Below are 60,045 nucleotides of genomic sequence, written 5' to 3' on the forward strand. Positions count from 1 at the left end.
ACCTTCCGGGTAGCAACCCGCCCCCGCAGCATGGCAGCCCTTGCGAAGAGCTGCGGGCCCTCTCAGGGGCCAGGGCTGTATCTGATTTGCAGAACAGCTGTAGCTACAGGCCGGCTGCACGCGCACCCCAACCCCTGCGCGCCACAGCCTGGCTCGCGGCGCTGCCTGCACACAACGGGGCGGAGTTTGACGCTCCGCGCGCGCACTTCAGACTCGCCGCGAGTGCAACGCACCCCCCGCGCGGCACCCTGGCCACTGCTACCCTCAATGAGCGCTGCCGGGTCACGTGGTCAGCGCTCGCGCCCGGCCGCGGCGGTGCCCCAAGGTGGGCGGGTTCTCCTCTCCTTGCCCCGCCCCCGCGCGTCCCCCGCCGTCACCTAGGAGACGAGTCCCACCCCGGCCGGGCTGGGGGAAGTCGCGGCAGAGGCGCTGCCGGCGGTTCGAGGTCCGGATGCGCCGCGCGCCAGAGGGGGGCGGCCCCGGCAGCAGCCCCAGCGGCCCGGAGCGCAGCGCTGGTGAGTGGGGTGCGGGGAGTAGGAAGGGGGCGATGGTGGGGGAAGGGTGGGGGGACTGGTGGGGGGGCTGGAGCAGCAGGGGATGATTGGGTGGGAGGAGGGGGAGCAGGGATGGGCAGATTGAGTTGTTGTTTTTTGTACCGGGGAGAAGTGGGTTGTGGGGCAAACCAGAGGAGAAATTATTCTCCCTCCCACCCCCACAGAAAATACATGTGTCTGTCCGTGCCCCCATGGTGCAGTTTGGTTGTCGGGCTTTAAAAGAGGGGCGCTGCCTTGGGCTCACTTCCTAACGCAACCTTGAATCTCTCTCCAAACCTCTGGGGCTGTTTGGCTGAAGGGAGCCCACCGCATGTCCGTCCGAGCAAGGCTTTAAATGCCTCGTTTGCAACACGCACAGCATCCCCAAAGGCAGAGAACGTAAACACTCTCCCTGAAGTTAGCCTCACAACGAAGGCTACTCCGTGCAAATGAATGAGCGACTTGAGAGTTCCGTTCGCTCCCTTGGCCAGGCAGCACTCGGCTAATAAAGCAGCAGCAGCAGCCTCTCATTGTCACAGCCAACTCCTGTAAAAGTAAACAGTAAAGAAGTAAATGCAAGGATATCCCCACCACCGCCACCACCCCCGCCGCATCCCTCAGGCTACAGTCCTTCCTCTCAGGCAAAACCTCTTCCATTGCCAGCTGTTAAGGTCAGTGGGAATTTGGTCTGAGTAATGACTGTAGACCCGAAAAGGAATGATGATAACTTCTGCAAACCATCCTTGTATTGTTTATCAAGGGGCCTGAGTTTCCACTTCCTTACCCTACTTCATCCCAGTAGAATTACTCCTGATTTAGAGTATGTGAGAAGAGAATTGGGGTCATGTTCTAATTCTGCTCAGATACAACACACTGGGAGCCCAATGACTGTCTCCTATTGACTTCCAAAAGAGTAGGCCCAAGCCCTGATAATGTTATGGTACGTATTAATGAGAAGAGTCTGATTTTTATCTGTGAGAACTAAGATAAAACTTCTATGGAAATCTTGAATGAATGAGAGTTGTGACCTCATTTTCAAAATCAGCATGCAGCTTAATTCTAAAGGGGAAAATGTATATTATCCTGACAGCCAACAATATAAAAATTAAACTTTAAAAAGTAAATTAATCTCCTTATTATTATATGTATACAAACATATTTACTATGGGCCAGAGTGTGAATCCTTTACTTATGTTGGTAAGGAGTTATTAAGGCTGTCAGAATTGAGTCCTAAATGCTCTATACTGTTCCCTTATGAGATTCAACAGTTTGAATAAGGAGTTCACAATCTGGCTCAAGAAATGTATCCACACATCTTAGAACTTGGTTACTATCTGTTTTAATCATATTGTATTCTAAATACTCAGATGTCTTTAAGGGACATAGTCTGTTTTTTAAAATTTGTTTTATGTTTGTTTTTAAGTATTGCTACTATTTTATTAATAATGCATTTTTAACAGAACAGGATCATTTAGGGCCTAATCCTGCCAGCTTTACTCATCTTGGTAGTGTCTTGCGCCATGAATAGTCTCATTGATTTCAATAATCAGTGTAAATAGGGTTGGCAAAATTGGGCTTTAAGTGTTTTATTAATCTGCATGGAGGCTCCTGAGTGGATTGTATTTTCTAGTTTGTTTGTACTTTACTATATTTTAGGGTTTCAGTAGCTTGTCTTTTCTTTCATGCAATGTTGACTCTGTTCCTTGGAAATACATTATAAATGTGCTTTAGGGACTTTGGTGATTTGCTGTTTACCCATTGTATATTTTAAAATTACAGATAGACATTTTAAAATCAGTGATGGCATTACTGACTGTTACTATTGCTGAAATAAAATAATAAGATGGTAATACTACAAATATGAAAATATACTTTCAAAATTGCTCAGATTCTGCAAGTGTAGGCAGACTACTAGGGTCTTCCAAGCTATTGCAGTTTGTCCTCCATTTGTCCTCTGTTTTAATCCTTCCTTAATCTTGTGAAGAGATTATTGGCAGTGTGTCACTATGAATAAGAAACAACCTGTTGTTTACAATAGGCTTTCTTCTGTCAACTAAGTAATCACAGGTGATGCTCCCGAATGTGGTGGCATATTTATTTCACAGAGTGGTGTAAGATTCTGGACATTAGGTTGTGCAGAAGAATGTATGGGTCTTATTCTACTCCACTAACAGCAAAACTCCCATTGACTTCAGAGGGGTCAGGACAGAAGCCTCTGTTGCTATCAATGACCTGATCCTGCATTTCTTATACTCCCCGATCTCTTGTTTTGGTTCCATAGGGAAGTCCGGATTGGGCTCTAAACTTGCAAAGATAGACATGTGCACAGGTGAAAGAATTAATTCTGCTACTTTAGCATGTATAGCATTTATTTTTGTTTAGTACACATCTGACTTAGTAACAGTAATTTAAAATGTTGGAGATCAATTTAATAGGGATTACTTGTGTCTCTGTTTTCCCTTTGCAGAAAGGAAAGCCCAATAGAGAGCACATCAGTTAGGTATATATTATGTGAAATGTCTGTACTGGAATGTTGTGATTATTATGGAAATCAATATAGCATTTTTATTGCAATTCTAAATTAAGTGTGCACATCCAATAAGAGCAACAGTTTTGTATGATGTGCTGAGCACCCTCACCCAACCTTATTCTGATGTCAGTTTAGGGTTAGAGCGCTCAGCATCTTGTAGGATCAAATCCTAGATAATCTGTATTTGATAAGTGTACTGAGCATAAGAGAGACTTCAAAATTACAACAATTTGTTCACATATTAAAAATGCAGTTTATACTCCATAGCACAGTAATGGCTGAAGTGGCATTATTACATCTGAATATGAAAGGGATGGGATGATTGGCATCATTTGATTTCAGCTTCATGCATCTGGCAGTGTGGGCTGAATGAATGAATGACGGTGTGCCAATAAGAGTACCCTCATGGTAAACAGGACAGTCAATTTTAAAACAAAACCAAAACATTTTATTTGAATTGTTTTTTACCTAGCTAAGATTACCAAAACAGACCGATATTAGAGAGAAATATTTGTCTTGGAGTTTGTTTACTTTTGACATTTGACTGCATTTTGTGTATAGTCAGTTTCACTGTTTTCTCTGCGTTGTCAGATAAGGCCGGGTCATACAAACACATATGCATGTAAGTAACAGTCCTCCTGCAAGAGTCTCAGTATCCTCATGTGTATGAGTTTGCAGGATTTGGGCCTTATCTGACAACGCAGAGAAAACAGTGAAACTGTTTGGGTCTTAGTTAGGAAACAGAACCTTCTGCCTGCACGGAGCCTCATTGAAATTGAAATTGGGGCTTTATTTTCCCATCCTTGACTCGGCTACAAGGGAGAAGAAACTTTATTTGGAAAGAGATGGACCATAAACAGCTGAGTGAAATTTTTCATTGAAACCTTTTTTAGCCAAAAAATGCAGACCCAGGACAACTGCAACATTTCATGAATTCATATAGATTTTAGCAAATTGTTTAGATTGAAACAAAAAAGTAGGGGAAAATGAAAATGTTGAAACAAAATGTTTGGTTTTTTTCAGGCTGGGTATAAAATACTTGAACTGTCAGTGGGCCAGAGAGAGAGTGGGAATGACTCTCTAGTCCAGTGCCTAGGACACTTACCTGCATAGGCACCAACTCCAGCCTCAGAGCACCCATGGGGAAAAGTTAGTGGGTGCACCGCACCCACCGGCAGCCAAGCTTCCCCCCTTTCTCGCCTCCTTCACCCCTCCCCAGCGTGCCACGTCCCTGCTCCTTCCCTTCCCTCCAAGCGCCTCCCGTCCCCCACCGCCTAACAGCTGTTTGGTATTTTCAGATATTACACCAGCCTCTGGATTCCCCTGCCAATATTCATGGGCTTTCTAAAATAAATCTTTAAGATTTGTTTGTTTTTTTAAAATAGCTAATTTTAAAGGATAAATAAAACTAAGCAATAAGATGAGTCTACCATGAGTAGACCCATTGAAGTTAATAAGAATAAGTGTAAGGGTTTCCAGGATTGGGGCCTAAAATTGCATACTTTAGATGGCATTATAAGGCAGCAGGTTGAAGATTGGGTGTCTTTAATTTTTTTTGCCTATTTAAAATTCCCGCAATAATTTACTTCCAAATCTGGGGGGTAGTGTTGCTGTGCACTATTAAACGGTTATTTCATTTCACCATAGAGCTGGCTGCATTTCAATGAGGGGCAAAATGATTACTGGTACTTTATACTCTTTGTGGCCAAACTGGTGGAGGGTCAATGCACAGGGAATAAGCAGAGTGGGTCATCTGCCAGCCAGTGCACGATTCCTCACTGATGACAGAGGCACCACTGAATAGTGGGACATGTTGCTGCTTTTATGAGAAGGCTGTGTTTCAAGCAAGCACATCCTGCATACAGGAGTATGTACTAGACAGCTGCAGGATTGGACATGTCTCATAAACATCAGAATACACCTACACTGGGATGTCATTTTAATGCTGGATTGTTAGCTCCTGGTGCTCTCAGTGATATGGGGAGAATTCTCACATTTTACAGGAAAAGCCACATGGATGTAGCAAGTTGCCTGATGTTTGTAGAATATATTCAGTTTAGATCTGCATCTTTATTCCATATGGCAAAAAAACCTGGCCATTCTGACATGTTCCATTATACAGAGGAAACATTCATATAAGTTTCTTTATTCATGTCAGATATGAGTATTGTATTTTTCCTAGAATACATTAATGTTAAAATTCACCTTTCCTCCCCCCTTTTTTTGTGAAGGATGTATCTAAGAATGGCTGCATTATTCCCTTCCTTGTTACTTTATTTCTGGATCTCAAAGTGGCTATAATCCTGAGGAAGAAGACCAAATGTCTTAATAAATTATGGCAAACAATCCACTGATATAACATCATTCTGGAAAAACAAAAATTTGTTTTTAAAAAATTGGATGTAGAAGTCCTCTAATAAAAGGAGACATTTAAAGTTTTCAAGGCTTTCAGCAATCCAGGTCTTACAAAATGAACCGTTATACAACCATGAAACAACTTGGCGACGGCACCTATGGCAGTGTACTCATGGGAAAGAGCAATGAGTCAGGAGAGCTTGTGGCTATCAAAAGGTATGTGATATTGAATAAATGTACTCTTATATAGTTAAGATTGTAACTTTGCTATTTATGTGCAAGAAAATAATTAAGATAGTTTACTTGAAAAAATTAAGATCTTAAAAAACAAAGATTGTGTGTTCTTTTAGATGTCTGATTTGATGACCTCAGACTACATTCTCAACTGGTGTAAAACATTGTGATTCCATGGAAGTCAATTGAGTTACACCAGCCAAGGATATGGCCTCTGAACAAAACCAGAATGTGTTTTAAAAATCAATCTTTGGTGTTTTTTCTCCTGGAGTAACTTTAGAAGAAAGTAATACAAGTGTGATTTTTTTTTTCACCCAATAGAAGTCAAAGGGCAGAATTTAGCCTACAGTTGATAATTTAGGAAAAGCTGCTGGATCAGTGGTTATACTTGTTACAGTTATACCATAATGCCCTGAATATCATAGTAAGTAATTTCTTGCATATGGTGTATGTCAGAAATTTAAGGGTGACTGCAATATACTTTTTGGTACTCTGAGATACTTTAAAGTGACCACCAAATTCTTCTCAAGTTTACATATTGAATTCCCATGATAGCTATGTTCCTCTGGGAAAAACTGAACTGTTTACTTCAAGAGTGGGTCTTGAGAGAGGTGTGGGTGAAAGAACTTTCTCGACAGCTGACCTGTGACTGTGAAACTTGGGGCCAGAAGAGATTGGAATAGCCACAAGCCTCCAGATTCAAATAGAAAATATGCTGCTTACACATGGTCTTCCAACAATAAATATGTTAACTACTATAAAAATAGATATATTACCTCTTAACTGGCAGATGGAGAGAGAGATCCTTACATGCATGCTTTAGCATTTGTAAGTTAAGTTACTGTAATGATGAGCAATGTATAAGTACCTAGTTAAGTAAGTAAATAAGCAAGCTGACAGTTCGGTTTTAAATCTCATCTTAAAACCATTAGCTCCTGGGCACCCCTAAATCCTTAAATTCTTATGATGAGGTTCAGGTCCTATCCATTCTGTTTTGTGCAGAAGGGAATAAAATAGGTCTACAAAAGCAACCTTACTGTGACCCAGATATGATCCCATATAGAGCTTTTGGGGCAAATTATTCCTGTCAGGAGAAGGGAGTTTGGTTTCTAACTTCTGTGATTGACCAGTCTGTGCAAGATGTAGGGCAATTAGTCCAGGGAGCATATGAGAACAGTTACTGTTCCCACTGACCCTAGGCTCTACCCCAGCATGGCTTCTCCATGGGTTTCAGCTGCAGAGGAATACCCCAGACCCTGTTGCAACACTTGTGTCCTGACTGACTACTACTTTGTCCATATACACATTAAAAAGAAATTACCTTACTCTGGCCCATTATAGAACAAGAAGTCTCTTTGTTCCTAAGGGTTTTAATTTGTTGTGCAAGAATGAGGTCTGACTCCATTAAATTTAATTTTGCTTTTACTACTTGTACTTTAGAAATGGTAGAACAGATGCATTTCATGTCTCATTAGATGCTGTAGTAGATTGCTGCAAGCAATATATTCCTGCCTGTTTGCTTTGCCACACAATCTACTCTAACATAGCTGCTTGTCATCAGGGAATCTAAATAATAAATGTAATGTTAAGGTTTTCTTGGATCATCTGACAGGTTAAAGATGAACACCAAAGCAATTCTGTTTCTAAAGGAAGAAACACATTGTGGGCCTATGTGAGCAGGTGTCTTTCCTAACCTGCTTTAATACAACCCTCATACTGTAGAGTTACAACTCTCTTCCCTCCTGCCCTTGGAATTTGGCTTTGTTTTCAAAGGCTTGGTAACTGGACGTGAGCAAACAATATGCCTTTTGATATGGCTAAATGTAAAGGTATACATCTAAGAACAAAGAATATAGGCTGTACCAATAGGATGGGAGACTCTCTCCTGGGAAGCAGTGTCTGGAAAAAAAATGGGGGATGAGATGGATAATCAGCTGAACATGAGTTCCTGGTGTGCTACTGTGTCCAAAAGAGCTAATGTGCTCCTTAGATGCATAAACAGGGGAACCTTGAGTAGGAGTAGGAAGGTTATTTTACCTCTGTATTTGGCACTGGTATGCCTGCTGCTGGAATACTGTTTCCATTTCTGGTGTCTGCAATTCAAGAAGGTTGTTGATAAATTGGAGTGGGCTCAAAGAAGAGCCATGAAAATGATTAAAGGATTAGAAAACATGACATAGTATTGAGCTCTTTAAATGTGTCTATTTAGCTTAACAAAGAGACGATTTGAGTGACTTGATTACAGTCTATAAGAATCTACATGGGGAACAAATATTTAGTAATAGACTCTCTGCAGCCTAACAAAGGAAAGTATAACATGATCCAATGGTTGGAAGTTGAAGCTAGACAAATTCAGACTGGAAGTAAGGCATACATTTTTAACAGTGAGAGTAATTAACCATTGGATCAGTTTACCTAGGGTTGTGGTGGATTCTCCATCACTGGCAATTTTTAAATCAAGATTGGATGTGTTTGTAAAAGATCTGTCCCAGGAATTATTTTGTGGAAATTCTATGGCCTATGTTAAAGGGAATCAGACTAGATGATTGCAATGATCCCTTCTGGCCTTAGAATCTATGAATAAGTTAGTGAGCGTTTGATTTCAGGAAGAGCAAAATAAAGCCTGATGTTTGGATTCTAGTAGGGCTAGGCTGTACGTAACTTTCAGCAACCTGAGTCAGGCTCCCAGACCCCAGCAGGCTTGTACTCAGGCAGCTAGTCCATGCTGAAGTCAGTATCACCATGTCTGCACACCACTATTGTTATCTACGCAAGCTAGATTGTCGCTAGCATGGCTATGTCTACCATGCTACAATAGCACTTTCACTTGCAGTGTAAACATACCTTAAGTGACCTCTCCTACTTCAAATTCCCAGGCCCATGTCTTATTCACTGCGTCATGCTGACTCCCAGAGTTAAGGACATAGTTCAAATTACATAGGTGGGGTAAAATGTTTGCTGATATTTATAGAACTCCTGGGGATACCTTGGTCTATGTGGCTAGCTACCGTTTAAAAACTCTGTGTAGTGGTTAAATATCATACATTACGTTTAATTGTGGCAAACCTAAAAACAATGCAATTCAACTAGATTTAATAATTTTATTAATATTTACTAAAATATGTTTGAAACATATTGAAAATAGAATTTGATTGTTATGCTGCTGAAAAGTGACACATTCCTGATCTTTCTTGGTTCTAAGAATATTTTGTGTGTATTATTCATTTAGAATAAACTGTATTTTCTGGATTTTATTTCAGGATGAAAAGAAAGTTCTATTCTTGGGATGAATGTATGAATTTGAGAGAAGTCAAGGTAAAACTAAGAGCATAATATTTTGTAATGTATACTGAATGTTGTGTCTTTACCTTCTTGTTTAAATTTACACCTTGGTTAGTCCTAAATATAAAACCAGATTAGTAAGGAACTAGAGTAAAAGCTTACTCTCCTACCTGACGTTTTGTTTTTGAAGTTTTTACATCCAACAGTGTAACATAATGTTTTAAATTAAACACTGTATGAAGCAGTGTAGTGAACTGATTAATGGTGGAGCAGAAAAATTCTGTATCTTGTGATTTGTAATATTTATGTGATCTGGAAGGCTCTTCCATGGACTGTTTTTATCCAAAGTCATATTCATTTATCTTGCATGCAAATGAATTTGGGTTGTGGTCATGATTTTGATAGCAACCTTAAAATATCCATTTACTGTAAGTTTTTTCTGTTGATTGGCATTGCCTTTTTTACATGCAAATTATAGATAAATGAGTGCCTGGTTGAAAAATATTGGATTTTTGCATGAAAATACTTTCACTTGCACAAACTTGATACTCATTGAAAATTTGGCCCTGAAGGTTTATTCTTCCATGAACGTAACACTGATGTGGAGGAATGCAAATAGGTATTCAGAAGAAGTACAGAAAAATAGACAAGATACACTGCATTTGTCCAAGAACTATTTCTAATGTAGAATTAACAACACTTTAGGCATTGCTCTTTTTTAGCTCTGTTGGATAACCAAAATTACTGTCATAAGTTGAATACACATGTTGCTGTATTGCAGTCTCTTAAGAAACTGAATCACGCCAATGTGATAAAACTGAAAGAAGTTATCAGAGAAAATGACCACCTTTACTTTGTGTTTGAGTATATGAAGGAAAATCTCTATCAGTTAATGAAGGACAGGTATGTTTCATTTGTAAAACGTACAGTAGAATCTGGTGTTTGCAATTTTTTTAATGAGTTCCATTGATATCTTGAGCAGTGTGTTAAAATGTCTGTTTTAAGACTCATTCCATACTTCATAGATTCAAATTAAAAAAAGCTGAGGTCAATGGAAGTTATGCCTATGTATCTGAGGACAGAATTATGAATTGTTCAGCTTCCAGTATAGCTGGAATAACAGAACCAGATAAGAATTCTGATATAATCACATGGCTTGGGTGTATAGTAGCCATGCAGGAATTTGTGAAAGCCATTTTCTTAATCCCTTTTAATGTATGAAGGACAAAATGTAGGCAATCTGCAGCCCATCGTGGTAATCCGCTGGCAGGCCATGAGACAGTTTGTTTACATTAACCATCTGCAGGCACAGCCGCCCGCAGTTTTCAGTGGCCGCAGTTGCTGTTTCTGGCCAATGGGAGCTGCGGGAAGTAGTACGGGCTGCAGGGATGCACTGGCTGCTGCTTCCCACAGCTCCCATTGGCTGGGAACAGCAAACCGTGGCCACTGGGAGCTGCTGGCAGCCGTGCCTGTGGATGGTCAATGTAAACAAACGGTCTGGCAGCCCACCAGCCGATTACCCTGATGGGCCATGTGCGGCCTGCAGGTTGCCCACCACTAGACTAATATTTCACCAACTGTCTATATTGTTCGGTTTGGCTTGTGGAGGGTCGGGGCAGTGGGGAGAGGTTGTAGGTACGCAGGAGAGAAAGAGAGAGAAGACCAACATGTTTATATACAGACTTGGAACTTGATCTTTCTGTCCTTTTGCAAACAAAATACCCTTTGCAATCAGAGTGAGTTTTACTTGAATATGGAACGCCATATTAAGCCCTTGATTGGTAATATAAAAATTTTGCTTTGTTCTTTCACCCTTGAGGTTCAGTTGTGTCATAGTATATTGTGTAAAATGCTGAAAATGTTCATTACAGGAAAAAAAATCTCTATTTAAAAAGTGCTTGAAATAGCTAAATATTTTATGTAAATTTGTTTCTTTGCAGAAACAAGTTGTTCCCTGAGTCAGTCATCAGAAACATTATGTATCAAATATTACAGGGGCTAGCTTTTATCCATAAGCACGGTAGGTTCCTTTGTAGAATTTAACTGCAGCCCTCTTTTGAGAGAAGATAATGCACAGTAATCATAGAAAAAACTTTATGGCTGGGGTTATAGGTTAAACAGATCAAGTTATAGTATTATAGAAAGTATGTGACTGCCATACGTAGTCTCAAAAATGTGCTATCTTAAGAAAGCCGTCTGGATTTTTAAATTATATGTGGTTCTTCTGTAATTGGAGGCTCTTTTCTGAAAGCATCAATAATTATTATTTAGAGACTGTTTAGTACGTTTCAGCCCTAGATCAAAGATGATTTTGATTCTGAAGAAAGTTGCATGGTGTGCTGTACAGTGCATTTCTTATTTTTCTCAAGAGGGTATGTTTGGGGACAGTTGATACTTTGCAGATTGCAGTTTCATCTATTTTTTAAGTATCAAAATAAAGTAGTGCAATATCTACAAAAATGTTGAAATAATTTGTTCACTAAAATACAAACTGAATATGTCTATTACATGAAATCTAGCAGGTATGAGCAGCCCCAGCTCACTGAAGAAGATGTGGGTGCACTGCATCTTTCAGAACTCACACAAATTTAGCAAACTATTCTACTTAATTTATTCTGGTGTGCAAAGCATCTTTTAAACTGCTTTCTGATATACTAGTATCAAGTCCCTTTATATTAAAAAGTATCATCCTATTCTCCTGTTCATTTTATCTTTATACTTTTTTCCTCCCCTCATCACTTTCTCTGCAATGTGCCAGAGAACATAAGATGTTCACTGATAATGAAATAACATAGTATTGCATAGTAAGACTCTTGGATATAGTACTTCACTAAAAAGAACCTCTCCTATGCTTACTAATGTTGTAAGTGATCCCTAAAGTATTGTTTTTGTGTCTTTTTGATTTATGACCATAGGTATTCTCTGGTCATCAACAAACTTTCTATTTATACGCATAAAATAGATGAGTGAGTCACATGTAGAGAACGTGAAAAAGTCTTATTTCTATAAAATGTTAATGTGTTGTTCTAATCTTAGATATATGGGCATAGAAAGATGATGAAATTTACAAAATCACCTTTTACCTTCATAATTAGAGTTGAATCCTTGTGATTTTAGATTTTCAGTACATAGTTAGTACGCATTATGCCTCTGGCGTTTAGGGCAGTGATGAAGCTCCTCCACGCCTGTCTTTTTCTGGCAAATCTTTCAGAGGTTCCCTGGCTGTGTCCCAGGTTTTTCAGCTCAGCTTCCACAGCTCTTTGCCACGTTGTTTTCGGGTGGCCTCGTTTTCACTTGCCTTCAAGTCAGGGGCAACTCTAGACATTTCGCCACCCCAAGCACGGCGGCATGCCGCGGGGGGGCGCTCTGCTGGTCACCAGTCCCGCAGCTCCGGTGGACCTCCCGCAGGCGTGCCTGCGGACGGTCCGCTGGTCCCATGGCTCCGGTGGACCTCCCGCAGGCGTGCCTGTGGACGGTCCGCTGGCATGCCGCCGAAGGCAGCTTGCCTGCCACCCTCCTGGCGACTGGCAGAGCGCCCCCCGCGGCATGCCGCCCCAAGCACGCGCTTGGCGTGCTGGGGCCTGGAGCCGCCCCTGCTTCAGGTATCCATCTTACTGTTCTGGTGATGGAATCAATTTCTATTCAAAGCACATGGCAAGTTCATTTCCAGTGTCTCCTGATAATGATGGTACTTGTATCTTCTTGGCTGAACATAGAAAACCAATAAATTTAGTAAATACTGAATTGCAGTATTGCTTAGTGGGGTCAACAGATATAGATTTGTAGAAAGTAACAACATATTTGAATTAAACAGCAAGGATGATTAGACCATGTAGAGGAAGAAACCATGCTATACGCAGCCTAATTTTAAAACACGGATACCTAAATACAATTTGCAAATCCTGTATTTGGATGCTCATATTAGAATTTAGGTGCATGAAACAGACCTTTATATGTGTAACTGCTGATAGGAACATCTAAAATCAGAATTTGGATGTCCTGTTAAAAGCCAATATTTGGAAGCTGGTCCCAGAATGATAAATAAAACTAACTCCTACAAGAAATGTTAACTGAGAATTATGTCAGAGACTCTTGTTTATTTATATGTAAGAGGAAGAAACAAAAAAGTGCTCTGTTTCTAAAACTGGTTTCAGTTATTTAAAATTATTAAACAAAACAAACTTCCATTAACTACCATTGCATTGATAGCCAAATCGTCACAGTACAAAATGAAACAGCCATTTCCTGAAAGCTGCTGCATATTTTCGTTTTAAGTTGAGAGTTTTAAAACCAGGTAGTTTGTGCTTCTTAATTTACCAATAAATCCAAATTAAATTATAGGTAAACAGTTTCCTTCCTTTATAATATAACATACATTTGTTGAAAATGTGTGAATGAAAAAAAGTTTATGGTCTCCAGAGAATCCCAGAGTGAATTCTATATGGCTAAATCAAAGCTGGTTGCTGAACAAGTGATGGTATAATTTGTCTTTTTCTGTATATACTCACAGGTTTTTTCCATCGGGATATGAAGCCTGAAAACCTTCTCTGTATGGGTCCAGAGCTCGTGAAAATAGCTGATTTTGGATTGGCTAGAGAACTAAGATCTCAACCACCGTACACAGATTATGTTTCTACCAGATGGTAAGTGATTTATGCAGTAAACGTATGACCTTAACTTACCCTCGCTTTGTACCTCCACTTCAGAATTTGGCCCATTATGTCTTATAGGTACCGTGCTCCTGAAGTTTTGTTGAGATCTTCTGTTTATAGCTCTCCTATTGATATATGGGCTGTTGGTAGCATAATGGCTGAACTGTACACGCTGAGACCTCTTTTCCCAGGGACAAGCGAAGTAGATGAAATCTTCAAAATTTGCCAAGTATTAGGGACTCCAAAGAAGGTAAGTCCTATTGTAGATTTATAGTAGTATACATTAATGAGAATAAAATGAATAAGTCATATGGAATGCTATCTTGCCTTTAGTGGGTGCATATAAACTACTGACGTTGTAGTAATTGCTTGTGCAAACACTTGATGCTTTCTAAATTTTACTTTTGTTCTTATTGACATATAGAATGATATTCCTGTTTTGTGTATTAACACCCTTTATATGATGTGGATTAAGTAGCTATAAAAATCACACATCATGATGAAAGCCAGATAAATGAAAAATTGTTTTTTAAAAAAGGGGTTGCACCTGTGGCTTTAAGGATATTTGCATTAAAATATTTTTTTCATTGTAATATTGCCAAATTATTATTCTGGAAATTATTATGATGTCTTAATTAGAGAATTGTGCCTCTAAGGTGAGGAAACAATGGAACACACAAACTGTTAAGATAAAGCGCTTCTGTTTTCATGTAAATTTTGTTAGCAATAGCATAAAGGGAGGAAAAATGTACACAATCTGTAGGGTGTTAGAATTACTTTATTTTAGGCACCATATGCTATTTAAGGGCCAAGTTTTGATAAATGTAGGCTGAGTAGTGCTTACAAAAATATGCACGTGTACTTGCATTTGCACACACACAGAAATTGCTTGCACAAGTAGATATCCGAGCAGGCAAATATTTGGGTATGCAAACATTTATTTTCTGCAGGTGCAAATCAGGTTTTGTTCTTTTTAAAACAAAAATTGTAAATGCTTGATTCTGCAATGAGTTACAAAAGTACTACATAGATTATTATTTGTAGTACACTCTAAATGCGTGTGCCACTTTACACAACACATAGAAAGACAGTCTCCACCCCAAGGAGCATACTGTTCAATTTGGACACAACAGTTCAAATAGAAGGAGGTGTGGAGATGCAACAGCAAAGAGACTTCATGAAAGAAGGTTTGAAGGAGGAGGTGAATGATGCTTGGTGCATGGGAAACGAGACTAGGGGATGACATGAAAGAAGGTGATAAGAGCAAACAGTGGTACGAAGGGAAGGTACATGGGAGTCAAGGGACCTGTAGGATTAATCAAGAGAAGAGAGACGTAAGCAGGGGTGGAAGGTAAAAATGAGAAGCCTGAACTTAATGCTGAAGATGAGAGGAAGCCAGTGAAGGGATTTCAGGAGGCATTGGGGTAAGATGGTTGAAGTGGCAACAGAAGAAGACAGCTTTATCCTGCAGAATTTTTAATAGATTGAATAGATGCAGGTATGCCAAGGCATTATGGATTCTCTCCACAAGATTAATGATTCCAGCTTCCACCACTTGGGCTGTGCACCTCCCTCCTCAGCATGCAGGTTCTAGAATTCTGTTTTAATTGGATCCAAAACGATGTAATGTGTTAACTTTCTGCCATCTTGTTTTCACTTTTTAACAGAGTGACTGGCCAGAAGGGTACCAGCTTGCGTCTGCCATGAATTTCCGCTTCCCACAATGTATCCCTATGCACCTCAAAACTCTCATTCCAAATGCCAGCAATGAGGCAATACAGCTTATGACTGATATGCTAAACTGGGATCCAAAGAAACGACCTACAGCAAGTCAGGTAAGACTGCCTAAGTGATGGATTTATTAGAAGGCTAATAATTTATATAGTGCTTTAGATTAAAATGTTACACATACTAGCAAAATGATCATCATAGCACTGTAGGAAAGTAAAAGTCAGCTTCCTATTTTGTAAATGTGGGTGGAAATAAGACAGAAGAGAAGCCCAAATATTCAAAGTTGGGTGGTTCAACTAATATCAAACTGTGAGTTCTATTCTCTCTGTAATTTGGTCTTATTGCTGCTGTCAGCACAGGTCCATATCAGAGACTCAGTCTCTGTCACACCTGATTTGAATAAATTCAGTCAGCAAGTGAAACAGTGTGAACTAATCAATGTTGTCTAATGGACAGAGCACTGACCTGGGATTCGGAGAAGCTGGGTTGTTTTCCTGGTATCTGACCTGCTGTGTGACCTTAAGCAAATTACATCTCTGTGCTTCATTTTCTCCATTTATAAAAGGGATAGTGATAAAACCTTCCCTTGTGAAGTATTTTGAGATCCATGAGTGAAAAGTGTTATATAGGAACTAAATATCTTTGTTTGTAGATCTGAGGTGGACCTTACTAAGCAATCAGGGACAAATTTTGTAGGGGCTTCAACATATCACATCTTTTTCCATAAGAGTTAATTAAAACCCCAAATATGTGTACTGCCAAGTACCAAAGGTGTCTAAATTGGATACCTTTTTGTGGGTAGCCAAAGTTAATGTAAGTACACTTATAGGATGTAAAAGAGGATTACAGTAGGGAATGCAACAGAAAAAGGGAATATTGCAGGACAAGATGAAAATCCAACTAATCATATGTGGATATAATGCAGGTGACTCAAATGTGACTAAAGCTGATGGTACAAAATAAATCAACCACACCTCTCTGCTTTAAAAAAAGAACTAGTATTACACGAGTCACCTCTAGCACTGTAGCCATCACACACAGAATGCCACACAGCCCTTCTATAAAAAGGAACTGGGTTTAGCCTAAATTGCATTGTCAAAGAGTCAGCTGTGCAGTGCATAAAGGAGACTTTAGTGTGTGCTCATGGAAACAGGTGTCCAGGAGTTGGTGTGCAATAGTCCGTATGGTATTGTGATGTAGTGCTAAATGTTATAATGTTGGAGCCCTGTAGAAATGTACCTATCACACATGCACACTTTCTCCCTTTCTGTTTTCTTCACCCACACCTACTGTTTGTGTCCTTCCTCCTGCAGGGCAGAGCCAAGACATTCATTCTGTCTCCGCCCATTTGAAGCATAATGCATCACAATGCTCTGTCCTTCTAATGGGAAGAACTGCTCTGGGGCAGCGGGTGGGATAAGGGCGCCATACTGTTGTTACCAGAAGTGAGTGTTGCAAATTCCTCCTTGAGCTGCAAGGAGTGGCCTAGCTTTCCCATCACCTCAGAGTTCTGGAATGTGGCTGACTCCACCTCCTCCCCTAACCCTGACTACTCTGCTGCTGGCCTGGTGCCCTGGCTACTGCTCCCCATCACTGGTCTGGAGCCACCCTGGAGGGGTAAAGGGCAGTGGGGGGAACAGGGCTGATGGGATGAGGGTGGAGTTGAGGGGTTAGTGGGGCATCATTATTAGAGTGAACATGCCATTTCTTCTGAGTTTCTCAGCTGCTGGGGAGCCTGTTCCCCAGAGCAACTCTTTCTCATCAAATATATTCTGGATTTAGTAATAACATTTTAGATATACAGAGTGCTTCTCATCCTGGGTGAGCTCAAAATATTTTACTACTTGCATACATATTGCCCTGTTCAAATGCAGCCTCCTCTGGGGTGGAAGGCAGCAAGCTGATGCCCAGAGCAATGCAAAAAGGAAAAAAAGTAGGAAAGGCAATGTGACATACCAGAGTACAATCCAGACTAATGAGCAGCTGTGTCACCCCTGCCCTGCAATGTTGGGTGCCTTACAATGCCTTGCTGAAGTAGCTCCCACCTGGACTGCTCACAAACAGCCTTGCAGCGTGCAAGCCACACCCTGAGAGCGTGAGTGTGTGTAACTGCAGTCTGCAAGCCACACTTGGGTTATGTTCTGGCTCTCATCAGCTTTGGTTATACTGCAAGGTGACCCCAACACACCCCCAGTCTTAGATTTTCCCTCAGAAATGTATGTCTTATACCATACAGCCCTCTCCTGGACAGTAAAAATTGAATCAAGTCTTATTTATTTAAGAGAATAATATGCTCACAACTTGTCACTCCAAATAGAGGTACCCAGACACTTCAATTTAAACATACTATGTTAGATAAAACAGGTTTGTACTCAATAAAGAGAGTTTTTAAGTGAGTACAAGTACTAAGATATAAAAGTCAGAAATGGTTACAAGAAAAATAAAGATAAGACATTTACTAATAACTTAACAGACGATATCCGATTCAAGCAAAGTTTCTCACCACATGCTTTCAGCGGTCTTACTGACCAAACCGTTTAGGTCAGTACCCCTCCTCCAGAGTCCAGTGAATTCTTCCTTTATCTCCTCATGTGCAGTGAATGCAATGGACAGGGAGATAGAGAAGGGTGCCTTGGGATGTTTATCCCTCCTTTTTATAGTTTCAGTCCCCCTCTTGAAAAACATTTCCAGCTGGGAACTAGAAGACAAAGAGTTGACGTGCAAGGATGCTCCCTGCTGGCTTTTTCTTACCCAGTTTTGATCTTTCTTTGTTTCCCTCACGGCTTGATGACTCTGTTTACTGCTTAAGTGCAAATTAAGGCAAACATTCATCCTTTGTTTAAGATAGACTTGTTTGCTAACTTCTGCTCGGGCAGGGCATTATAGAGGGAAATCTTATAACTTTACATATAATGTTGCCACAAATATTTTACCAGCGCAATACTGACCAGCAAATTATGAGTTTTCAAATGATCCCTTACAAGGCATATCTTGTACAAAGATTATTACAATAGTGTGTAGGATGTGAATATAGGGGTATATTCTATCATGGGGGGGGGGGAATTTTGGTTTATAACATTGGTCTTTACTCCTTGGAAAGTGCGATAGAGTTCTTTAATGTCCATGGAGAGCAGATAGACCCTCACTCAAAATATCCAATGTAATAAGTACATTGAGTTCAACTTGGATGGAAAAATGGCTGAACTAACCTGATGAGACATTTAAAGTTGGTTTTCAGGGAATCTTGATATTTGGAGAAGTAGATTATAAACAAAATCAGTTAAATGTTTGTGTAATTGTGCAGAACTTGTTTTCCTTAAATGTTGTTGTAATTCACAATAGAAAATTGTTTGGTTCTATGTAGTGTAGTGCCAGAAGCTGCTTCATGGGGCAGGTTTTGTATACATTACAACTTTTACTAAAAATCCATGATGGTACTTAGAATGTTCATTGCATATCTGCAAAGCGCTGCAGTTTTGATTTTGTATTTTAGTGCTTGTGATCAAGCTGTCTCAGGGTATGCGTGTCACTGTGACATCAGATAGGCCCGATAAGACCAGCAGTTTGTTACTCTCAAAAGGTGGCCTGGGGAACCCCAACTTTTCTGCCAATGCAAATATTTGAAATTGACTTTACCCTAAAAAAAAAAATGCAAAGTTGACAACAGGCATTTGATCAGCTTTGACTTTCAAAAATTCAGGGATCTAATCATATGAAAATCAGGCAGCAATGCAGCCTACCACAGTGTAGTTTTAAAATTAAACTGATGGCTAGTACAGTACTGAATTGAATACCCTATTTTTCAATAGTTTGAAAGAAATTGGTTACACTTATAAAATTGTTGATCTGCTATATTTTAAATAGATCTTTAGTCCTCTGTTTTAGACAGTTTCACTTTAGGATATTAAATGAAGTGATGCTCATATCGTTAACTGAGCAAGCTTAAACCCATGTGGACATGATGTATAGACCTAAAGTCTTGAATTGTAATTGACTATTGATGTACAGTATGCACAGAGCTTGTTCTGGATTCTGAGTTTCCCTTGTACCATTCAGTAACATCACAAGTATCAAACAATAGGGGACAAATTCACCCGCATTGTATTTTATGGACTTGCCTGGGGCTGAGATCATCAAAGATTATTTTGGTTCTGTGTGTTTCAGTATTACAGGTGGTCTTAAATAAAATCCTAGATCCAGGTGTTTTGGAATCAGGACCCAAATCCAGATCTGTTGACCCAAACTGAAATTTTTCACATCTTGTGTCCTGGCCCTTTAAAATTCTTCCTATCCTTCAGGAGATTTCTTGTTCATTAAAGTGGATGCCATGGAACAACATTAAGAACTTCCTTTTCTGGAGGACAGGAGGACATTTACATGGCCAGGGTGGTGTATTTCTTTCATGCAGTATGTTGTATGCAAACTGTATTTTCTCGTGCAAAGTGAGTGATCTAATCACTTGAATTGCATTTACAGATTCACATTCTAGTTTATGCATATGCAAAGGCTAAGGGCCAGATTCTGGCAGCCCTGTCCATAAAGCTCAATCCAACTCCCACTGAAGTGAATGGAAGTCTTTTCATCAACCTTAATGAAAGTGGATCAAGCACATAATGCATAGTAGTTTACTCTGAGAAGTCTCTTTAACTTTAATGAGATGGCTCTGGGAATAAAATACTACTAATTAGGAGTAAGGGAGGCAAAATCTGGCTCTAACACACACAATATTTCAGCACATTTTTACAGGTCCCTTAATGCTGATCCTTATTTCAGCAACCATTCAGTTTCAGAACTTTTGGTACATGGCTGCTATAGTATTTACATTAATTGGAAACCCATTTTTTAAAAAAAGACACTTAGATTTCCTCATAGGAAGAGTGAAGGAGTAGATGGGAGAGAGAAATTTATAAGTGATTTGAACTGGAGCATGCTGTTGCTGTTTAGCTCTTTTTACTACCTCAGCATGAAACAGTTTATTCTTAGGTGTCTTCCTTAGGCAAAGTAACTTGATTTGCCTACATCAGAAAATGAAGAAAGACAAGCTTTAAAAAGTTAAATGCGCACACACAAAAATAAGAAGCCAATGAAACCCTTCCAAAGCCACATAATCTGAAAAGAAAAGATGTCACTCCTACTCTGTCAGTGGCTCACTTTAAAACCCACTTAAGAATCCTTCTGCTGAGAAAAACCTGGTTAAAACTTAAATGCTGCCTTTGAAGAGGAGTTGATTAAAATTAATCCTGCTAGCCACCCAAATCCAAGCCTGCCTGACCCCCTGGGGCTGAGTTTAGGCAGTTAGCCTGAGCCACCGCACATGCCAATGTCCACATTGCTATTTTTAGCATGCACAGATGTGTCTCCCATTGCTGGGAATCACACCTCCCAGTGGCAGTGTAGACATACCCTAAGGCTCAGACAATGACAATCCCTCCTGGATTTCAGGTGTCAGAACAATGCTTTGGACTGCTCTGGGAAACTACACCTTTGGAGCATATGGTATTGCTGTGCTGTGCACCCAGAAGAGGACATGAGGATGCCATGGAAAAAAGCAAAATGAACAATCAAGAGCAAGAAAATAGGTGCTGTCATTTACAGATGAACATCATGAGAGTACAGCAAGCACAGCACTCTGGATGTATGCCACAGTAGACTACATAAAACAAAACAAGCAACCTGCAGATGTGAACATGCATAGAGCAAACTGAAAATACAGGAGAAACTTTGCTCATTAGTGTATACCAATTAAAGAACAAAGACTCACTACTCAAAATAGCAGCCATGATGCATGTGTGTAAGTCATCTATATGAGACTGTTCCCATATACATCAATAGCTGTAGCCTTCCTAACCTAAGTAAGAGGAGAACCTTGTTCAGAAATATCCCCCTTGGAGATGTTCCTGATTAGTGCTGTTAACCTAGGAAACAATGTGAACTGAACATTGCAATAGAGAATCCACATGTGTGCTGGGATGGCAAGAAGGCTCTTAACTTACAAGGAATGTCCTCTATCCGTTATCTGTAAGCTATCTATCTATACATCCATTCATCTTTTTTAGGTATTTCTAGGGTGCGTGTTCGCATAATTTACAAGCACCAGATTGTAATCACATTCCCTCCCAAAACACAACCTGCAATACCTGCCAGTCATGTTTTTGCATGCCACCCCAATACCACACAGTCTTATTTTACCCCTTCCTCACCACAGAATCAAATATCAAGGGTACACCATTCCATGTGTTCCACTTACACGTGTGAGTTCATTTTGCATCCATCTTGCACCTGCACTGTAGAATTTGCTAACAAGCTTGAGACCTGCTTACATCTCTGGTGAAGAAGTTACTGCATTTTAGTTATAGAAGTGTATTGAATATGTTTTACATTCTTTTTCAGGCTTTAAAATACCCTTATTTTCAAGTTGGCCAAGTTTTAGGACCTCCTCCACAATATTTGGAACAGAAACAATCTGTTATTAAACCTGGTCAGCCAACAGAGCCAAAGCCAAATCTACCGAAATTAGAACCTGTATCAAAACTAGAATCTGTATCCAAGCCAGGATCTCAGTCTTCACCTGATGCACTTGACGAGACTCAGCCACAACTTCTGTCAAAGATTAATCACCAACCTCTCCAGCAAATCCAGCTGCCACAGAATACAACTAACCAGCAACTACCCCAACAGCAGCAGCCGCAACCACTTCTTCCAGCCATCAATAAAAACTCATCACCAGTAAGTTATCAATAAAATTTAAGAGCATATATATGAAATAATTTGTCCATGTTAGCTGTGGTACAGTCACCAGATACCATTTTTTTAAACGGGGTTACATTTTCCATTAAATACTGGAGATGTGCGTCCCTCTCCCTCCTAACTAGGGTATGTTCAGACTGCACAGTTTCCCTCCTTCAGCACAGATACGTTGCTCAAGTACACATGCTTGCTTTCTCTTTAGAGACGGTTAACTGGTGTAACTGCTACAGGTATGTAACCATGCAGCACTTCCTATGCAAGCCTGCTTTATTAAGGTAAAAAGCATTACAGAGAAAATATATTAAAAACAATAAAATCACCTACACACATGCTAATAAGATACCAGAATTAATTCCAACTCTAACATGGGCTCTGGCAGGAACAGTCTTTCAACCCCCACCCACCCAAAGGGATTCCTTTGTGGTCACAAGTTCAGGGCCGCCCAGAGGGGGGGGGCAAAGGGGGCAATTTGCCTCGGGCCCTGGGCTCTGCAGGGGCCCCCAAGAGAACAGCGGAGGCTCCCGCCTCCGCCCCTCTCCGGGAGCCTCAGCGCTTGATGTCTCCGCCGGGGCCCCTGAGCCCCGCCCTGCTCAGAGCCGCGTGGTTAGGGGGCGGGGCTGGGAGCTCCGCTCCCTCCACTCGGCGTGGAGCTCCCAGCCCCGCCCCTTCACCACGCGGCTCTGAGCGGGACGGAGCTCAGGCCCCGCCGGACACACGCTGCAGCTGTCGGGCGAGGCACTGAGACTCCGGGCGAGGAGGGAGCCGGGGGTAAGAGGCTGGGGCCAGGGCCGGGGGGAAGCGGGACCCGCTGCCGAAGCGCAGCCCGGTCTTCGGCGGCAGGGGGCCCCTTCCGTTCCGGGAACCGCCGCCGAAGTGCCCTGAAGACCTGCGGCGGGGACCCCCCCCGCCACACTTCGGCGGCGGGTCCCGCTTCGGCGGTAATTCGGCGGCGGGGGGTCCCCGCCGCGGGTCTTCGGGGCACTTCGGCGGCGGGTCCCGGAACGGAAGGGCCCCCCGCCGCCGAAGACCCCGGGCCCCCGGAATCCTCTGGGCGGCCCTGCACAAGTTCATTCCAGCCTCTGCTCTCTGCATAGAACAAGCACCCAGCCTTATGAGACCTCAGTAGGCCCAGTTCTTCTAACCCTACCCTAAGGATTGGGGTATTCCATGGAGCAGGGATCCTGTTCTTTTGCTGGAGCAGGAGGAAGACCATGAACCAGTTTAAAACCAGGTGATTTATTCAAAAACCCTTTCTTTGTCTATTGATCCCTGGAGAATCCAGTTTGAACTAGTATTTGCATATCTCTCCAGGAGGTAGCTTCAAAAGGTTGGTGAGGGAGGAAGTATATCAACACCCCCCCCCTTGTAGAGAAGGTACATAAACAACTGCATTTTTAATGGTGTACCCCAAAAGTGTTATCCCTAATTCAATAAGGTTTAATGTAATTAATTACATCTTAATTCTGAATGGTTTGTTCAGGATATTACAGGATGTTGTCCATCTGTCACAAGAACATCTAAAAGTGGTTTATCAAGGATTAATAAATGATTAAGTAATGTTTTAATAATGGTTAGTTATTACCTTCTGGACAGTGTAACAGGTTATTTATAACAATGACTTATAATCATATCAGTAGAAGGAATCGTAGATGAATGTACTTACAATATCTGTAACACATACTACTCATGTCATAACATGATTATCTAGTAATCATTCCTTTTATAAATTATTTATAAAAAATACCATTAATATAAAGCATTACCAAAAAAGTTAAAATAACCACTTGGAAAGGATTAGTGCTCCTCCTGCTTGAAGCAGGAGTTGGACTAGATTATTTAAGACCACCCTTCCAGTACTTTTATATGTGGCATTACTTCTCCAACTGAGGTCTGCTGGCATAATCCTGCTAGGTAATGAGTACCTACAAAATCCATAAAACTCACGTCTTCTAAGCTGTAAACTAGGTCTTGAAAACTTCATTTTATTTCTAAACACTTTTTAATTCTGTACAGTTCAAGCCAAAGCTGGAGTTTGAGCATAAAAACTGTTCTCAAGAATATTAAGAAATATCTTATGAAATTAAAAAATATCCAGTATTTTTTGTTTTATTTCCCCCTATGATATTCACTGACCTCTAATATGAGAAGTATTTATAAATAGCGAGTTTCCAGAATCATACCAATGCCCATCAGCTCAACTGCAAATGAATGAAGGAGAGAATGTCTTTAAAACCTGGTTGGGACCTCACAGGAGACCCTATGGCAGAGGGTGCCTGGGAGAGGCTTGGCCGGCTGGCCCTGCTCCCTCCTGGGCAGGCCAATCTATTTTTAGGGTTGTGCCAGCTGGCTCTGGACTGCTGGTGATGTGACTGGCTTGTATTACTCTGCCCGCTATTCCTGTTAGTTTTTCAGCTCCCAGGTTCTTTCTGCAGGCTTGAGCCAGTGGAACCAAAGAGGTGAATTAGGCCCAGCAAATTGATACTAATATATGGTCCCTAAACTGACTGCGTCAGGTAGATTTGGACAACTAGGGCCTGATCCTGCATTGAGCCACACTCAGAATTCCTACTGATACTAATGTCTGTTCAGACATTCAGAATCACTGCAAGATTAGGCCCTGAATTGCTTACCACGAGGAGAGAAAAATCTCTCCAAGCATTTCATTGCATTTAGGCAGGCAATGAACTAGATTTAAAATATAAGAATAGAGAATATTGAAACTTTTTTCTATTGAAAACAGAAGCAAGCAATCACAGGCCCACAAAATGGTGCAGTTGGTCTTAAAAATTGCAGGAGACGATGGGGTCAGGCTCTGTTAAAGACTGTGGACAGTTGGGACGACTTGGAGGACACAGAATTTGGAATTTCGTATTCCAAGAAGCCCAGCATTTCACAGTTAAAGGAAAAGAAAACAAAAGAGTTTCTGTTTAGGTAAGTCTCACAATTACATAAGACACTTGATTTGTATTGTGTTTTATTTTATCTTCAATTGGGTTTTAGAGTGAGTTTTCATATATTGTAAGGTTTATTTTGATGCTTCCTAAAATCTAGATACATTAAACTAACTTTATTTTCTTTATCCACTAAGACAAATTCTGCCACCCTTACTAATGTTCAGTACTAACTCACTCTTAAAATAGCCTGTAAAGGGGCGGGCTGCCCCTTTGCACCCTCTCTTGGCCATGTCTGGCCCTGCAGGTATGCCTCACCATACTTGAGGCTGACTGGCTATTAACAAGTGTACTTACTTTGATGGAGGCAATGAGAAACCAAACAGCCTAATACACATAAGTAAGCCTCCCTGTAATGAAACCCCATAAAGGGAGAACTTGGGCAACATTTTAAAGATTTTGGTCTCAGGTCTTCATTATTGCCTAATGTCATTTTTTCATGCTCTCTGTTGAGGTGGAATGTGGTATATGAATTGGGGAGAGTTTTTTTTTCAGTGATTCATTCACTTAGTGCTGCATTTTTATTTTTTTCATTTTCAGGAAGATTATGTTCCTTTGCTCTTTTTTTAAAAACAAAAACACCAACACACACACACTGAAAATATACTCCTGTTCAGTCTGTTTTACACCAAGTGATAAATGTAAACTTATTTTGTGATTAGGAACTGATTTGTGTATCTCAGTCTCCAGTCAGAGATAAACTTTAAGCATTCGGTAGTCACCAGGCACTGGTGCTCTTAGAATAGACCTAGACATACTTTTTTTCCACATACAGCCTGGGTCTACTCCTATTGAAGTAAATCAGAGTTTTGCCATTAACTTCACTAGAAATAAAATCAGGACCACAATCGTTACTTGGAAAAGATTTGTGGAGTTTGGATGAGAGCACTGTACTTATCAGGCTAAAGTAAATATCTGTAATTCTGAGTCTAGAGTTATCAGTTAAATTATTAGCTATCTTGATTTTCAGCATGCCAGAGCCAAAGGCCTTGGGCTGTATCCAGTCAGGAGGGGAAAGCAAAGCTCTGAGGCGAAATGACTCTGGAATATCAAATACATCAGCAAAACAATACTACCTGAGACAATCAAGATATCTTCCTGGTAAGGGAAAAATCTTTGTCATGGAGAACACAAGTTTTGAAAGGACCTTTTATTTTTGTTCTTCTGATTTGATAATTTCACCTTTCATTGACTAGTTTAAATTTTCAGACTTTTGGCCAAATACTATTCCAGCTCTTCAGGAATACAGGGCCCTCAAACACAGCATAGTTGGCACAAGAGGACCAGGCTGGGTAGAGAAAGTCTCAGCACCACTTGCCTACTGTGGCAGTTCACTCCACAGGTACACTTAGCGGTAATGTCCAAACCTGCTGACCATATCAGTACCAAATACTTTTTGTCCATTGGTAAGAGAGGCTCATCAGCTAACACAACCAGTACAATTCCTGATATACAGAACTATAATCCAGTTGACCAATATCAAGGAATTTGAGGACTGAGGATGCTGCCAGAGTTGCCCCAGCACAACCTTCTGACTGACCTCCCCTAATAATAAGGAACTGGTTACGTATTGGCTAAATCAAGATTTAGTTTTTTGAACATCGTACTCACAATGGCTTCTTAAAGAACTACTGTTATCCTGTTCATCTATAGGGAAAGGCTGACAATCTCAACTGATAGTAGAGTCGGTCTACTATTAAAATCAAACGCTGAAGTTTAGTTTCTCTAGGGTTGCTGGAGAGTGGCAGTTGCTGGCTGGGTGCTCAGTGCTGAAGGCAGCGCCACTGCCAGCAACAATGGAGAAGTAAGGCTAATACCATACCATGCCACCCTTACTTCTGCGCTGCTGCTGCTGGTGGCGCTGCCTTCAGAGCTAGGTGACCAGCCAGCAGCTGCCGTTCTCTGCTCTGCCTTCAGAGCTGGGCAGCCAGAGTAAAACTAAACATTTTCTGTAAAAATGCAAATTCTGCATATTTCCTTGCCAAACAGATTTCTAGGATCCATGCTAATCAGTCCAACTCTGAGGCTGTAGGTTGAAGCCATCCCCCACCTTGATAATCTGAATCATTTTTGGTTTGTCTGAAATTCAGGCAGAGAGGACAACTCACTATTTGTCCCTTCACTACACATCTGTTTTCTTGTGAGTAGAAAAGGCAGCTCAATTGAAATCTGAGCAATTTTGTCTACAAAGTAATAGGAAAATTCTTTAATCACCAGGAACAAGAATAGGGAGCTAAGAAAGGAAGGGGAGCTGTTTACCTATAAGTAGTTGTCTCTGAAAGTAGGCTATAATAAGCTCTCTGGTGCCATACTACTCATCTCCTCTTCACTTTTACACTATGTTACATTCATTTCTATATCAACTTAGTTAGCTTGAAAAGGAGCTTTTGGTTCTCCTTCAAATGTCCCCTGTTCTGACTGGTGCAGACTGACCGGTAGAACTGTAGCTAGCAGTAGTTGGGGCACTCATGTCCTCCCTCGCCCCTGCCTCAGTGAATGTCGAGCGTTCCAGGGTGAGGATATAAAGGAGCATGGTGCTCCAGCTGCCTCAGTTCCTTCTAAGCTGCAACCAGCTGAATGCTTTTTGTGTGAAGCTCTGGAGTCCTCCCAGATCTGTGATTAGTTAGCTAGTTTTAAGTAGTTATATAGTTATAGTAATACAGTTCCTTAGTTGGCATGGAACTGAAGAACAACTACGGTTTCAAAAGATGTGTATCTTGTCTGGCATTGTTCTGACATTGGATATACATGTAGATACCTGGCACTCACCCTCTAAGTGTTCAATTTGCTGAACGTTCACAACAAGAGCAAAGAAAGACAGAATAGACTTCAAGTAACCTTTTTAAAAGAAGCTGTGGAATGGTTTACCTAGAGAGGTGGTGGAATCTTCTTCCTTAGAGGTTTTTTTAAGGTCAGGCTTGACAAAGCCCTGGCTGGGATGATTTAGTTGGGGATTAGGCCTGCTTTGGGCAGGGGGTTGGACTAGATGACCTCCTGAGGTCCCTTCCAATCCTGATATTCTATGATTCAGTGTTGGCAAAACTATCTGGAAATGAAACAGGGCCACGAGCTGAGAGAGCCTACAGACCAGTAGTGGCACTGGACGAGTCTACTAGAAACTGAATTAGTCTTCTTCCTCTGTTAGGAGTCCCTGTGATAAAGATTAGAAAAGGAAATCCTCCTGAGGCTCTATGTCTAGAGCCAATACTTTTAGTAAAGACTCAGCTGGTAGGGTAGGCATGATTTTCCAGTTCTTGGTGGTGTCAGCCTTTGTGAAAAAAACCAATCTGCAGGAGAAAGACTCCTCTAAACAAAGTATTTTTAAGGACCCATTGTTTTGATATCTATCCTCATAGGAAGGTGAGGAGATATTTTTCCTCAGATCCGGATGAGCTGGTTCTGAAAGTGAGACTTTAAGGAACCATTGAGATGAAGGAATGCTGTGGAACTAGTGACTAGTAGCAGTGTGGCACTGCAGCATTTAATAGTCAAGGTACAGATTCATAGATCCGATACATCCCTGGTTCAGCCAGAGGTTGATTCAGTTTATAGTAATGGAAAAGGAAGCAGATGTACTGAAACAGTCCCAGATGTGTGTTCTTTCAGAAAAGAGAGGTCATGTAAAAGAATTGAGAATTTCTTCTCTACTTCCATCACTTAAAAAGCTTTCTGGCTCCCTGGAGAAAAATTCTTCTCCAATGTCCCATATCCAACCAAGGGTAGTATTATCTCCAGTTCCTTCTGAACTGAGAATAACTTTGGATCAGAAGAAGAAAATATGAATTGTGAACCAGACCTGCAGAAGGAGTATTATGGACAAAAAAAAATGATGAGGGGTTGTCCTATTTTGGATTAAGAAAAATAAACTGTTTTTATTGTGGATTTCTATGTATGATTAAGATCCATGTACAGCACCAATCAGTTAAATTTTACAGTATTTATTGTAGCTTAAGAAAACAGCTTTTTCACTATCCTTAGTAAAGGTTCATCTCTCAGCCATATCAGCATAACATGCATCTATGGAGAGCACATCAATATTTATTAATAATGTACTTAAGATGTTCTTAAAAGGTCTCAATTTATACCTTCCAATAAGACATCCTATGCCATCTTGGAATTTAAACATAGTGCTCTCACAATTGATGAATATTACAGTTGGAAGAGACCTCAGGAGGTCATCTAGTCCAATTCCCTGTTCAAAGCAGGCCCAACACCAACTAAATCATCCCAGCTAGGGCTTGGTCAAGCCAGGCCTTAAAAACCTCTCAGGATGGAGATTCCACCACCTCCCTAGCTAACCCATTCCAGTGCTTCACCACCCTACTAGTAAAATAGTGTTTCCTAATATCCAACCTAGACCTCCCCCATTACAACTTGAGACCATTGTTTCTTGTTCTGTCATATGCCACCACTGAGAACAGCCTAGCTCCATCCTCTTTGGAACCTCCCTTCAGGTAGTTGAAGGCTGCTATCACATCCCTCTCTCAAGCCTGGTCTACACTACGCGTTTAAACCGGTTTTAGGAGCGTAAAACCGATTTAACGCCACACCCGTCCACACTAAGAGGCCCTTTATATCAGTATAAAGGGCTCTTTAAACCGGTTTCTGTACTCCTCCCTAACGAGAGGAGTAGCGCTAATATCGGTATTACCATATCGGATTGGGGTTAGTGTGGCCGCAGATCGACGGTATTGGCCTCCGGGCGGTATCCCACAGTGCACTACTGACCGCTCTGGACAGCAATCTGAACTCGGATGCAGTGGCCAGGTAGACAGGAAAAGCCCCGCGAACTTTTGAATATTTCCTGTTTGCCCAGCGTGGAGCTCCGATCAGCATGGGTGGTGATGCAGTTAAAAATCAAAATAAAGAAAGAGCTCCCGCATGGACGATGCGGACGTGATCGCTGTAAGGGCAGGCAAATCTGTTCTATCAGCGCTCAAAATCATTTTTTAAATATCTCCAGACAGACGCCATAGCAGGGACTCAGCGCACTGCTGCGTGACAAGCGTAACGGAAAGCCAAGGAATCAAATGGACGCTCATGGACTGTGGAGGACTCAAGCTATCCCACAGTTCCTGCAGTCTCTGAAAAGCATTTGCATTCTTGGCTGAGCTCCAAATGCTTCTAGGGTCAAAAACAGTGTCCGCGGTGGGTCAGGGCATAGCTAGGCAATTTACGCACACCCCCACCCACCTCCAGAAGTGAAAGGGAAAACAATCCTCTCTTGACTCTTTTACATGTCACCCTATCTTTACTGAATGCTGCAGATAGACGCGATGGTGCAGCACTCAACACCAACATCCTTGCTCCCCCCACGCTATGGATGGCTGATGGTACAAAACGACTGGTATCCGTCCTCATCATCAGCCTATTGGCACATGGGGCAGTGCAAAAGGACTGGTAACCATGCTGACTAGCATCTGTTAGGTCGATCAAGGGCGCCTGGCCCTAATTTTTCCTGGTAGATGGTACAATATGGCTGATAACCATCGTCATCATAGCAACAGGGGGCTGAGCTCCATCAGCCCCCACCCTTCATGTGTAAAGAAAAGATTCAATTGCCCCTGAACTAGCAGAGGGATGCTGGGTTCCTCTCCTACACACTCCTTACTGTCCTGTCTGGACTATCATAGCAGCTGGAGGCTGCCTTCCACTCATATCTCACTAACAAGTCACTGTGTCTTATTCCTGCATTCTTTATTACTTCATCACACAAGTGGGGGGACAATGCTACGGTAGCCCAAGAAGGCTGAGGGAAGAACGGAATCAACAGGTGGGGTTGTTGCAGGAGCACCCCCTGTGAATAGCATACAGCTCATAATTTCTGCAGGATCTGACACAGAGCAGCTGTGCTCTCTGGTTCTCTGATACAGTGGTTCTCTAGTACACTTGCCCATATTCTAGGCAGGACTGATTCTATTTTTAGATACCAAAAAGGAGGGATTGACTCAGGGAGTCATTCCCAATTTTGGCTTTTGCACCCCTGGCTAAGAGCAGCCAGGGGCACTTATGACAGCAGCAAATGGCACAGTGCAAAAGGACTGGTAGCCACGATCATCTTATTACCAATTTATGGTATGGTAGATGGTACAATATGGCTGATAACCATCTCTGCTATCATGCAAAAGCAAAAGCATGCTGCTGTGTAGCGCTGCTGAATCGCCTCTGTGAGCGGCATCTAGTACACATACGGTGACAGTCACAAAAGGCGAAACAGGCTCCATGATTGCCATGCTATGGCATCTTCCAGGGCAATCCAGGGAAAAAAGGCATGAAATGCTTGTCTGCCGTTGCTTTCCCAGCGGAAGGAGTGACTGACGACATTTACCCAGAACCACCCGCGACAATGATTTTTGCCCCATCAGGCACTGGGATCTCAACCCGGAAATTCAAAGGGGCGGGGGAGGCTGCGGGAACTATGGGATAGCTACGGAATAGCTACCCACAGTGCAATGTTCCAGAAATCGACGCTAGCCTCGGACCGTGGACGCACACCACCGATTTAATGTGTTTAGTGTGGCCGCGCACACTCGATTTTATACAATCTGTTTTGTTAAACCGGTTTATGTAAATTCGGAATAATCCCGTAGTGTAGACGTACCCTCACTCTTCTCTTCTGCAGACTAAATAACCCCAGTTCCCATAGCCTCTCCTCATAAGTCATGTGCCCCAGCCCCCTAATCATTTTTGTTGCTCTCTGCTGGACTCTCTCCAATTTGTCCACATCCCTTCTGTAGTGGGGGGACCAAAACAGGACGCAATACTCCAGGTGTGGCCTCACCGGTGCCGAATAGAGGGGAATCATCACTTCCCTTGATCTGCTGGCAATGCTCCTACTAATGCAGCCCAATGCGCCGTTGGCCTTCTTGGCAACAAGGGCACACTGCTGATTTATATCCAGCTTCTCATCCACAGTTATCCCCAGGTCCTTTTCTGCAGAAGTTCTGCTTAGCCAGTCGGTCCCCAGCCTGTAGCGGTGCATGGGATTCTTCCTTCCTAAGTGCAGGACTCTGCACTTGTCCTTGTTGAACCTCATCAGATTTCTTTTGGCCCAATCCTCCAATTTGTCTAGATCACTCTGGAGCGTGTCCCTACCCTCCAGCGTATGTACTTCTTCTCCCTCCCCCCATCCACCCCAGTTTAGCGTCATCTGCGAACTTGCTGAGCGTGCAATTAATCCCATCATCCAGATTATTAATAAAGATGTTGAAGAAAACCGGCCCCAGGACCGACCCCTGGGTCACTCCACGTGATACCAGCTGCCAATTAGACATTGAGCCGTTGATCACTACTTGTTGAGCCCAACGATCTAGCCAGCTTTCTATCCACCTTATAATCCATACTTCTTCAACTTGCTGGCAAGAATACTGTGGGAGACCGTATCAAAAGCTTTGCTAAAGTCAAGATAGATCACATCCACCACTTTCCCCCATATCCACAGAGCCAGTTATCTCATCATAGAAGGCAATCAGGTTGGTCAGGCATGACTTGACTTTGGTGAATCCGTGTTGACTGTTCCTGATCACCTTCCTCTCCTCCAAGTGCTTCAAAATGGATTCCTTGAGGACCTGCTCCATGATTTTGCTGGGGACTGAAGTGAGGCTGACCCGTCTGTAGTTCCCCGGGTTCTCTTTCTTCCCTTTTTTAACTATGGACACTATATTTGCCTTTTTCCAATTGTCCGGGACCTCCCCTGATTGCCACAAATTTTCAAAGACAATGGCCAATGGCTCTGACATGAGACCTCCCCTTAAACCTTTGGCAAGCTGTAATTTATTTTGTTTGTCTATTAAGACAGTGTTTTTATAGCCATCACCTATGCAAGACATATACGTAAACAATGTGCATTAACGGCTGATCCACCATTCACTGTTTTTCATAAAGACAAAATAGTTCTTTGTAAACACCCTAGATTTTTATGAAAAGTGATCTCAGATTGCCATATAAACTAGTCTTCAATTTTATCAGCTTCCTTTCCCAAACTCCAATCTCACAATGGAGAGGATAAATTACATACTCTGGATGTTAAAAGGGCTTTAGCCTGGTATTTAGACAGGACTGAACAATTTAGACTGTCCCCAAATTTGTTTATTAACTAAGAAAGAACAAGGGCAAAGCTATATCTCTACAAATACTAGAGTATGTATTAATGAAGATTATAAACTGATGGAGTTGCCCATTCTTGAGGGAATTAAAACACAATCTACTAGATAGAAGGCAGCCTCTATGGCTTTTTCTAGATATGTTCCTCTGAGAGATTTTTATGGCAGCAACATGGAGTTCTGTTTATACCTTTTCTAAATCCTAAGGAATAGTATTTAAATCTGATGCAAGATTTGGCAAGGCAATACTGCAGTCCTTATTCAGTTAGGATTCTGTCATCCCACCTGCCTGGGTCAGAGTACTGTTTAAGCTATGTCATGAGTGGGAGTATGCAGAGGACACTCAAAAGAAAAATGAAGGTATTTGCCTCTGAGGTTCTTTGAGGTGGACTCTGCATATTGACACTTCCTGCCTGCCTTTCCTCACTACCTTGGAGTCCTATTTATCAAAGGGCTTGGAGTCATAGGTAAAAGAACTGAAGTGGCTGGAGTACCATGCCCATTTATACCTCATCCTTGGGACCCTGGATGTTCACTGATGGGAGGGATACGGAAGGTGCATGAGCACTGCAATGGCTACTGATAGATAGAGCTCTACCATTCAGGCTCTATTAGTCAGAGCATTTCATAAGTTTGAATATGCAGAGTCCATCTCAAAGAATCTCAGTTACAGGTAAATAATCTTCATTTGTCAAAGAAATGAGTTTGTTATTCACTTTGTAAAAAGTATAGTTGAGGCCTTTCCAGTGAATTCCCTGTGGGGAAGAAAAAAGTCAATTCCTTAATGTCAGATAAAGGCCCAAAGACTCAAGAACATTAATCTTTAAAAAATGTGTCTCTACCTATAGATAGCTCAGTTGATAAATAATCTCAATTTCCTTCCTTTTTCAAGGACATTTCTAATATTCCTCTGGTTCAGAGCCACATTTTTTATATGAGAAGTGTATTGATATATTCATCCAAAAATAGAAACCAACTTCAGCTTGTAAGAAAATTATAGCACCAAGGCAGATTTTTAAAAAATGGTATTTAATAGTTTTTCTAAATATTAAATCTGGACACTTATCTGTTACTTTAATTCCACTAGATCCGGGTGCTGCTTTCATGCTGTTTAATCGCATCCACCTCTTTCAATACATCTGTGTTTTAGAAATACCAATTTTTCTTTTAGTCATGGGAAGCCTAATGTTTTGCATACCCCTTTGGTGGTTGTAACTGTTTAATGGTTTTATATTTCATTTGGGAAATACAGCACCTGGTAGCACATACTTTAACTTTTATGTATATAACACATGGCTGTTAATTACTTGAGGTCCATAAAAACTTTACTACATTTTTAGTATTTTGTTTGACTTTCATTTAACTGTAGTAGCTCACATTGGTCACATTAAGGCAGACTTTTACAAGGTGAAGATCAATTGTCTCTGAAGCTGTTAAAAGTTTATCTTATACATTTGATCATTACAATTCTCTCTGTACTAGTCTTTTTTAGTGATCAGTTGTAAAACCTAAGCAGTGTGCATCATTCTTTGAGTTATAGGAAAAAAGTTTTAGTTCTTTGTAACATCATGTAAAGTCCAAACACTTTTAATGTACTGTCAAGGTGTTCTTCCATTCTTAAGATTAACTGCTTAATATGTTGTCTTTTGAAATTGACATTCACATTCTTTAAAATGATTGCTTTTCCAAGGTGTAAACCCTAAGAATGTCTCCTTAGTAGCAGCCAGTAAAGAAGGCTCTCAAGGAATCTGGAACAATTCATTGTTTTCTAAACCACTAGGGCCTACTGGAGGAGGTCTGTCTTTTAACAGAACGAATGCAGGTAATTCATAATTACAAAAAGTACAATTGTATATGCCAGATTATTTTGTGTTAATTTTTATTGTATAAAATTAATTTCAGTAAGGTCTTCTAGCTTACAGTTGTTTCACTGTATTCTTGCTTTTCTCTTTTTAATGTGTATTCCCTGAAAAGAACAGTGTACTCAATATTTATCTGCCAAGGTATATATTCTCATGTCAGGGTGTGGAGAAAGTACATGCTAGAAGTCCAGTTATGAAGCTCTGCCAGGAAGAATTTGAGTTCTAATCTATCAGAGCCGTTAATTTACTGTGTTAATTTAAGAAAGTATTTTCACTTTATTATTCCTAGTCAATTTGAACTGGAACATTGAGTAAAAGAGCAGTCCCTCATATGGAAAAAACAAACAAAAAAGGATGCTGGGTGTGAGCTCATATAATAAAAATAATGTGCAATATTTACACAGTGCTTTGTTTGAGGATCTCAAAGCAGTTCTCAAACATTGAGCCTGCCAGCCTTCCTTAAACTAAATAGTACTTTACTGCATGAGTAATCCTGCTTTCTTCAATAAGGTTGTTGGAGTAAAGTACTTCACAATATGAGTAAGGATGGCAGTCTGGCTTTTGCTGATTAAGCATCACACCACTACTGAACTGTATGACGTACTATATCCCCATTTTACAGGTGGGAAAATTAGGCACAGAGAGGTGAAGTGACTTGTTTAAGATCTCTTAGCAAGTTAATGTCAGAGCCAGGACTAGAGACCAGGACTCTTGGATTCCCAGCCCCGTATTCTAACCATATGACCACATTATTACTTTATTATCTAAAATAATAAAAAGTAATAATTTAGAACCAGTTTCTCAGCTGGTGTGAATAGGTGTCCCCCCATTGACTTCAACAGAGCTATGCTGATTTACATCACCAGCTGAATATCTGGCCCTAAAACTTTTGTAGCAGTCTTCAGCCTGAAGGATCTTTGAGTTTTAAATACTATGCAGAGGTCTCACTTCCTTGCAACTGCCATGCCCCTTCTAATAAGGGGGAGTGTAGTAGCCAATCTGTGCCATCAACAATACAGGTTTTTCTGTTTGAAAGTGAAGCACATATTATCTGTCTGAAATTACATGGGTACTGTTTGGTAGGAAGAAGGTCATTGCCCACACTGGAATTTTTGACACAATATGAGGGGCATCTCTTTCAAATATCTATCATAGGTACTTATGTGACCCCTTCTCTATAGTTTCTGAGCACCTCAAAATGTATTTATCCTCACAATACCCCTGTGTGGTAGGGCGGTGCTATTATCCCTATTATACAAATGGGTAAATGAGGCAGACAGGCAAAGGGCCAGATTTTCAAAAGTATTCAGATGCATAAAGATGCAGAGAGTCACCTAGTGGGATTTACAAGAATGCTGAAGCAGGTTAAGCACCTAACTTCCATTGAAATAAATTGGAGTTAGATACTTTGGAAAATCCCACTAGGCACGTCTCTGCATCTCTAAGCACCTAAATACTTTTGGAAAAACTTGACCTTGGGCAAGTAGTGAGTCTTCAGTGGAGCAGGGTCAAGTCTGCACTCAGGTCTGCAGTCTCAGACTAGTACCTGAACCATCCTTTCTCCTTTAAGTAGTGCCATGGTATTTTCAGTGACTTCAGTTTAACCTTTTATCGAAAGAAGACCCCTTCAATCAACAGTACTCTTCCTCTTAATACCATGCTGGGGTAATGCTTCAGTAGTGATTCACAGGAGAGTGCCATCTAAAGAACCAGTGGACCTACTTTCTCAAATACCTGGGTTTTTCTTTAAGGTCTCCAGTCCTAGTAGTGACCTGCCGGAATCCATTTTAGCTTATGAAATCGGACAAGATCACAGCTCCAGGCTATAAGAATGTGAAATGAAGCTGAATAATTCTGTTCCAGATAAACTAAAAATCAGTGCATTATATAAATGTATAATGAAATGCAAACATATGAAATGGACACAATCAACCTAAAAATCCCACTTCTGTCTTGAAAAAGTTACCTCCAAGTTATAAAAAGTTATAACTGAAAGAGTTTAGAGAAGAAATACTATTTATTTTCTGTTTGTTTGCTTTGTGCATATGATAGCACTTTCGACAGCTATTTTCACCATTTCTCCTTTAGAGTCCATCTTGTCTGGCTCTTTTACGCACCACCACCAGGGTAAAACTCATTTAAGAAAGACACATGAAAATATGTTTGGTAAAACACAAACATTGGCGGGGGGTCCCAAAGGCAGGTATAATAGAAGCTACTTTTTAAAGTCATTATTTATTTTATTAGATTTCAAGTTGTCCCCTTAACTGATGAAATAACCAAATTAAATTTGTTACTTTGGAATGGTATTTTTCCTCTTCCTCATTGTAACAATAAACATAACCATTTAAGAGCAAGTTAGTTCCAAATTATGAGGCACTCTCTCTATGCAGAATTATAGGGTTAGGTTCAGTTAGGCCTGCAGTCTGACTAGCTAACCATGCTTGAGTGATTTAATATATTTACTGTGAACATGTTGGTGATAAATTATATTCTGCTTTCCTTGAGTAGAAGCCTGGTGGTGAGTTCAGTAGCAGCATTTCCCACTTTTTGCAAACATAGGACTGAAGTCATTATAGTTATAAAGGTACTTTAAACACTCATTCTCACCTGTTTTGATTTCAGGTTTTTTCATTATTTCTGTTTATAAATCACCTAATCAATTCTTCATCTACATTTTCTGAAGGACTGTCTTTTCATCCTTTTCCTCTTTCTTTCTTTCATCTGCCTTCTCTGCAGAAGAAAACATAATTAAACCAATTGAAAAACTATCATGCAAAGAAAGGTTGAATGAAAAATTAGAGGAGCCAAAAGGTAATTTATGGCAATTATAGCTTGGGATAGATGATTCTTTGCAGGTTTCATAGTTATGTCATGCATTTTCTTATTTTGCTTTTCTTGTAACAGTTGCTCTTGTATAATATATTCCAAATGATCTTACACTTTTGTTTCAGTTTTAATCACTATTATTCCATGTTGTGGCCTCCGCCCTGTAAAAGTGAGGGATCCCAGTTGCAGAGGGATCATTTTGGTTTTGCTGTGCAGGGGAGAGGGAAACGGTGAGAGGAGGGAATGAAGGGGATCTGCTTGCCACTGAGCTGTGCTCCACAAACTCTCTTATAATGGCAAGGGGGATTGAGGACACAGCTGGGGTCAGTCAGTCTGTGATTGTTTACTTGCACATGGAGCAGGGTAAAGGATTTTCCCCATTGTGAACTTCACCCATAGTTGTTTGTGTCAAGCAGGTGAACTCAAAATGTATGAACATATGTAAAGAATCCTTTTAGTGTTTCATACTGAAATACTGGGCCTCATCTTTTGTCTATTTGTCACGCTCTAGTAAACATGCTTAGTTATTGATCCTGCCCCATTAAAGTTAATGGGAGCTCTACTGTTTACTTCAGTGGGTTCAGGATCAAGTCCTTAGTGGAGGCAGTCCTGTGACAGTGGGAGGGGAGGGCAGTAATTTCCCTAGGACTTAGGCCAACTTGAAAACTACCTTGTAGGCTGTCCTCAATTACACTAGTGCAGCCTCGGAAATCTGAGGACAGAAATTGGCCATATAGTTATTAAATTCATTAAATAATATTTGTCTGTCTTACTTGTTGGAATCTACGTGCCCTGGTGCTAGTCCTGTTCTGAAGCCAGAGAGTATTCCACCACCATAATAATAAACCACAACGGCTTCTGCAGTAATAGGCGTTTGGTGTGCTGCATTCAGCCAAGTGCTTTAAGCACCACAGCACTGGTGCTGTATTAAAGCACACCCTTGCATAGCTCACTGCTTTGGAGTATGTCTTGTGAATATAAAATTATTCATTTAAAATGTTGGTTGGTGTTTTTAACAATTTGGTGGTGGGAGAGTACTGATCTGCTATGTTCTTCCACTGAGATACAGAGTTCCTAGTAGAAGGAGAAGAGAAAATAATGGGGGGAAATGTATAAGTATTTTTCTGTACTACAGATAAATTCTGATCTATAAAAGACTGTGTGCACACTAAAATTACTTGGCCAAAATGTTCCAAAGTTGCTAACATCAGTGTATACAAGAGAGTCCTGTTGTTGTCAAGCTCAGAGCAAGTTTCCATGACACCGTGCTTACAGTGCCAGCATTTATAGGACTTTTGTCTTCACTAAGGCTGCTTCACATGCACATTTTCATGATGCAGCGAATCCTGTCTACATTAGCACTTGCTCTATTCAGCCACCTGTGTATCTGCACTATTGCTGGAAAATGGGTCTGAAGTTTTCTAGGGGAGACGCACATGCATTTACACTAAGTGCTTTTATACCTTTGCAGCTTGCTAAGTAGATGCTAGCTGCAACTGTGCAGAGCAACTCCACTTGGTTACACTGATTTTACATTGATGTAATTGCATTTAATGCAGTGAAATTACACTAGTGTAATGGTGTGGAGAATATGGATGTGAAACAGAACGTCTCACACCGTACTCACTGCAAGCATTACAGAGCCTGTGGACTGTTTCCTGGCAGAACTGGTTCATAATACCTAAGGAATATAATATCAGCTGTTCATATTTTTGGATTATCCTATTACTTGCTTCAGATGGCTCAATGGCTATGCCCTGAATGAGGAACCATGCATGCATTGTGAGGGGCAGGGGTCACATCCTGGTACACCCTTACACATGCTGATGCCGTGACGAGTCTATTAATGAAATGACGGACTTTACATGAGCTTGTATTGTCCAGGAGGGTACTGGGCAGTATAGGACGCAGATATCTGGGGGAAGTCTGGGACTGGAAATTTGCTGGTGTTGATCTACAGCAGAGGTCCCCAAACTGTGGGGCACCCCACCCCAGGAGTGTGTGGAGAAATGTCCGGGGTGGGTGCAGTGGGTCAGCCCCCAGGGGGGCAGGGAGGGAGTGCCACCCAGCCCCTTCCCGCCCCGAGCTCTGCTCCGGTCCTGCCTCCAGCCATATCCTCGGCTCCTGGTCATTTGCCTGGCCCCATCTCCAGCCTTCGTGCGGCTCTACTCTCACCCCCACCCCAGATTCGGCCACTGGCCACGGCTCCATTCCTGACCCGTGGCCGAGGCTGTGGACAAGGTCGGGAGTGGAGCTGCACCTGGCTGTGGGCCCAGTTTCCAGCCCCCTCCACCGCCCAACTGTGGCTCCGTTCCCACCCCCAGCCTTGGCCCCTGGCTGCAGCCCTGCTCCCAGACCCAGACCTTCCCCCAGCTGCGGCCCCAGCCTCAGTGCCCTTATCCTTCTCTGCGTTTCCCCTGCCCCCCACCCACCAGCTGCAGCCCCACTCCCAGCACCGGCTCCAAGAGGCCGGGGGGTGCGGACAGGGATGAGGGGTGGCATGACCCTCAAAAGTTTGGGGACTGCTGCTCTAAAGTATAATTCAAGAATGGCAGGCTGGCTGGCTGGCTGAAGCACTCTTGCAGTATAGCTGGGGGTAACTTACATGCTGGAGACTGTGTGTGAGAGTGGTTGTTCTCATAGAGAAGCAGTGTAAAATGCACCCCAGACTGGAGAACTGAGGGGATGTGCTATCCAACAGTCCAGATTGTACCCTGGGTAATGTCACAGGGACATGTTTTATTAAAGGTTTATCTTTCATCTGGACTTTTGTGTCATTCTTTATTGATCTGCGTTTTGGTATGGGATGGATTGGGGAGGTAGGGAAGCTATGTATTGTTTCAGCTGCTCTCAGCCCTGGCCTGAATGGAGATCTGAGGAGGTTGGCAGAAAGAGTACCACTTTTGCTGACTCCTGTACATGGAGGTGTGGAGAGGGCACAATAGAGCTGAGACCAGCCTGTGCAATCTGCTCATAGATGTCTGTTTCTGTGGCTGTGCTTGCACAGTCTCTTTTCCTCACAGGCCAAGGAGATCCATGACTTCTTTCCTGCTCCAGGCAGGAATGTGTCTAGTAGCTCGGGGGGCGTGGGGCGGGGGCATGATTGCATGCTCACAGAAGTGAGCTTGTAGTTGTGCTCATTGACATGGGCAATCAGGAAAAGGCATTTCAAAAACATGCTGAAGATTTTAAAGAGACAGGGTGGGTTCCGGTCTCTATCTCTTGGGCAGTGGAGTTCCAAACTGTGACCAGAGCAACCACTGGCACAGGCATAGGGGCATTGTGGGACAGCTGCGGGAGAACTGTTAGGGTCAACACATGTGATTCAATGTCTACTCTCACACTGTGTCAATGGAAGGTGGACCAGGTTTTTGATCTTTCAGTGAAGTGGTGTTATTGTGGCACTGTAATGCAGTGGTTAGATCAGTGGGGGAGAGATTTAGGTGCAGACAATATGTACAATTAGATCGAAACAAGTCGACTTTGGTCAATCTAACTTTGTCTTGTAGATCAGACCTTTGCATCCTAGCTAGACTCTAAGTAAAGATGCACCCATACATTTTCTAAACAGACATCAGTTTCTTATATAAAATTGATACTTTGCAGGGTTGTTGTACCATGAATAAGTTTTAAAGTGACCATGAAGAGCAAGTAAAGATCTGTTAGCTGCCTGAATCTTGCTCAAAAGTTTAAAACTTTGTACATCAATGTACAGACTACCTAACCAGGAAGAAGAGGTGAATGAGGCTTTTTTTAAACAGCTAACAAAACCATCCAAAGCACAGGACTTGATGGGGGACTTCAACTACCCAGACATCTGTTGGGAAAATAACACAGCCAGGCACAGATTATCCAAAAAGTTCTTGGAATGTATTGGAGACAGTTTTTTATTTCAGAAGGTGCAGATAGCTACCAGGGGACAGGCTGTTCTAGCTTTGATTTTGAGAATTTGAAAGTGGAAGGCAGCTCGGGTGAAAGTGATCATGAAATGATAGAGTTTGTGATTCTAAAGAATGGTAGGAGGGAGAACAGCAAAATCAAGACAATGGATTTCAAGAAGGCAGACTTTAGCAAACTCAGGCAGCTGGTAGGTAAGATCCCATGGGAAACAAGTGTAAGGGGAAAAACAATAGAAGACAGTTGGCAGTTTTTCAGAGAGACATTATTAAGGACACAAGAGGAAACTATCCCACTCCATAGGAAAGATAGGAAGTATGGCAAGAGACCACCCTGGCTTAACCAGGAGATCTTCAATGATCTAAAAATCAAAAGAGAGTCCTACAAGTGGAAGCTAGGTCAAATTACAAAGGATGAATATCAACAAATAACACAAGTATGTAGGGACAAAATTAGAAAGGCCAAGGCACAAAATAAGATCTAACTAGCTAGAGACATAAAGGGTAACAAGAAAACATTCTACAAATACATTAGAAGCACGAGGAAGACCAAGAACAGGGTAGGCCTGTTTCTCAATGAAAGGGGAAAAATAATAACTGGAAATGGCAAAGGTGCTTAATGACTACTTTGTTTCGATTTTCACCAAGAAGGTTGGTGGTGATTTGACGTCTAATGTAGTGAATGCCAGTTAAAATGTGGTAGGATCAGAAGAGGTTAAAATAGGGAAAGAACAAGTTAAAAATTACTTAGACAAATTAGATGTCTTCAAGTCACTAGGGCCTGATGAAATGCATCCTAGAATACTCAAGGAGCTGACTGAGGAGATATCTGAGCCATTAACGATTATTCTTGAAGTCATGGAAGATAGGAGAGATTCCAGAAGACTGGAATATAATGCCTATCTATAAAGCACAACCCAGGGAATTACAGACCAGTCATCTTAACTTCTGTACCCAGAAAGATAATGGAGCAAATAATTAAGCAATCAGTTTACAAACCGCTAGAAGATAATAAAGTGATAAGTAACAGCATGGATTTGTCAAAAACAAATCGTTGTTAAACCAACCTGATAGCTTTCTTTGACAGGGTAACAAGCCTTGTGGATAGAGAGGAAGTGGTAGACATGGTATATCTTGACTTTATTAAAGCTTTTGATAGTGTCTTTCATGACCTCATAAATAAACTAGGAAAATGCAGCCTAGATGGAGCTACTATAAGATGGGTGCAAAACTGTTTGGAAAACCATTCCCAAAGTTATCAGTGGTTCACAGTCATGCTGGAAGGGCATAATGAGTGGGGTCCCACAGGGATCAGTTCTGGGTCTGGTTCTGTTCAATATCTTCATCAATGATTAAGATAATGACATAGAGAGTACACTTATAAAGTTTGCAGACGATACCAAGCTGGGAGGGGTTACAAATGCTTTGGAAGATAGGATTAAAATTCAAAATGATCTGGACAAACTGGAGAAATGGTCTGAAGTAAATAGGATGAAATTCAGTAAGGACAAATGTAAAGTACTCCATTTAGGAAGGAACAATCAGTTGCACACATACAAAATGGGAAATGACTGCCGAGGAAGGAGTACTGTGGAAAGGGATCTGGGGGTCATAGTGGACCACAAGCTAAATATGAGTCAACAGTGTAACACTGTTGCAAAAAAAGCAAACGTAATTCTGGAATGTATTAGCAGGAGTGTTGTAAGCAAGACACGAGAAGCAATTCGTCCACTCTGATTAGGCCTCAACAGGAGTATTGTGTCCAGTTCTGGGCACCACATTTCAGGAAGGATATGGACAAATTGGAGAGAGTCCAGAGAAGAGCAACAAAAATGATTAAAGGTCTAGAAAACATGACCTATGAGGGAAGATTGAAATAACTGGGTTTGTTTAGTCTGGAAAAGAGAAGACTGAGAGGGGACATGATAACAGTTTTCAAGTATGTAAAAGGTTGTTACAAGGAGAAGGAAGAAAAATTGTTTTTCTTAAACTCTGAGGATAGGACAAGAAGCAATGGGCTTATATTGCAGCAAGGAAGGTTTAGGTTGGACGTTAGAAAAAACTTCCTAATTGTCAGGGTGGTTAAGCACTGGAATAAATTGCCTAGGGAGGTTGTGGAATCTCCATCATCTGACTTTTAAGAGCAAGTTAGACAAACACCTGTCAGGAATGTTCTAGATAATTAGTCCTGCCACAAGTGTAGGGGGCTGGACTAGATGACCTCTCAAGGTCCCTTCCAGTGATTCTATGAAAATCTTGGCTATCCCTTCTATGATTCTATGAAAATCTTGGCTTTGTAGGTGCTGCTTACAACCCGTCTGGAGGATATATCCCTTCCTTTCATAAAAAAGAAGTTGGATCTGCTGGACAAAGGATACAACTAGCTCCTCTTGGTGCATCAGCATCAGGTAAGGAGCATCTCCATAACCTTATCATGTACTGCACCATAAGCACAGGGAATGATATTCAATTCCCATAATTTCCAAGGAGGGTTTTTAAGAGTTTATATATATATATATAACACTTGATATGTTGGACTGGATCTGTAATGGTGTAAATCAATTGATGTAAATTGACATAACACAATGAAGCTATGCTGATCGACATTTACTGAGGATCTGACTGGTTACCATTTCAAAATGGCATGGACCTTCCACTAACAAGGTCAGGTACATGTATCAGTAATAAATTCCAATTTTTAAGCTTCCATCTTAAAGTAGCCCCAAAGTTTTCAGCATTATTTTTCATAATTTTTTAAATAAAGGACCCTCTGCTAAACAGCCTGTTTTAACTGGTCTCCTTGTATGGGCATTTAAGATGGGTTTTGTTGTATTTTTATCTCATTGTGTGGGAGTTGGTCATGTAAATCCTTGGGCTTTGAGATGAGAATATATTCTTTGATGAGTGGAATATTACAAAGAATAATGCTGCTGTGTTAATAGAACATTTCAACGTAGCTAGGCTATTTTGTCTGACTTCTGTTTTCTGTAATATAAATGACTGGTTATAACTACAGTTGATGTAGTTCTGCTTTGTATTAAAGCATATGTGAAAGGAACTGTTATTTTATCATGCAGTATTTATGTATTTAGCAGTTTAAGACCAATACAAAATTTCACTGCATATAACTGTTACCTCATCTCATCTGTAATAGACATCACATTCTGGGCACTAGAAAGATATTGAATGAATTAATAATGAATTAGGCTATGGAAATATCTCTGTGGAGAAGTAGAGGAAGCCCATTGTTTGGGACATTTAAAACTAGACTAGAACAAAATCGTAATAATACCTACTGTAGGGGACAGTACTGTGTTGGCAGATAGATATTAATGAACTGGATGCCCTAACCATTTTTTTCTCTCTCTAACTTTTCTGGTTAGAATACTACTATTTTTGTAGCACATTACTTTCTTCTCCCCATAACATAAGCTTCTGTTTTTGTTGCTTCCTTTTATTTTCAAAAATATTTGTGCTCTCATCTATTTTCATGTCTTCATTTATTCTGCCTATCATATATTGTTACCATCAGTGACATTAAAAGGTAAAGAAAAAATTAGCTAAAATTAACCAGCCAAAAAGGCTGTCGGCATTGTGTCTGGCTCAGGTGCTGTCATGTCAGTAAGAGGCATGTATACAGCTTTGGTTTTTTGCATGAGAGCGCATCCTTGCTCTCAGCAAAGCTATATATTTTATCCATTGAACTCCGGGCAACCTTCAGGAGCAAGTATCAGAGGGGTAGCCATGTTAGTCTGGATCTGTAAAAAGCAACAAAGAGTCCTGTGGCACCTTATAGACTAACGGAAGTATTGGAGCATAAGCTTTCGTGGGTGAATGCCCACTTCGTCAGGCGCAGAAGCAAGTATATCTTGGAGAAAACCACTGTGCTAATTCTATGATTAAGCCCCTTTAAGGGTGACACAAATTTTCACGCTGCCTCCATGGGCATGTCTGGCTTTCTTTGGACCACTGTAATGCTCAATATGTAAATTGTATTTGATTGGCTCTGCCGTGTCAGTCTTCTTGATCTGTTTGGTGGTTTTCTGCATGCTGTGGTTGTGCCAGGAGGAATGTCTTGTGTCTTGCTTTGGTGGAGGAGGGGGCATTATAGCAGTTATACTGCTAATATAGGCACAAATACAGAAATAACATATGTACCTCCTAGGTAATCATGTTCCATAATAAACTATTAGTGTGAAGTTTTAATAAAAAAAAAAATTGAAATTCAATGAAAGTAGTTTCATTGTAACCTGGTTTTGTGGATCAGCATGGGAGGTGGTAATAAGTGCTCATATTTCAAAATGACCAACAGTGACATGGTCTTAGAATTTAGGGTTTTGAAAATCAGAATCCACAAACAAACGTATGGACGCTAAAACAAAGAACTGCTAAAACCTTGCATTTGGCTCCCAGACTATAAGTCATACACGCAAAGGGCCAGCCCTTATACATGACTACTTGGCCACCTTCCCCACTGCCAACAGAATTCAATTTGAAGCCATGTTGCCACTAACCTCCTCTCTGGGGAAGGGTAGAAGGCACAGAGCAGTATTTAATGCTAAAAGGAACAACATTATCGCCAATAGAATTCACAATGGAAATAGTACTTGGGGGAAGATATGTCCCCCAGTTTCACTTCCTTGGGGTGGCCTCTGCTAAATGCATGAATCCTCAACTGTGTAGGGCAGTTGAAACTTGATGTTGAAAAATACAGGGAGCAAGTGAAGTGATTCAAATGGGAGAAGTGTGATTTGGCTGTAGCAGCAGGGAAAATAGATTATTTTGTCTGCCTCATATTGGATAGATAGAACGAAGAGAATTAGGAAGGCCAGAGAGTAGGTTACAGTAGTCCAGATGGGAAAGCACCAAGCCATGGAACAATATTTTAGTGGTAGGAGTAAAAGGGATAGGGCATATATGAGGAATGTTGTAGAGGAAGGAGTGATGAGCTATGGCTGGGAAGAAAAAAGGAAAGAAAGGGAAGAATCACAAATATCCTCAAAGTTGTGAGCTTGAGTGATCTGGAGCACAGAGTTGACAATGATCACTGGAAAAAAAAAAGGAAGAGAATTGAATTAGCAGTAAAGTTTTTAGTTCCGTTTTAACCATGTTACACTTGAGAAGTGGCAAAACATCCAAAAGGATGTATAAGAAAAACATGGAGAGGGAAGTCTGGACTGAGAGAATAGGGATGCAGAGGTAAATTTGAAAGAGGTGATATGAGAGATCATAGGAGTTGAGATCACCCGGATGCAAACGTAGAGTGAAAAAATAGGAAGATCAATGACAAAGCTTGAGAACATCAACAGGGGGTTGGGAAAGGAGGAGAGAGAGAGAATCCAGCAACAGTAATACTGTAGGAGCTCTCAGCTAAGGAGGAGGAGGAGAACCAAGGAAATAGAGTCACAGAAGTACAAAGTGAGAGGGTCTTCAGGAGAGGTGAGTGTTCCAGCAGAGGCCATTTTGATTCTTGACAAATCTGACCAGCACTCAATAAAAAAAAGTTAACATTTTCAAACAAGTTAAGAGAGACAGTTATCAGACGAGTAAACACCCATTTTCAGTGACAACAGTATCCACAGTGCAGATGTGTGTGTATATATGCTGTAAGATCCAATTTTGAACTAAATTTCAATCTCAACACATTTTAACAGAGACCATTGCCCCCCCCCAAAAAGTGTTTGTCAGCTGAAAGTTGCCAGTAAGACACATCATAATATATTTGCCTCTCTGGTATCCATGTAAGGTAAGGCCATGGCTACACTTGCAAATTTGCAGCGCTGCAGCAGGGTGTGAAAACACACCCTCTCCAGCGCCGCAAATTGCGGCGCTGCAAAGCGCCAGTGTGGTCAAAGCCCCAGCGCTGGGAGCGCGGCTCCCAACGCTGTACGTTATTCCCCACAGGGAGGTGGAGTACGGACAGCGCTGGGAGAGCTCTCTCCCAGCGCTGGCGCTTTGACTACACTTAGCGCTTCAAAGCGCTGCCGCGGCAGCGCTTTGAAGTGCAAGTGTAGCCATAGCCTAAGACACTTTGGGAAACTTGCTTTAGACTTGATAGAAACCTTATATAGCCACCACTGCCTAGTTTAATAGATCTTTTATTGTGCAAGTGCAGTAACCCAGTTAGTATTTCACGATCAGTCGCACTGAACAACCTTCTACTGAGAACAGCACAGGACTATTAGCACCTTTTAATTCCATGAGTCAGAAATAGTTAAGCTTTGGATATTTTCTCCTTTAAAATGGTGAGAGATGTAACTTCTCATCCCCACTGCTTCTGACCTTTTGTTTGTTTGTTTGTTTCAGATTATTCTTGGAAAACCAAAGCTGCTCGTGCTCAATTACCAGGCCCTACTTACAATCCAGCTGCAAAAAACATGAATATCCTGACCCGCCCACCTCCAATTCAACCAGTACATGGAAGAACAGACTGGGTGGCCAAATATGGAGGACATCGATAGAAGCCCTGTCTCATGGTGCACTTTTCATGCAAGCTACATTGTCATCCTACACTGGGAATATGAAATGTATATTTCCCTTAATTTCTGTTAAGACTGTGCAACAATAGAAAGACTGGAGATCTTGTATTTTATTTCTTCTACAGGTAATAAAATACATTTTACATAGCAATATTCAAAACACTGGCTAAAAGATGGGATTTTATGAAATAATGTATATAGCATCTTGCCAAAATTGAGTATTTGAACTACTAATAGAAAAAGTGTACATTTTATTAGAAAACTTTCTGTAGACTCAACTGCTGCCCCGTACACTTAAAATTGCTTGACTTTAATTTGTCCTATATGAGTAATCCTGCACTGGTGATTTGTGAAGTAACAACTGGCTTCTGAATGGATGCTGCTTCCTTGTGCAAGTTCCTTTCTATGAAGTTGAACAGTGAAAGCACAAATAGTGTTCTGAGGAGAAAGATATGCTGTGTTGCTAGCTAAACAAAGGTCCCAGCACTGAGCTAGATGTGTTTGGTGTTTCCTTAGGGATAGTCTCTGCACAATTGTATACATTGGTGAGTACTTACTCCTACAAGCAAGCCATGGAACTATTTGTGTGTAAGTACTCACCAACAAGAGAAAGGGTTGCATTATTTAGCCCTAAGCAGTGTAGTGATGGGAGTTTGGGAACACAACTTACCAAGTAGTGAATGCTACAGTCATGGGGCCAAGGTACCCTAAGACTTTAAAAAAAAACTACTATTATAATTAAGCTATGTGTAGATTAGGCCACAGTTCTGTAGCTCCCCCCCACACACACACACATTGCCCAGTTGAAGTCTTAATGAGGTTACAAAGAATCAGTTACGCAGTATATTTGGCTTATTGACTGGCTAATTCACCAAAATACTAGATAACTGGTTAGTTAACTCCCATTGAACTGTAGTGTCTTTTCTTAGTGACTATAAAATTAAACTATAGAATTCCCCACTACTTACAAAAATTCACCAAACTACATAAGACTGGAAATGAGACTGTTAGTGGAAGAAAAAATTTAAGATTGTTTTCCTTATTGAAGTAAGGATCCAACTCCTGGTTTCTAATAAGTATACAAACTCCTCTGATGCAAGTAGGAGGTATGCAATAGTCAAAGATCTATAAACTTGTCCATCAACAACACATTTCTTCTAATAGGTTATATTTTAATATGCTAAATCAAGGACTTTATATCTTCCAAGAAGCTGTTGGGGTTTTTTAAAATGTTATCCTGGGATGTGTGCTGTTAAAACCTGCATTTAAAGTAGAAATTGTAGACTTAATAGCTACATTAAATCTGCCATTTTAAAGTCCTAAATGTGTATGCACTCAATTTTTATACCTTTAAAAGTACAGTTATGGATTGATCCAAGTATTGTAAAAAGTATTTTGTATAGATTTTATGAGTGTATAAAAATTTTTAGTTCTTGTTGTAGACCTAATTTGCCATAATCCAGTGGTTATGTAATTTACAGGTGCTCAATTTAATCAGAGGCAGACTAGCCATAAAAAGTAAACTATTTTGCTATGAAAACTTCACCCTAAATAGTAGCTAAATAAAATGTCAAAATGTAATACTGGAAAAGTTGTTAATAGTATCTGTAGTGTGATGTAGGAATTTCTGATTAGTATTTACTACAGAGGACTTCAATCCTATGTTGTGTTTTTCTTTACTGGTTTGTCAGTCCTTCAAAACTAATCTTCCTTGTATTATTTAAAGGCAGTTTTTAATATGCTATTTAATTACTGGTTATGTTACTAAAGGACAGACAGACTTTCAAAACAGGCCTGGTTCATTAGTGCACTGTGAATTGGAAAGCACTGACTTCATAATAAAGATCACTTCTCAGGATTACAAGATAGTGGTTTACAGTCTTTATTTATTGTTTTTTAAACAATTTTTTTATAGTTAAGTCAAAAAAACATAAATGGCCTGTGAAAAGTCACTTAGGCCAAGAGATTCTGAAAAACTAAAATATCTGTTGTCATTAATATACATGCCACCTGCTGCTTTTATGTGATCAGAACATATTTACAGCCATGCAAATGAAACTAGCAGCTGATATGGTCAAACAACCATAACCCAAACATGATGATGCCTTGAATGTACTGAACTGTTAAAGCATGCGTGTCCTCGAAATCATGAACATTGCTTTTAAAAATGTGAGTGTAAACGCCATAAAAATGGTTAATAAATGCAACAACAAAAAAAATAAAGCCCAATATTTTCTCCACTCAGTCTCCACTTGGGTGGCTATTGCTTCGCCTGAACATGCAACGAGCTGCTACTTGCAGCAGTTTGGAATTGAAACTGCCTCCTAGATTTTATTAGGGGTGAAAATGCAGCCACAACAACATTTATCTCTTTATTTTCCAGTTTCGTGGAACAATGGAGAGTAGTGTTTAATGATAGCTACTGAACAAAATTTTAGAAGTTATCCACACATTATAATCCAGTGAGGCCTGGTTCTGGGATTTAGGCACTTAATTTGGCAGTTCAGAGTTTGTCCTTTTGTGAATCCAGTCCTCCTTAGTCTTCATTCATATTTTGTTCAGTTTGTTTAAAGTGTTGAAGTCCACCTTAAAGTACACCCACCTGCATATGTATCCTACAGAGCACATGGAGTTTGCTCAAATCTGTAACAGACCTTGCCTCTTTGCAAACTGTTAGCCCTTGATAACAATGATAACAGATTATAATCTGCACTCATTTTTTTTCCTTTTCCACTTAGTGGTTGGGAAGGGGGGAGATGGTTCTTATGTAAATACCAGCCCACTGCAATGACTTTCATTTTCACAAAATACACCCATGCACACAGTGTAGGAAAGCCACAAAACTGCACTAGTCCAGACAAGCAATAAAAAAAGTGACCCTTCATTTAATTTCAGAGGTGCAAAAAAAATGCATCTGATTTTAAAGCAACACACACCTGTACTTCAAACATTGTCAGATTAGGCATGTTGGGATACATTCTTGAAAGATACCGTATCAAAATGAAAGGTATAGTATTTAATCTGGCACTCTTGCTGACAATTGTATGCTTTCTTTTCCATTATTATTCAATAGTCCAGTAGCACCAACAGGCTCTGATCCTTGCGTGGGGCTCCTCTGTGGTAGGCCCTGTCTAAATACATTCTAAAAAAAGAGTCACTGCCCAAGGGAGCTTATGGTGTAGATCTATGGCAGAACGAAACAGACAAATTGGGGTGGAGTGAAAAGGTGAAATAACAATGCAATGAAAACATAATAATAGGAGATATACCTATCTCCTAGAACTGGAAGGTTGTTGAGTCTAGCCCCCTGCCTTCACTAGCAGGACCAAGTACTGATTTTTGCCCCAGATTCCCTAAGTGGCCCCCTCAAGGATTGAACTCACAACCCTGGGTGTAGCAGGCCAATGCGCAAACCACTGAGCTATCCCTCCCTCCTAAAGTACATTATACATAGTGATTAGTAGTAGTATGTTGGTAGCTTCTCTCTCCCATTTATACCTATTGTCTTAAAGATATAGAGTGTCCCAAATGGGGGGTAGGGATTTCAAGATGAGGGATGTGCTGTGAGAAAGTGAGATCTCAATCCTGCAGTTTACTGTGCTTGGGGGCACCCATGTGCAGTCAATTGCAGGATCAGAGCCTACCTTTATATTATAGCCTAGTTTCTTGCTTCACAATGAGGATAATGTACTGAAAATGTTAAGACAAATGCCAATTTTAAAGACAGAAATAGCCTCACCCTTTATGGGGAAAAACCCACAAATACCAGGGTAAGATTGATGCAAGAATAGTTGTCCTTTCTGCTTGTTTTATGTTGTATGTTCATGCAGCTGCATTTTCAGGCTTCCCATATTTTAAGTCATGTGATTATGCATAATTATGGCTCGAGAGGTTTGTCCATCATTTGCAATCCAAGTCACCCAACCATTAAGAGACTGTTGAAAGGAAAACACTAAGTTCATTGAAGTTTAAAAAAAAATCCCCAAAAACACAAGAGCAAGAAGAAAATTGAAGTGATTTGGTTTTATTGAACCTTAACACACACATAACATAGTCCACATATAATTCAACAAACGGGTCATTCAAAAATATGAACAAGGACAGGGACATGTTGTACAGTACCTGGCATCAGCAATTAATCCTGCAGGCATGAATTTTCAGTGAACAGATTGTTGGGAATCATTAAGAAAGGGATAGATAAGACAGAAAAGATCATATTGCCTCTATATAAATCCATGGTACGCCCACATCTTGAATACTGCATGCAGATGTGATCACCTCATCTCAAAAAAGATATTTTGGAATTGGAAAGGGTTCAGAAAAGGGCAACAAAAATTATTAGGGGTATGGAATGGCTTCCATATGAGGAGAGATTAATAAGACTGGGACTTTTCAGCATGGAAAAGAGATGACTAAGGGAAGTTATGACTGAAGTCTATAAAATCATGACTGGTGTAGAGAAAGTAAATAAAGTGTTATTTACTCCTCAGAACACAAGAACTAGGGTTACCAAATGAAATTAATAGGCAGCAGGTTTAAAACAAACAAAAGGAAGTATTTCTTCAGATGTTGCACAGTCAACCTGTGGAACTCTTTGCCAGAAGATGTTGTGAAGGCCAAGACTATAATGGGGTTAAAAAAAAAACCTAGATAAATTCACGGAAAATAGGTCCATCAATGGCTATTAGCCAGGATGGGCAGGGATGGTGTCCCTAGCCTCTGTTTGCCAGAAGATGGGAATGGATCACTTGATGATTACCTGTTCTGTTCATTCCCTCTGGGGTATCTGGCATTGGCTACTGTTGGAAGACAGGATACTAGGCTAGATGGACCTTTGGTCTGACCTAGTATGGCCGTTCTTATGTTCTGGAGTTATAAAATCTCATTTCCATAATTCCGGGCAAGGTTCCAGATGATGTCAGGTGCCACTAGTGTAATGCTCTGTTCTATCCAATGTTGATAACTGTCAGCTGCGTGCGTGTGTTCCCTCCGTGTGCTGCCCCGGCTCTGCAGATCGCTAACACAGCAGACCCCGAGAGAACCCCCACTGACCACAGACTCCGATAAGGTATGAAGGCACCAGACAGGTTTATTGTCAAAAGAAGCACAGAAATAGTTTCCAGCAGACTCTACAGGACATACTACAAATATGTGCCCCCTGACAATGCACACAGCTCAGTCAGTGGCGGGACTTTCCACTGCCCCAAAGACACCGCCCCAGAGATGTATTCTTATACACAGGTACAAACAAGTTACACATCATTTCTGACGTATTGAGGTGCAACCCCTCTATGTAACAAGGTGCCACCTCTCACCTTCTACATGTTGGTTCGAACAAAACAACTCTATCCATCATCTTACCCTTTTGCCCCTGTCTTTAGGATGGGTCAGCTTGTTCCTTGTTGTGTGTGTGGAATGTGCAAGTATTGGAGTGTTCTGATATCTAGTGTCCAGTACCTTTTAGGTATGTATCTTCTTGCAGCATCAGCCCTTTCCTTGCCAGCTTCTGTGAGGAGGGCCTGCCTCTGGCTCACAGCTTCACTTTGCTTTATGTTAGCAAAGCCTTGACCATTACTTTAGCTCAGGCTTTAGGCCTCGTACTGGGGCTCTGATTCAAAGGTTTATGGTTTCAAGACCTCATCTTACTACACCAGATGCAACTGATAGAAAGACATGAAGTATTTCTTCAGTGAGGGGGCGGCTCTTGTATTTTGCCACCCCAAGCACAGCAATGAGGCAGCCTTCGGCGGCATGCCTGTGGGAGGTCTGCTGGTAACGCGGATTCGGTGGCATGTCTGCAGGACGTCCGCTGGTCCTGCGCCTGGGGCGTTCCCGCCGCCGAAGCCGTGGGACCGTCGGACCTCTGGCAGAAACGCCGCCGAAGGCAGCTTGACTGCTCCCCTCACAGCGACTGGCAGGCCGCTCCCCGTGGCTTGCCACCCTTGGTGCGCTGGTGCTTGGAGCCACCCCTGTCTTCAGTGGTGCGTGTCTGACATGCTAGCCGAAGATGATAAATAATGGTACCAAGTAAATTGACTTGGCTATTTCATTAGACACAAAAACAACATCAATAAATGTATATACAAACTAGTCTGGAAAAGTTAACATTGTTCCCTTATCTTTTACTACCCGTACATGCTCTCACCTCCTAGAGTTCCCTAGTAAATGTGCTCCTTTGCTGAGAAGAAATGCTATTCTAATCCCTGCTGTGGCACTGACTCTGAGTCCTTGGGCAAATCACTGGAATTGTTTCACTCAGGTTCTCCTCATCTGTTAAACAGGGATAGTATTTTCTGTCTCCCAGGGTTGTTCTGAGGATGTTTGTAAAGCGCTTTGAAGATACGGAGTGCTGTGTAAGAACTACACTGTTATGTCCCTACCAAATTCATCGTCCATTTTGGTCAGTTTCATGGTCATAGGATTTTTAAAATTGCAAATTTAATGATTTTAGATATTTAAATCTGAAATTTCATGGTGTTGTAACTGTAGGGGGCAGCGGAAGGTTGCAAGATTATTGTAGGGAGGTCATGGTATTGCCACCCTTACTTCTGTGCTGCTGCTGGTGGTAGTGCTGCCTTCAGAGCTGGGTGGCTGAAGGCAGAGCTACTGTCAGCAGCAGCACAGAAGTAAGTAAGGATGACATGGTATGATATTGCTACCCTTACTTCTGCACTGCTGCCTTCAGAGCTAGGCGCTTGGCAAGCAGCCGCCACTCTCCGGCTGCCCAGCTCTGAAGGCAGCAGCACAGTAATTTCATCCGAGACTGCTAAAATATTATAACATGAAATATATGGCAGAATGTGGGTAAAACAAAGCAGGGGACGTACAATTCCAGGGGCGGCTCCAGGCCCCAGCATGCCAAGCGCGTGCTTGGGGCAGCATACCGCGGGGGGTGCTCTGCCGGTCGCAGGGAGGGCAGCAGGGACATATGAATCTTTAGCACATCTGGCATGTAAATATCTTGCAACGTCCGCTACAAAAGTACCATGCAAATGCCTGTTCTCACTTTCTGGTGACATTGTAAATAAGAAGTGGGCAGCTTTATCTCCTGTAAATGTAAATGAACTTGCCTGTCTTAGCGATTGGCTGAACAAGAAGTAGGACTAAGTGGACTTGTAGGCTCTAAAGTTTTATATTGTTTTGGTTTTGAGTGCAGTTATGTAACAAAAAAAAATCTACATTTGTAAGTTGCATTTTCACAAAAAAGAAGATTGCACTACAGTACTTGTTTAAGGTGAATTGAACAGTACTATTTCTTTTGTTTATCATTTTACAATGCAAATATTTGTAATAAAAATAATATACACTTTGATTTCAATTACAACACACAATACAATATATATGAAAATTAGGGATGTAAATACTGTATCAGTTAAAGTTAACCAGTTAAACTATTAAAATTATATCGTTTAACCAGTTAACCATTAGCAGAGGTCACTCAGGCGGGCCAGCGTGGGGGGGCTGAGATCCCACTGAGGCTGCGAGCCTGGGGTCCCAAAAGCCTGGCACAGCCAGGGCTGGGGCTACTCCAGATCTCCAGGTCCAACACGCCCGGGGTCCTGCCTGCCTGCTGGCCCGACACAGCTCTAGCCAGCTGGCCCAGCATGGCTGACTGGCGCTGGGGTAAATGGTTATGGTCCAGTTAAGGGTAAGCCTAATGCTTACCGATTAACTGGTTTGCCTTTTACATCCCTAATGAAAATGTAGAAAAACATCCAAAATATTTAATAAATTTCAACCGGTATTCTATTGTTTAACAGTGCGATTAACAGTGTGATTAATCACAATTAATTTTTTGAGTTAATCATGTGAGTTAACTGTGATTAATTCTTAATAATAAGGAATAGTTTTTACTCCTAAAAATAGAGACAATTTACCTAAACAAATACTGCAAAGTCAGAAAATAAATACTTCAAACCTGGCATCCTAACAACACGTCTAGGTATAGGGGAAGTGCATGGCCCTGCACTAACACAGAGCAAGAAAGTGTCAAACACATAAGTATACAAACTGAACTCGATTTTAAATGGAATCTGAAGCATCAAAAGAAGTGCTAGAGGAGACAAATGTGCGCTCAAGGACTGCCGCTGTCTAATGGTTTGAGACATGCACTGAAGCTGCTCCTTAACAGAGGCCATTGGTAATGTTTCCGTGTCAAGCATCTTAAGCAATTCCCTATAATGACAACGTAAGGGGTAAAAAACCTCATCATCCTGCAATAGCTCTAGCCCAGAACTTCCCTCAAAAGCCAGAGACTGGGCCATTTTGCCATGACCAGATCTGGATCTGAACTTTTTCCAGGCTCAGGGGTGTCTGGATCTAGGTTTGGGTTTAGCCCAGTACACACACGGGCGACAGCCACAAATCCGGATCCAAACCTCCCCCAGTCTGGGGAAACTCAGAGGTGGGGGCTGGTTGAGGCTCGGTTCTGTAAGATGGGTTGACAGACCCCTGCGATCACCCCAGAGGGATGCAGAGTGACTACAGGAAAGCAACTCACGAAGCAAATTCAGAACAGTCCTGCCCTGGCCAGGCAAGGAACCAGGCGTGACCAGAGGGGAACGTCACCATCTCCAGAGTCTGGGGTCCCCAACCGCAACACACAAGACACCTCACTCCTGAATACTGGCACCTCCTCCCAGCCCACATAATTTGGCACAGTCCCGTCCCCCCCATCGGACCTCCTGCACAATCTGGCTCAGCACCCCCATCCCATCTCCCCCACGCCACTCATCCACCTGCCCTGCCCCGCCCCTGCACAGCGTGGCTTAGCGCCTCCCAATGCTTAGCTCAGCTCCTCTTCTCCCCCACCCTCACCTGGCACAACCCACTAGAGCTCCGAGCAGCCAGGCCACAGGCAGACACATGCCAGTGCCTGCAGTACCGCAGCCCCGCACCCCAGGCCCAAACTAAACTTGCTCTTGCCTGAGCTACCATAGAACGCTCACCCCAAACATTAAGGGACCTAACGTTCTAAGCTGGGCCCCTCCCGCGGCAGGGCAGGTTGCAGGAGGAGCTAGCCAAGCCATGCAGCACCCGGAGGCTGCCTTGGGTGAAGGGCAGCCAAGCAGCACTGACTAAGCATCCTTCGGTGCTGGGGGAGAAGTAGGAGATTGTCCCCAGCCTTCCTGCCTGCCCAGGGCTGGGTGCAGCCTGCTCCAGCCTCTCGGATGTCAGGTCCTAGGAGACTCTGGTTTACTTGTGCAACAGCTTGTCCAAGCTTTATGGACAAGCCAGCAGAGCAGCCCTGAGTGAGGATGGTATGACAGTAGGGTGACCAGACAGGCAGTGTGAAAAATTGGGACATGGTGGGGGGTAATAGGAGCCTATATAAGAAAAAGACCCCAAAATCGGAACTGTCTCTATAAAATCAGGACATCTGGTCACCCTATATGACAGCCCAGGGCCCTTCCCTTTGCCCTCCCTCCCCCCCTGCCCCGGTCATGCTAGGGGGAATCCAGTGGATGAGAGGGAAGCACTTGTACATTTCAGCAACTATGGAACTGGCAGAGTTCAAGTCTATGTTACCAGGTTTATTGGGGCACTGCTGAAAGGGGCAGAGTTAAGGTTATGAGAGCGACCTCACTGGTACATTGCCTGCTTTTCAGACATTTGAGTTTCATTGAACTCAGCATCAGCCAGGAACAATGTACCACCACACGGCTTGAACTCTGCATTAACATCAGGTTTTGCCATTGAAAAGCAATATGCCAACCCTCATGGCCCTGTGCCAGACACAGAGTCTGACAGACAGCCTAAAGTAGCGAGCCTATTCCTCCCCAGGTCCGGCATTTGTCCCCTTTGCTTACATGGATCTGGAAACTCCTGCCACAAAAATCAATTACACACAGAGGGATGTTTAAACCAATTATATAGAAGAATATTAGATAAGGGGACGGGGACAGACCAACAGGCCAAAAGGGGATAGAGATTCAAGGGAATTCAATAACAGTAAAACAATAGAACAATCCCTTCCCCCACGCCTGGAGGTGCCTAAAACCTTTAGTTCCCACCCCAGGCCTCTGATCCCAACAGTGGTGCACACACAGCTGAGATGTGCTAGCCCAGTGAGGGAGCTGCTCAGTGGCTGCTCAGCCTGGGCCGGCGTCTCAGCTACTCGGCCTTCCCCTGCTCTCAGGACACACGAGCGTTTAAGTCCAAAGTGTTCACCACCCGTCCCCCTCTAGCAGTGTCCATCACACGTCCTATTCCCTGGGCTCACGTGCACCCGCTCCTAGAACATAGTCCTTCTTCCTTCCAGCAAGCCCCCTCCACCCCGCGACACACACTGCTTATAGCCCAATGGCACTTACCCTCCAGCTCCTCCCAATGGTCATGGTATCTTTGGGCTTCTTGCCCCTCTCAGCCCTTGATCTTCCAGGACTTGGCTGCTCACACATAGGCACCCTCTACTGGTATATTACAGAAATTTTGGCTAAGGCAAGTCCACAGCACTGGATCCATAGGTAGAATAAAATAAAATATTAATTTATTAGGGTGTATACTCCTCTACAGTTGGGAAGGTGAAAAACAGTGATGCAGAAACACCAGGTGCAATGCCTGCCCCTAACCTGGGGAAAGTTCAAAGCCAGATACAAACTATGCTGCCCAGGCATCTCCAGTAAACATTTTTACCAATGTAGCTCAGTCTACACCAATTGGTAACCTATGCCTTTAAGATGTTTTTGATGAATTTTTCCTTCCAGTGGGAAGCCAGATCTCCCATTAGGTGAAAGCTAAGTTACGAAGAATGCCCTGGGGCCCTCATCAAATACGTTCACAACTGTACAAAGAGGAGCAACTGCTCGTATTATACTAATTATGTAATAAATTACCAGAAGTCACGTGCTTCAGGTAGCCTCTCTCACTAATATTTTCCTGGAAAAGATTTGTGTGGGTTGCTAGGCCAGAGAGCTGCTCCTGGGGATTATAGGCTTGTAAAACAATGTTTCATATAAGCACTTCTTAAACAAAGTGCATGAACAGTTGCTTAGCCTGCCTTCCTATTGCAGAATAAACATTTCTTAAAATAAATGGTAGTAGGTCATAGAGCTCAAAGCACCTTAGAAGAGCTCAGCATCTCTCCTGGGCACTTCAGTAAAAAATGAGCCTTTTCACAAGAATTAGTGTCAGGCAGGAGATAAATAGCACAAGTACATTTGGTTCAGTTCTTCCATTGAGTTTCTCCCACCCTTTTCTCATTATGTTATTCATGTTGGTCTGCTATATCCAAGTCAATCAGATGTTTTTGTCCCAATGCCTAATCATGGCCACTGTGCATTGTGTCCTCATGGCTGTTTTCCTGTATCATTAGGCAACATCATTCCTAACACTTGAATAAGTGTACAGTGGAACTACTGAATGTTCCTTTTATCTCTTCTAAAATGAAGGGTTTTGTTTTAAATTGTCCTTGAAGGGACATAAATTGACCTGTATTTATTTTTTTTAATATTGTCAAAACTTCCTTGCTGTCTATCTGAGCTGACATCTTTATTTTTCAGGTATGAGGAAGAGGTAGGGGAAAATATTTTTCTAACGTGACAAGCAACTTTAAGTAATAAAAGAATCTTCTGTCCTCTGGGTCACAGCATTAAACCCCAGACAATTTCTTAGTTTGCTGGGTGAAGAAAGAAGGAGAAGGAAAGAAATATGAGAATAAAGCTTTCCCAACACCTAACTGCTTTCCAGCAGATTCCTTTGAATAAAACAAATATTTACTCACAAAGATTTCTGAAGTCGTTGTAATACATTGGTATTTCAAACAGTTCTTGATTAATAAAGCTCATTACATTCTCACACGCCTTCATCTTTATAGCGTACATTCACGGGAACAAAAGAAATGGCACAGTGCCCACTGCTGTA

General features: G+C 41.6%; 1 protein-coding gene across 5 annotated transcripts; it reads left to right on the forward strand.

The window, feature by feature from the left end:
• Positions 1 to 392: 392 nt before the first annotated feature.
• MAK (male germ cell associated kinase) lies at positions 393 to 50,044 on the forward strand. Of its 5 annotated transcripts, none has more exons than XM_045007592.1 (14): positions 393 to 515; positions 5,295 to 5,634; positions 8,913 to 8,967; positions 9,716 to 9,837; positions 10,875 to 10,954; positions 13,445 to 13,577; positions 13,665 to 13,836; positions 15,254 to 15,421; positions 21,708 to 22,043; positions 24,805 to 24,995; positions 25,986 to 26,116; positions 34,808 to 34,939; positions 44,005 to 44,112; positions 48,011 to 50,044. In XM_045007592.1, the coding sequence occupies exons 2-14, from the start codon at positions 5,534 to 5,536 to the stop codon at positions 48,163 to 48,165; spliced, it is 1,884 nt and encodes a 627-aa protein (XP_044863527.1). In that variant the 5' UTR covers positions 393 to 515; positions 5,295 to 5,533; the 3' UTR covers positions 48,166 to 50,044. The 5 variants fall into 5 exon arrangements, with proteins under 5 accessions (XP_044863527.1, XP_044863528.1, XP_044863531.1 ...); XM_045007596.1 differs by lacking the exon at positions 393 to 515 and adding an exon at positions 37,719 to 37,809 and having other exon boundaries at positions 44,006 to 44,112; XM_045007593.1 differs by lacking the exon at positions 5,295 to 5,634 and having other exon boundaries at positions 431 to 515.
• The last annotated feature ends 10,001 nt before the right edge of the window (positions 50,045 to 60,045 follow it).

The sequence above is a fragment of the Mauremys mutica genome, chromosome 2 (assembly GCF_020497125.1).
Source record: "Mauremys mutica isolate MM-2020 ecotype Southern chromosome 2, ASM2049712v1, whole genome shotgun sequence".
Taxonomy (NCBI): domain Eukaryota; kingdom Metazoa; phylum Chordata; order Testudines; family Geoemydidae; genus Mauremys; species Mauremys mutica.

Coding starts and splice junctions, on each gene's coding strand:
- MAK (XM_045007596.1), top strand. CDS start 5,534: ATGAACCGTTATACAACCATGAAACAACTTGGCGACGGCACCTATGGC. Junction 15,422..21,707: donor AACGACCTACAGCAAGTCAG/GTAAGACTGCCT, acceptor ATTCTTTTTCAG/GCTTTAAAATACCCTTATTT. Junction 26,117..34,807: donor ACAATCAAGATATCTTCCTG/GTAAGGGAAAAA, acceptor TGCTTTTCCAAG/GTGTAAACCCTAAGAATGTC.